The sequence below is a fragment of the Alosa pseudoharengus genome, unplaced genomic scaffold, assembly GCF_046254945.1.
Source record: "Alosa pseudoharengus isolate Yale_2024_CS ecotype anadromous, Long Island Sound unplaced genomic scaffold, YU_APseudo_1.1 YU_APseudo_1.1_scf_8, whole genome shotgun sequence".
Classification (NCBI taxonomy): domain Eukaryota; kingdom Metazoa; phylum Chordata; class Actinopteri; order Clupeiformes; family Clupeidae; genus Alosa; species Alosa pseudoharengus.
The window spans coordinates 10,644,687-10,716,775 of NW_027468870.1; the positions used below are offsets into that span (position 1 = coordinate 10,644,687).

The following is a 72,089-nucleotide window of genomic DNA, read 5'->3' on the forward strand; positions in this document are numbered from 1 at the left end:
CACACACATAACATAAACATGTACATGCACACAAGAATTTCTCAGAATTATGAACAGGCAAGATGGAGGTGGGGTTGTATAAAATGAATTTTACATGTGAAATCTATGCACTAATCATGTTTTGGTACTTGTTGTCTAGCACAGTGGTTCTTAAACTTTTTGTCTGGCGACCCCACAAAAAAGTATGGCTAGGTCTGGCGACCCCACTTTCCCCAAACCCATTCTAAGTCCTTACTCAAATACCCCCCTCAAACGTTAACAACTAAATCAAGCAAAAACTAGAAAGTAATTTGTTTCTATTTACTCCATATGAACAAGAACCGAGAAAACCAAACAATCACGATTAAACAAGTGTAGGCTGCCGCCATATCAGATTAGAGCGCTATGTGCGTAGCGCGCGCACACACAAGCACGCACACACATAGCCTACACATGCAGCATTAGGCCTACAGCGTTACATTAATTATATTTATGGCGATAACAATAACAATATTTTTTTATTTCCCTTTTCTGGTTTACTATCTTTAACAATTTCAATGGGAAGGGTGGGCATGCTTCCGTGAACATAGCAAGTTAATTCTAGGAGGAATACTGCATACGGCGACACGGATATTTTCCTCCACGGTGCTGAGCCAACATCTGTATTTTGAGATGTCGTTTCATTTTGACAGGTTTTTAAGCTCTCATACGCCAGAACATCGCCGCAAATCACACATTGTGGGTGGTCGAGGTTATCTTGGCAAGTGAATCCATATTTCAGAAATTCTTTCTGATAAAGCCGACGCGCCGTTTGTTCTTTTTTATTCTCACCGGCCTGTAGACTGTCCCATCTGAGGGTCACGGAGGAGTAGACGCACTAGTAGATGGCACTTCCGAGCTTTTGTTAATTTTTTTAAGCAGCCACCTGTCCATTTTGGCTAGGCTAGCTATGTCTTTTGTTTTGTTTTACTTAAAATAGCGGGAACAATTGCGTAGTGGAGCAGATAGTTACATTGTTTCTATCAGCGGTTATATAGGCTGAACCAGATCTCGTTGAAAGACGAGAACATTTCTCTCTCTTCTCTTAACTGCGTGTAAATAAGAAAAAGGCAGAAAAGGCCAATATTATTTTCCTTTGTTTCACCTAATAATTTCAGACTGAATACAGAAAATAATCGGCGACCCCACGGAAGTTTTTGGCGACCCCTAGTTTAAGAATCACTGGTCTAGCAGATACCAGTGAGAATTGAGTGTGGATAATGCAATTTAGTGAGACAGTTAGAATCATATAGGCCTTTCAGCGTGATTTATTTTTGTGGAAAAAATGTGCTGGACTGGGCGGCGGTCATATTTTGTACCGCTCTGCGGTACATCTAGTTATGATTACACCAATCAGATACTAACTGACTTCATATCTAACTTTTAATTCTACTTACACCAATCAGATACTAACTGACTTCATATCTAACTTTTAATTACTTCACCTATGGAACATCAAAGGAAAACTCCAGCAATTTCTTACATGGATCTCAGATGCCCCCAGAGTGTAGCACTGTAGCTGCCTGGCTGCTCTAGCTGTTAGTTGCAGCAACTCAAGATAGGTAGCATCGATTGTTTCTTTGTTCTTTTTCTTCGTACCGACTGTATTCGATGACCTTGAGAAACAGAGATTTGGGTGCAGGTGTCCAGGTGTGAAGGTTTCCATTTTGGGCTAAGGTCCTCGGCCTTCTAACAATTACACCACGATACAAACTTAGGCTTAATTCTTCTTACACCATACTAACTGGTTTATATCTAACTTTTAATTATTATTACACCACGATACTACTTTATATTTCATTTTTAATTGTTATTACACCAACGGGACATTAACTTGCGTAACGTAACTCACGTCTGTCCCAGGATCAGTGGTCCGAAGTGGTCAGTCTCCCTCCAGGGTAGTAACCGGGGGCAACCTCACAGCCAGGGCCGGATACAGTGTGACGTTCCGCTGTGAGGTTCATGAGGGCTCCCATATCACCATGGTGGAGTGGACCCGGTGTGACCGAGGGGCGGCGCCCAGTAAGGTCCTCGTCTTCATGACCTCGGGGTCAAATCTGTCACTCAGCGACACCCACCAGGGACGTGTCACCATGACGACAGCCAACAGCTTTACCCTGAGGAACGTTAACATGGAGGACTTTGGGTTGTACTGCTGCAAGGTGGGTAGAGAGAGAAACAGGGGTGAGGAAGGGGCAGAGGGAGCGAGGGATAGAGAGGGGCATTAGAGGAGGAGAGGGAGGGATAGAGAGGGGCATTAGAGGAGGAGGGGGAGGGATAGAGAGGGGCATTAGAGGAGGAGGGGGAGGGATAGAGAGGGGCATTAGAGGAGGAGGGGGAGGGATAGAGAGGGGCATTAGAGGAGGAGAGGGAGGGATAGAGAGGGGTATTGGAGGAGGAGAGGGAGGGATGGATGAAGAAATAGGGGTACTGGAGGGAGGGAAATAGATAGAGTCACTGGAGGGAGCGAGGGATGAAGAAGGGCATTGGAAGAAGGGATAGGAGTACTTGGGGATGGAGAGAGTGGAGGAGGGGTGAGCAGGTGGCCAGTGGGTTCATTTCAGCTTTTCTGACTTCAATCCCAAACAGCTGAACATGTTCCCTGATGGAGTGCTGCAGGCAGAAGTGCATCTGAGTGAAGGAACCGGAGAGGAAGACCATGAAGCTTCTCAAAGACCCACGTTGTTAGGTAAGGGACTGGGTCTGCAAGAAGTGTGTGTGTTACTCTGTGTGTGTGTGTGTGTGTGTTGCCTTACGCTGTTAGGTAAGGGACGGGGTCTGCCAGGAGTGTGTGTTACTATGTGTGTGTGTTGCCCCACGCTGTTGGACTGTGACTGTGTGTGTTGTTGTGGAAATCAGTAGCTTCTGTTCTGTGTATTAAAGGCCCGAGAGCTGAGTGTATTAAGTGTGTTTTGTGTCTTTCCACACACCCATGCTGAACACACTGACTCATTTTAGTTCTAGGATCTACAGCTAAACATTCTCAAGACTCAGCAGTAGGCTCCACTATTACATGTATTTCAGGCTGTATGTAAAACAATGTGAACCTGTCTGATCTGTGATTTGTCAGTTGAAGTCATGTGATTTTTTTTTTTATCTTAGCAGTCCTAAGTGTACAGGTGTGATTTGTAGTTTGTGAGTTTAAAAATGTCACGTGGTGTACAGATATTGCATGCAATATTATGCTTTTATCTTATCAATTATGGATGTATATAGTTTTATATCATAGTAATACGAGTGTTAGACAAGTTAACGAATATGACCGATATGAATCTGTGTGTGTGTGTGTGGCCTTCCAGGCCTTCCTTTACAGATCGTATACATCTTGGGAGGCGTTGCGTGTGCTCTAGTGTTGGTGGTTGTCGTGACGACTGTGATTGTTTGTAAGGTGAGTCTGAGTTGCTATCCGGCAAAGTCCTCAAGTCCCCCCCATTCGCAGGCCATCTTGCAATGCACTTTGGGCAGTTATCGGGCAGCTATTTTCCTATTTAAGTGAATGGGAAGGGGTAGGATATGTGTAGAGACTTCTGCCATATTGCCGTTACGAACTAACCCCATTTTTTTCTATGGAGGATTCTTTGAGCGCTGTGTTTCCTTGTTATAAAGCTTCTGACTCCAATCTCTGAGTTCACACTGGAACCTTCTCTTTGTAGTTATGGGATATCCCAACTCAATACATACTAGGACACAATCACCTAATCCTGTGTTTTGATTCAAGGCGTCTATACAGTACAGTAAAAGTCATCCAATCCTGTGTCCTGATTCCTCTCCTAGAAGCGCAGAGTCCAGCTCCAGGACTATGTCAACGTATCAGTGCACCAAGGGAGCGTCCCAAAAGGTCAGGATGACACGGGAGAGGAGAATGACAAGGGTGCAGAGGAGAATGATGATGATGATGATGATGATGATGAAGAAGAGGACATTGATTACCAAAACTTCTCTGTGTCCTGACCCTTAAACATGTCCGACACACACACACACACACACACACACACATGCTCACCCCGCACATACATACCGGTAATAACATCGGTACACGGCTAGCTGCATATAGACACACAAACGGCTGTGCTCACCTGCTAGCCTGTTAACACTCAGGCACACACACACATACACTCACATGCATATAAATACGCACACACTCACATGCATACACACACACTCACATGCAGAAACACACACACACACACACACTCACATGCATACATACACTCACATGCTAACAAACCACATGATGGTCCTCAGTAGGACATGGAAACAATCAACAGCTCTTAAAACACACTATGCTTGATGTGCTGTTAGCTTGTTAACCACACACCCACACACATACACACACAGAGACACACACACTATGCTTGAGGTTCAGCTAGCTCGTTAACCGCACATGCACACACACAAACACACACACACACACATACACTATGCTTGAGGTTCAGATAGCTTGTTAACCACACACGCACACCACTGTGCTCAAAGCTTGGCTGACCTCACACACACACACACACACACACACACGATAAATAACATGTATCCTTTTATAGTTTCATTATCAAGACTCTTTCCAAGTTTATTCATTCTATTGTCTTGCACGCACAATCACTTCCATCCGATTCCAATAAATAATATTTTCATTTCCTCAGGCAAAAACAAGGTTAGTATTTGATTTAAATACAACAAAATATCCCTGATGACTAAAACAATTATAGTCTTTGATTATACAAAATATCCCTGATGATTAAAAAACTATATAATACTGAGTATTGCTAAAGAAATTTTTTATATTAAAGCGTCCTGAAAAGACATTTGAGCACTTCTCCATGTGTGTGTGTTCCTTAATGTACATGTGCAATTACTGGTTGCTGGTATTTGATTAGATATACTCTCTTTTGTGACACACACACACACACACACACACAGTTTATTGTGGCCCTCACAATGTTTCATGCTGAGACCACACACTGTAGCCACCTGCATAATGACGAGCCCTAAGAAGAGAGAGAGAGAGAGAAAGAGGGAATTTGACAAACTGCGTCCAGAGCATCACTAACATACAGCCCCCTGCCCCTCCCCCAATTCCATATGTGCGTACTTGTGTGTGTGTGTGTGTGTGTGTTTGTGTTTGTGTGAGTATTACCTGCATCCAGAACATCCCTCATACACAATCCCCCATGTGTGTGTGTTTGCTCCCCCCCGCCCCTCACTGTCAAGGACTGGTGTGTGTGTGTCTGTGTGTGTGTGTGTGTGTGTGTGTGTATATGTATATGTAGCTGTGTTTGTGTGTTACCTGTGGTAGCCCAGTCCACAGATGATGTCCAAAGCCTCTGCACTACGGCGCCCCCTCTGGCAGTAGAGCACCACATCAGTAGCGTCCGGCGGGGGCAGCTGTGTGCCGTAGCGCGCCGCAAACTGATCTGGAGTCAGCCCGAATGCCTGCTTCAGCTCGCCCACTGCACAAGCGGAATCACTAGTTCAGTTTCAAGAGTCAACGGCAGTTACTCCAATAAGCATCAGAGAGAACTATCCTAAGGCAGTTACTCCAATAAGCATCACAGAGAACTATCCTAAGGCTGTTACTCCAATAAGCATCACAGAAATCTATCCTAAGGCTGTTACTCCAATAAGCATCACAGATAACTTTACACGTGTTTTACACATGCACATTCAATGCTCTCTTCGCACAGATGCGGGGTCACACAAGATTTGGAGGCATGCCGCGTTGACGCAATTCTCGTCACACACTCGCTATCATCGCGTGCGCAGAACGCAGATGCAGTATCATGCCAGCCCCTTAAGGCTGGTATTCTAACAAGCATCTCAAGAGAACTATCCTGAGGCTACTGTACCAACATCCCACCCCAACTCTCCTGCAAAACGTTGCAAAGTGATTCAAAGCAAACAGTGGGGCGTTGAACACTGTTGTTCATGCAAGCACTCTGAAAATAACCTGACTCTCACCAGATTAATTTCGTTCCGCTTAGCTCCACCTCCACTCACATCCATTTGGGATCGCTTCCGTTGAGAGTGATTTCGGCACCAGATTTTATGGTAGAGCCAATCAGGACGCAGGGCGGGAGTTTCATAGATGTGACGTAGCGTAGAAGCGACTGTGAGACTGTTCTCAGCGTCACGGGTTGGCTTCGATGTGAGTGGTTGAAGTAGTACGTCAATAGATGATGGACAAGTGGCTTATCCAATCATATGCAAGGATTTTTAATAAGGCCCAGCCTTCTGAAACACCTCTCCAATGGATCGATCCCAGATGGATGAGTGGAGCTAGGCGGAACGAAATGCATCTGGCGAGAGTCAGGTTACTCTGAGAAGGCCATTGTTTGCTTTCTTTTCGAAATTTATTCTGAGCCTGATGAAATCAATCTGAATATAAGTTTTCTTTTCTTTTCAACTTTTCATTCAACCTGACATTTCGGGACAATCCCTTCCTCAGCGTAACATCTTTCCATTCTTATCTTTCACCTGTAAATGCCAGGTTGATAAGCTGCGCTTACTGCCTTTACAGAGGGTTTTACATGTCCACGCTGATCCGACAGCACCACTGACACACCCACCAAACAAGAGAAAACTACCTCAAAAGCCTGTTGCACGTATAAAAAAAAAATTTAACATGAGAAAAAAAGTGTGTTTGAGCTAAGTGCATGTTTACATTGATTCAGTTTAGACTACAGTTTTGAGCAGTTCTTGGGGTCTTCAGCACGATCACTGACAGCAAAAATGCAGATTACATTGGGAGAAAAAAAAGTTAAATATCTCAAAATGTCTCCAAGTGTCAATCATGCCAGGCCTTTCAAGGCGATATGGCTCAGTACCTCAGTCAAGAGTGTAGACTCCCACCCCTGTGTGTTTGTGTGTGTGTGTGAATGCGAGAGAGAGAATGACTCACATGGTACGTTGATAGCTGTAGGTATGTGTCCCTCTGCAAACTCATCAGGCTCGCGGACATCAAAGAGTCTCACTTTACGCTCAGCTAACAAACGCCTCAGCTCTGAAATGGAGACTAATAACACACACACCACACATACACACACACACACACACACACAAAGTGTATCAGAAGTTTAGTTTATAACATCCAGTGTTTCCCATACATTGACTTATTTGTGGCGGCCCACCACAATATCAACATTGACCACCACACAATGATTTTCCTGGTTGTGCTTAAATCTGGTTAGAATCATAACCGCGCTGCACTAATTTGTTAAAAACTGTTACATTCGAGTTAATTCTGCAAACCTACCACCACAAATAGAATTTAATTCTGTGGGAAACACTGAACATCAGTCCCGGATATCTGATGAATAAACTATGGTTTATGTCATAACTATTACCACTACTATTTTATGGACGGCAATTATCCTATTATTTCCTACACATAGCCTAGAGAAATATTTAGCAGAGCCAGGAGATTATGATTATGGCTATTTTATTTCCAATACCTAAATGAAGGCACGACATTTCTCTCTCTCTCTATTAACTGAACTACCTTTCCCAGACAAAATAATAGCCTACTACTTAAGTAGCTCGAACAGAGGCGATAGACCCACCTGTGGAGGATGTTTCGAAGTTGTCCCCTTGACATAAACTTTGTAGCTTCCCTTTGCAGACTTCACATTCTTTCTCTTCTTTACCGTGGACGCCATTTTTGGCAATACATACCAAAAAGGTCAGCAATAACCGTGATATTACTTTCATTGTGACACCTTTAGTTAAAGTGTTTAACTGCTCCCGACGAATATAGTTTGACACTTTCATCAGCTACCGCCCAGGATTTAACATTGCGTAATTTCGTCATCCGGCTTCCAGGCTGCTACGTGCGTGATGGCATGAACCAGACAAAACGTTCCCGAACCATCGCAGCATACACAGTGACAGGGCGGGGAGTCAGGGACATTGTCCGAAATGCATGATGACTTCGGACAGATCACGAGTAGGGTTACACTCACACACAGAAAATAATTTGATAATAGAGAGAGTTTATTTGAGCAAATAGCAAACGAGAGAAAGATTCAAGAGAGAAGTGTAATACGCGGCATTACCAGTAGGTGGAGACCAAGCCTGGCAATTGATTTTTGTCCTCTGGAGGACTAGTCTAAGACCTTTAATTCATCTAGCCTATTTGAGTCCTACTACACTGTCAAGAGGACCTATACTTGGCTTTCTGGGGATGTCACAATTATGTGGGTGAGATAAAAAGAGCACAACAACTATATTTTTAGTTATATTTGATGATTTTTTGCAGATATTATGTATGTTGCTAATAATCAAATAGTTAAATAGAAGAGTCTTTCAATTTAGATAGATTAACACATGTTTTAACATACATTCATTAAAACAACTTTAATTAAATGTTTTGCTTGTGGACAATCTCCTGATTCTTAACCAATGTCCATGCTTCAGAAGGCATAGGTTTTTTTTTTTTAATAATACAAGATAGTCGATCTTAGAGGTGCAATGTGACTTTGACTCAGACTTAGAAGCAATGTGTAGGCTAATAGGGTAATGAGATAGCCTAGAAATCTAGACGCACCCTAGCGGCAGCAAATTACATTTGCTTCCAGGGGTAGTCTAGCAACTCTCCGTTGGCTTGTGAGCTCGAAAAATTAAACTTCTATCAGGCCAATCAAATCGTGTATAAAATCGTTAGGCGGGCTTAACATAATGATTGATGGCAGAGTTGCAACGGTTTGGCTTAAATTCTTTGCTACTTGAAAACAAATAAGATGGATGTTGCTGTTGGCGAACAATGTGACACGAGTTAAGCTTTTATTAAGTTGGCAAAAGTTTGAACTAGCCAACTAGCTCCGCTGGTGGGAAACGCATGGGACTCATAGAGCTGTCCTATTGCGTGCAGAGGGAATTTGAAAGACAACCGATTATCCCGCCCCTCGGACTGAGCACTGCGAACGGTGAGTGCCCACCTACATTTTAATGTGGGTCTGGCTCGTCAGGCTAGTAATGAGAACCTTTTAGGTGTATTTACATTGCACAAATGCACAACACGCAATTGGTAAGTCTGATATGACAAACTAATGACCCCAATGGCACATGTAATTTATAATGCATTAGTTGAAAATGCATTCACACACACGATTATCCATCCAAGCATTCCTCCAGTGTACTTCTGCCATCCTAAGGTGCCCCACACACTAGTGTCCAACTAATTTCTGGGTCCATCACACAGAAGTCAGGGGTCAGACTCTGGGGGCCCTAATATGGCTCATACTCTGGGCAAGTCTCCGATGGCCTCCCAGCAAACCATCCCACTTCTTCACCACATACAGTATGTACTGTATATGTGCATGTGAATATTGCCAATTGCCAAAATGAATTCTGCACATATTTAAACAGTATTTCTCCATAGATGAAAATTCCAGGTGCTAAAATGGTCTGTCGGCAGTCCAGACCTGTCATAAAAAAATGTACGGTCTAGAATCGTTGTGGAGACATGGAGAGGCTTGGTAGGTATTATAAGAACCATTTTGAGAGCTTTGATGGCAAATAAGGATGTTTCCATTGATTATCTAAAAAGGGTATGAATAATTTTGGACATGCCATTTTTCATAAAAATGTTAACAAAAGATCTTGTCTACCTTTTGTAACCTTTTGGCATGTGACAGTGTCATTTTTAGTCAGAACAAACATATTGTTAAGAGAAAATCAACATTAAATCAATATTTGTCAGGGGTATGAATAATTTTGTTTTTATCTGTATATATTTCAATTTCAATTTAATTTTACTTATAGATCGCCTAAACATTAGTCTGACAAGCCAGACCCACATTAAGATGTAGGGTCTGGGTGCTCAATCCGAGGGGCGGGATAAACGGCTGTCTTTCAAATTCCTCTGCACGCAATAGGATAGCGCAACTCATGAGTCCCATGCATTTTCCCACCAGCAGAGATAGTTGGCTAGTTGATCAAACTTTTGCCAATTTAAAAAAAGCTTAACTCGAGTCGCGATTCAAAGACCGCTGTTCGCCAGCAGCATCATCCATCCGTCGCCGACTCTATACACAATGTGATTGGCCTGATAGAAGTTTAATTTTTCCAGCTCGCAAGCCAATGGAGAGTTGATAGACTACCCTGGCTGCAAATTACATTTGCTGCTGCTAGGGTGCGTCTAGATTTCTAATCTAGGCTACCAAAACATTACACATGTCTCATGGTGCTTTAGAGTGTTGAAACATTCAGAGAGAGCCCATGAGTAACAGGGGCGAGGAAAAACTCCCTAGAATTGGAGATACATATAGGAAGAAACCTCGAACAGATCCACGACTCAAGGGCCTGACCCATCTGCCTTGGGTCAGTTACAGGGCAGTAAAGTCTGTAAATGATAAATGAAAGGTTAGTTAGGTGTAGAGAATAAAACATGGTGTTTAAAGCCACCTGAGGTATATGTTACAAAGAGGTAGGATGGTTAAATATCCAGTATGATAATGCATGAATCCTATTTAGTGTCAGAAAGGGAAAGGGATTAGGAGTTGTCGTAGGGCAAGTAGTGGGTCGCTAGGCTGCGCGGGCCAGGAGTCCGGGTAAAGGGACAGCAACAGGCGATGGTAGGGCAGTCATAGGGATGGGACTTCAGGTGCGATGACAGCAACAGGCGATGGTAGGGCAGTCATAGGGATGGGACTTCAGGTGCGATGAGGGCCAAACAAAAGGATGGCTGATGACTGGTAATGGTTTACCTCACAAGTGAGGTAAAGGGGGAAGAAAGAGAGATATAGAGTGGATTAGAATTATTATAAGTCATGATGGTTAGTATTAATAAGTATATCAATGGTACTATATAGTGTTATACTAAGAGAGAAAAGGCAAGAGAGGGAGAGTTGAGAGAGAGAGGGGGAGAAGAGGGAGTTGAACAGCAAGACAGAGAGAAGAGGTAGGAGGGAGAGTTGAGAGAGAGAGAGGGAGGGGGAGAGAAGAAGGGTTGTATGGCGTGACACATGAAAAGTCCATGACAGCGCTATACTATAGCAGCATAACTAAGGCATGGTGAGGGGTAGTCAGCACCAGCGCAGACGGTCAGTGACCACAATCGCACACATGACTGAGGTGCCAGCCACACCACGACACAGCAGGGTGGTCCATCATACGGTTAATGCACGTTCCAATTAATTAACCGGTTACGCAGGACAATGGGAAATTCAACCAAGCAGTGGAATAAATATTTCTCAACCCCCCCCCCCCCCCCTCCCATCCTCAATATCAAGACATAAATTGTTAGGCTACAGTGGTTTATCACTCACTGTTAGAAACTGGAAAATGGTATACTAAATGGTTAAATATCTGACATACTGAGAAAAGGAGTGTGGTGAGATGATGACAACACTGACTTCACTTGCACAATAATCCTCTCTTGAGCCATCTCTTAATGTGAAAGTTGTAGAAAACCATGGAATTATGAAATACCAACTGAAACAGATGAACAGATTGGTCATTATTTCTGAACTCTCAACTTCTCTCAACTAGGGTAGTGGTTAACTACTAGCTTCTACAAACTGTTGTAGAACCTAGTAGTTAGTAACTTTTATACGGTTACCCAACCTGTTGCAGGACTTTGAACATGGTCAATTATCACTTTCATTCCCTTCAGCTCAGCAGCTTCAAGTTGCAACATCACAAACCTACACTAATCAGCAGCCACCAAACCTTTATCACTTCCTGATTTCAGTCATGAGACCTCCCAAAATGGTATGCGATGCCCTATGTCATGGGACTGCCTTTGTGGAAATTCACCTAGATTATCATGCATCTTTTAACTAGAAGGTTGTATTGACATCTTACTTGTTTGCCATCACTTTTTGAACATATTCCCATGTAGGCCTATATAAGTCCTGGAAGCACAGATGAGTTCCAAAGTCCTGAGCGATCTCTCGGACCACTAGGGTGTATTTATTACTAGAAGACTCTCCCCCGAAGAGGCGCTATGTAATGCATTGCGTGATTAATGGATTGGCAGGATACAGCTAACGCAAGGGCAGGTCTTGATTTAGTGATCGAGGCAGAGGGCCGACTAAGCTGCTGCACAAGGTTTCGCAAGAAGATGGATCTGTTTAGAGGTTTTACATGTTACTGACTGATGAGTCATCAAGGATAATTCAGAAATGTTGTACATGTTCACACACGTACGCACACACACACACACACACACACACTCTCTCTCTCCTGTGTTTTGTGTGTGTGTGCGGCCTGTGTTTTGTGTGTGTGTGTGTGTGTGAGTGTGTGCATTTTACATGTTACTGACTGATGAGTCATCAAGGATTATTCCGAAATGTTCTACATGTTCACACACACACACACACTCTCTCTCTCACACAAACACACACAGGCCTGTGTTTTGTGTTTGTGTGTGTGCAGACCTGTGTCCCTTTTGAGAATCACTGCCATTTAAATGGCCTGAGAAAGACAGCAGTTCATTTGATACCCTATATTAATAATTAGTCATAATTCTAAGCAGTTGTTGGGTTAAGTGCAGAGCTCTAGCCTAGAAATCTAGACGCGCCCCTAGCGGCAGCGAATTACATTTGCTCTCCGTTGGCTTGTGAGCTCCAGAAATCGAAACTTAATCAGGCCAATGAAATCGTGTATAGAGTCGTTAGGTGGGCTTAACATAATGATTGATGGCAGAGTTGCAACGGTTTGGCTTGAATTCCCTGCTACTTGAAAACAAATAAGATGGATGTTGCTGCTGGAGAACAGTGTGACACGAGTTAAGCTTTTATTAAGTTGGCAAACGTTTGAACTAGCCAACTAGCTCCGCTGGTGGGAATCGCATGGGACTCATAGCGCTGCCGCTGTCCTATTGCGTGCAGAGGGAATTTGAAAGACAACTGATTATCCCGCCCCTCGGACTGAGCACTGCGAACAGTGAGTGTCCAGACCGTACATTTTAATGTGGGTCTGGCTCGTCAGGCTAGCAGAGCTCTGCAACATTCCTAAAGTGGGCGTGATTTCAGTACGATTGGATTTTTTTCTGTCTATAGATTGGACGCAGTTCATGCATGTGGTTTCAGTTACGATTCCTTTAATAGGGGGGTTCTATTTCAATGAAATTTACAGTGTACGCTTTTAATCATGTAGAATATAACGTCAGACTAAAAAAATGGTAATTTACTTACACAAAAAAAACTTGAGTTTGTTTTTAGACATACAGATAGATACAGGACAAATAGAAAATTGTTTCTCAACACAGTTCCACCTCAAATAATGGTGTCGTCTGCAACGACTGACTCACTGTCACATGAGGTTGAGAGCGTACATAAACACGGAAGCGGGCGTATCGGTTGTCTTCACCATAGACAGTAAAGGTCTTCACTCGTCGTCGCACTGTCAGTTGTATCAATCAATTCTTTAGCATTGAAATCACTTTAGTTCGCCAAAATGCCGATGATGCGCGGAGGAACCAGCGAGCAGAAACCTGCCACTCCTGAGATCCAGGCAATCTGTGACGAGGTAAGCTGAACTGAGAGGGAAAAGTTCGCTTCCGTGCGTTTATCGTAGCCTACTAGTTTTCTATTCTCCATCATTCTGTCAGACAACAGACAGACAGACAGGGACGTTAGTTAGTAGGGGGTGGACAGACAGGGGGGACGTTTCACCGTCAACTTTCAAAACGGTGGTGTTTGTCCCCCCAACATTAGGCTTGTTCGAGATGGACTGAGTCTGACTTGGTCTGGTTTACTACGTAAACGTGATCTTCAGAGGCTAGCCGGGAGGAGCTACAACAGAGGGCAGCTCATCCCGGACAGACAGGCTACAGTCTGCCTGACGTGACTCGCGGGAGACATCGCGGAATTTTGTTTGCAATAAACACAGCAGAACTTTCATTCTTACTCATTAAAATGAGCATGATGACTGACGAAATAAATTCTTATGATGTATTTTAAATAAACCACTGTTGTCATACAGTTAACAGGCCTGCATTGTAGCACATAAATTCAATATCAAGTGTTTTCCCCTATATGTGTGTTTAGCCAACAGCAGAAAATAACAGAATATCCAAACGTTTTCAGTAGGCTAGCCTACCATTGTTGAGGAAATCACGTATAAGAAGGTATCCCTTTGATTTCTGTTTATTTTCGCATATTCCAACATAAGGAAGCAGCATGAGCGTCCCGTCATAATCGTCATGAGGACATTCCTCCCAAATGGCCCCATCACGTCTTTGAACTGACGTCATGAGGGTGTTTCAGCTCGTGCAGCTCGTGGAAGGCCATAGATATATACACTAGATGTCGCCTTGACTACTGCTGTTCATTGGAACGAATGCGTCAATCTAGACGCCATCTTGCTTCAGTGATCCACTCCTCTATAATGCATTAGCGTCAATCTGGGCAAAGATCTAGCGAAAATAAAATCACCATAAATCCTCAAAATCTCAAGCAATTATCTAATTTTTTGGGTTGTTCCAACTGACAGGCATGTATTTATGGTTGAGTCTAGAGAAAACTAAGCTTAAGACGATAATAAAGATACATTTTACCCGTCTAGCCCCATAGACTCCCATTAATTCTGCACTAGCTAGCGGCGGCCCCTAGAGGAACAATGAGTAAACTGCAACCAGGTTCAACAACAAAGAAGCCGATCTGCCATCATTGTGAGAAGTTCCCAAATTTGTCGCTAATCGCTAAAAAGGTTTTCTATCACTGGGGATGGCCAAACGTCGCTAAATAGGTAACGCTGACAATACAGGAGAACTAGTTTAGCGCTTCAGATCCCTGTACCAAGATGGCGGCGGTGTTGACGCATGCTGAGAAGCAGAAGGCGACATCTAGTGTATATATCTATGGTGGAAGGCAACTGCAAGATCTGTCTGCAGGCTAAGACTCCCGCGATATTTTAAGGCCATGTGACATGGTGTCACGGTGGTAAGTCCCTCCCCGGCTGACAGAAGTCGGACAGAATTTCTAACCAGCAAGCATTGCGTCCATCCCAGTATGCATTGTGTTCAACCCAGCATGCATCACATCAAGTCAGATCTGCACAGATCTGCCTCAAGTCGAACTTGCCTATTGGCAGATGGACAAATGTCAGCGACAGCGACAAATTAGCGGCAAGCTACGTGAGCAAGATAGCCTAAACAAAAACGAGATCGCAAAAGGAAAACAGATAGAAAGTAGGCAAATTAAACAAATCTAGCAGTTTTCATGCGCACGGTAGAGAGAGCACGCACGCACAGGTCTACATGATTGTTGGTTTCTGGTGGTAGCATTCTAATCACTGAAGAAATACTTAGGCTATGGATATAATGAACATTCTGAAAACCAAAGGAAGTGTGTGAGAAAGCACGCCATTTATGAAAGCAAAATATGACCGCTTTGTAAATCATCATAAACAATACTAACACCAGGGGGGGGAACCATACAAGACAGTGTGCGGATATCTTTTTTTTTTTTTCTACACACAAACACACACATACTCTCACCCATTCACACACACGCACACACATGCAGATACACACGCACACACACACAGTCACTCAGACGTGCCTCATGAATAAGAAGTGTATGGACATATGAAGAAGAATCTGAACACAAACACAGAGCTAGGAATATTTCAGATTTGTTCAGGTGTGTGTGTGTGTGTGTGTTTAGAGGAATCACACATGGGCCTCTAAGCTTTCAACCAATCAATCTTCACCCAGTCTTACCTTGGGTATGTACACAAGATGGGGGCAGGTCTGTAAAGAATGGGGTGTGTGTTTGTTAAAGATATACTGTACATAAACACACATCCCCACCCCCTATACACCCCTCACACACCCAACGACACACACACACACACACACGCACACACACACACTCTCACACACTCTGAAGAGGTCATTGGATATGTAACATGTAATTGATTGTTTGGAGATGGCTTGTAGTTTGGCGTTTACTTTCTTTTCAATCTTTCTGATTTTCTCCTCTCTTCTCGTCTGCAAGGGGAAGTAAATCTGAATGTGAAGAGTAACTTACACGCACACACAGAAACCACGCTTAAGTGCATACATACAGTGCATACTACACGATTCCTGGCTCTTTCTTATCATTGTCCACCTTAACCTCTCTCTCTCTTCCTCCCTTCCTCTCTCTCTTACTCTCACACACACCACCTCACTCCCTCCATCTCTCTCACCCCCCTTCTTATTCTCCATCTCTCTCCCTCCCTCAATCTCTGTCTGTCTCTCTCCTCTCCCTCATCCCTCCTCTCCCTCCCACCTCTCTCATCCCTCTCTCTCAGATGAAGCCTCATGTTGAAGAGAAAGCTGAACAGAAGTATGACGTCTTTACAGCCACACACTACGCATCCCAAGTGGTGGCTGGATTCAACTACTTCATTAAGGTGTGCGTGTGTGGCAGTGTGTGTGTTTTGTGTGTGTGCATGTGCATCGTGTCTGTGTGTGGCTGCATGTCTGTGCGTGTGTGTTTTGTGTGTGCGCATGTTCATCGTGTGTGTGTGTGTGTGTGTGTGTGGCCGCATGACTGTGCGTGTGTGTTTTGTGTGTGCGCATGTCCATCGTGTGTGTGTGTCAGAGTTTCCGCTAGAAAAAAATGGTGCCGGTCAAAGTGAACGGCAGAGGTTTCGTTTTCCGGACATTTTGATGATATGCCGGTCAAATATCCTATTATCCCTTCTTAATTAGTCAAATTGAGGAAAACTGGAGACAGGCTATGTAGCTTAAAGAATGACATAATCAGGCTGTATAGAATGCAACATGTTTATTAGTTTATTAACTTAAACATGCCTAACAAGATCTAGCCAGTAGCCTATCTCTTCATGGACAGCAAGAGTCTGCTTCGTTCGTTGTTTTAAAAAGACTAGGCTACTGTACGTTGTTTGTTGCTGCTACCCACGTTATCTCCAGTGGTGACTGTTTAACTTACACAGATGCGCACACACAAGAATGAGCGCTCAGTCGCTCACACCACTACCCCCTAATGCTATGCCTCTTTATTTGATAACAATAAATTAAGAAATGTTTTCTATTCTGGGAAATGTTTAGCCTCTTTTTCTTTCGGCCGCGGTTCAATGATACCGTTTAATTGTGCCAGAAATTATCCGCGGACCAGTAATCGCCTCGTCAAGGAGGCCCTAACCCTGCAGATCATAGACAGAGAACGCATAGGCCTACTGTATGCTTTGGGTAAAGAACACTTTGCCTGTCCAGTGTACACGGAGAATGACAGTGTCTTGGAGCGGCCGCACCCCCTGCAACTCCACTTCCAATGTCACTGATTCCAGCAGATACGCCCGACACTTCTGCTTTTTATCTGGTGGTGGTGGAGTTGACCGGACATCTGAGGCTTCAGATGTTACCAATTTATCATCATCCATCGTGTCTGGCCTCTGAAAAAACTTTTAAGGCTAGTCTGCCTGGGCCTGGCCATGTTTGAACCGCCTCACTCATGTTCGTTGTTTAACATGGACGTTTTAAGCGTGCGCTTTCTATTTGAAATGCAGCATAGGCTATGCGTATTGTTTAATAGCTTAGGCTACTTTTCAAACGGTAGAGCCTGTTCATTTAAAAACATAGCCAGAGGACGTATAATATAGGCTTACATATTAAGGCTTATTCTCAAATTCAGATTGCGTTAGAGGACGGGATTATTAGCCAATTTCAATCGGACAATTTGACCGGAGAGATTTAATTTTGTCGGACATTTCATTTTTTTTCCAGCCAATGTCCGGTAATTACCGGACAACGGAAACCCTGGTGTGTGTGTGTGTGTGAGTGTGTGTGTGTGTGTGTGTGTGTGTGTGTGTGTGTGTAACCCTCCAACCTTCTCGTCCTCTCCTGCAGGTGCATGTGGGTGGAGATGACCACATCCACATCCGTGTGTTCCAGAGCCTTCCCCACGCTGGCCTTAAGAAGGAGCTCCACAGCCTGCAGAAAGACAAGACCCAGCAGGACCCAATCACTTACTTCTAAATACACTAGAGATCGACCGATATATCGGCCGACCGATATATCGGGCCGATATTTACGTTTTTTACGTGTATCGGCATCGGCCGATAAGCGGCTGCGTTCGCCTATAGTTTTTTTCCCCACATTATTTACATACAGGCGTCCACAGGCAGCTCTGTGTTGCTGGAGACACTGCAATTTACGTGCAGACTGCCCCTCCCCCACAAGCAGAGTGCTGAAAGCCTGCTCTTTAAGACAACAGTAAACTATAAACTTTCAAAGCATCTTTTAACTGTTTGACTTAGCTGAAATATTGCCATACACTTTGAAGGTGGAAGCAAGTTTGTGGGTCCAAATGGAAAACGAGAATAATAGATAGATAGGTACTTTATTTAATGCTTAATGCCTCGTTCATAGAACTGCTTGCCATTGTATTTAGGGAGCTGCAAATAGCTAAGTTGTAGGCTAGGCTATCCATATGCATGTGGTAGCGGTAGCTGTTACAAACACTGGTCATATGTTTAAGTAATGCCAACGTTGTTCCGTGGTATTCGTGGGAGTTTTATTCAGCGACCACCTGGCTGAGTGTTGGACGCGTGTGGTGTGTGTGTGTGTGTGTGTGTGTGTGTGTGTGTGTCCCTCCCTGAATGCCTCTTCTATAAAACTGCTTGCCATTGTATTTAGGGAGCTGCAAATAGCTAAGTTGTAGGCTATCCGTATGCATGCAGTAGCAGTAGCTGTTATGAACACTGGTCAATCATATGATTAAGTAATGCCGACGTTGTTCCGTGATATTTGTGGGAGTTTTATTCAGCGACCACCTGGCTGAGTTTTGGACGCGTGTGGTGTGTGCGTCTCCCTCTCCCTTCGAGCTGGGCGGAGTTGCCATCGCAGTGATATCAGAGCTTTAATAATGAGACGTGTTATATGTAGTTGACTATTAATTCGTGTTAACGTTTACCATGTACCAGACATACCGTGTATGCCTTACTTAGCCGTTTGCTAACCTTATCATTATCAATCCAGTTCAATGGTGGTTCGTCAGCTACCAAACAGAAGTTTGTCTATGTGTCTGGTCTGTCTCACTCAGTGGGACACATGCATCACAGCGATATGAGAGTGCTGCGCTACCAGAAGGAGAGATTTTAAAACTTTGAGAGATATGTTTTATACCTTTTGACGTTGATGCCGTTTAGAACAGAAACATCTGACACCACGTTATTTTCTTCTGCTGATATATGTTCTGTGGTTGACAAATCTGGCAGCTTTTTTTAGGAAAATATAGACATAGAAAAATTGAAACCATGAAGGCTTATTGTTTTCTTAAATTATTTAAATGTGTTGACAAAGGACATTTTGTGATGACCTGAATTATGTCTTATAGTCAGCAAGCAATGCATCATCAAGGCTGTGTTGTAAGATTTTGATGAAAGCATTTTGCACAGTTAACCATATCCAGTGCACCCATCCATAAGTTCAATAAATGTTCCTTTTTTAAATTGAGACTTATAACATTTGTTAACATCATTTGTGTAATTATGTGTCATTTGTATGATGTAAATTGAGGGAGCAAAATAAAAGCAGTATCGGCTCAAGAAAATCGGCAGCCTGTATCGGTCATCGGCTAAGGCTTATGGAAAAAAATCGGTATCGGCACTAAAAAAATCCATATCGGTCGATCCCTAAAACACACACGCACACGTGCGCCTGTGCACGTTTGGTGTGAGTTTTTTTTTATTTGACCAAATAAAGTCACGGTTTCTCGTATATCATATTGTGTGTTCCATCATTAGCCTGTAGCCTTGGGGTCATGTGACTCATGGGTTGGGTTGAGGGGGTGGAGGAGTGTATGGTTCTCCAACAGCTGGCTGGGAATTGTCCATCCTGTGTGTGTATGTGTGACCATGTCATCAAAGTAGGTTATAAATTCATCATAAAATAGGTTAGTTCTAGGCTTCTATTAATCAACTGATTATAATACCATTAAGTAGTATACTGTTGTCCTGAGTGGCGCAAGAAGAGAGAGTGTAGCTATTAGACCAGCCTGCTGTGCAAGTGTACATTTCTACACAAAGTGCCGATCATGATGATATGCTGTTCTGCCTTTCCTCTTTGTGTAATAAAAGGATTTTATACTCATACATACATTGTTGTACCAATACATGCAGTGTCTATATATCCTCTCCCCCCTTAAATATTTCCCCTTTTACTGCTTTCATAAATGGAATCTTGATCAATTTATTTTGGCCCTTTTCTTTTACAATAATTTACATAAAAAACCTGTTTAATGTCAAAGTGAAAGCAGATTTCTACAAAGCAATGTTAATTAATTAAACATATATAATGCAAAATAAGTGATTGCATAAATATTAACTCCTTTTATAGGCACTGTATATGTGTAACTGTAATGCAAACTAACTTGAGCCCTAAAACTGTAACCAACTTTAGGCTTGAGTTCATAATGTAACCTGTGTACATTGAATTCAAGAAGCATGCCATTTGATCTGTTCTTTTTTCTTATATTAGATTAATTTAGAATGCCTCTCCTTTATATGAGATAAGGTATGCTATATTTATCCCAAGTAAACATTTGATTATTTTTCAACCTTATTTTCTTGTGCTATGGTTTGTTTTTAAATGTGAAAAGTGTGTTTCTGTATTTGTAGGTCAGTGTTTAGTGTGATGATTCTATGAAAGAGTATATATACTTACTTATATATATATATTTAATTAAACTAGTGCTAGCAACAAATATGCAACCTGTGTTCTTAGATAAACTGTAGAATCAAATTTATATGCGTAAGCCACATTGAGTCATAAAATCCCCAGTGGTGGGGTCTGATTAAGATGATAGTCACTGCTGGCAGGGAGCAGGACCCTCGTGTGTTGGTTGTGTGTGTGTGTGTGTGTGTGTGAGCGAGACCCCCGTGTGTTGGGCTTTTATTGCCACATGCTGCAGGGCCTTCCAGTCAGCTGTGGAGCAGCTCCCACAACAAACTGTTGTAGCCTGTAGCACATATATGAGATGCACTCAAATACACCACACTGTTGTAGCCAGTAGCACATATATGAGATGCACTCAAATACACCACACTGTTGTAGCCAGTAGCACACATATGAGATGCACTCAAATACACCACACTGTTGTAGCCAGTAGCACACATATGAGATGCACTCAAATACACCACACTGTTGTAGCCAGTAGCACATATATGAGATGCACTCAAATACACCACACTGTTGTAGCCAGTAGCACATATATGAGATGCACTCAAATACACCACACTGTTGTAGCCAGTAGCACATATATGAGATGCACATATATGAGATGCACTCAAATACACCACACTGTTGTAGCCAGTAGCACATATATGAGATGCACTCAAATACACCACACTGTTGTAGCCAGTAGCACATATATGAGATGCACTCAAATACACCACACTGTTGTAGCCAGTAGCACATATATGAGATGCACTCAAATACACCACACTGTTGTAGCCAGTAGCACACATATGAGATGCACTCAAATACACCACACTGTTGTAGCCAGTAGCACACATATGAGATGCACTCAAATACACCACACTGTTGTAGCCAGTAGCACACATATGAGATGCACTCAAATACACCACACTGTTGTAGCCAGTAGCACATATATGAGATGCACTCAAATACACCACACTGTTGTAGCCAGTAGCACATATATGAGATGCACATATATGAGATGCACTCAAATACACCACACTGTTGTAGCCAGTAGCACATATATGAGATGCACTCAAATACACCACACTGTTGTAGCCAGTAGCACATATATGAGATGCACTCAAATACACCACACTGTTGTAGCCAGTAGCACATATATGAGATGCACTCAAATACACCACACTGTTGTAGCCAGTAGCACATATACTGTATGAGATGCACTTAAATACACCACACTGTTGTAGCCATGTAGCACATGAGATGCACTCAAATACACCACACTGTTGTAGCCAGTATCATGAGATGCACTTACAGTTTTTCTCAGTCGGTTTGGTGCATTTCTCGAGTTATCATTAACATTGGCACAACAGTTGCCATTTCTCAAAACAATTACAGCAAACTGCACCGCATTGATAACTTGCAAAAGCTCATATCTTGCTCAAAATGTGTTATTTATGCATCAAAAGCAATATGCCTCAATATGACAGTTTACTCTTTAAGTATTTTCTAATGAACAATGTGCAAGTCAGCACTATTTTCTATTTCAAAACTACAAAGTTACACATTATTGTGTGTGGAGTGGGTTGATTGCCAGGAATGGACAGTATTTATGATACATGTATTTAAATTAAGTATTACAGAAACAAAATAGTATTTTCTCATTTGTATTTTATTCGGTTGTAGAAAATAGCTTTTTGTTTTGTATCAAAATACTTGAAAGATGATTCAGTGCAAGTGTAGGTTTTGTGTCACACAAACAATACACTCCAGTCTCTCTCGCTAATCTCAATTTTCTTGAGACATTTAATCATCAGTTTCTTGAGAACTTTAATCATCCAATCGGAACACATGGAACCAGTTATGTAGTTTCCCTGCAATATTCCCCTGAAGTTGCCCCATGCATCACCTAAAGCAACACAATGAAACATTCATATTTATCCCCCTTGGCAGTAATATAACACCATGTAGCGCTACCCAGTTAGTTACAGTAAAAACAGCTAAAAGGGTCATGATCCTTCCTGATCAACAGCATTATTGCAATATCAAGCAATCTGGGAATCTTGACAATGTCAGGAACTTGTCTCCACTCTGTACCACTTGACAAGTTCAGATGTGACTTTTTGAGTGCATCTTTACAGTAATATACAGTAGCTATGAGATGTAACAGGCAGGTCAGGATAGTTGATCTGTTGACTGTTTGTAGCTTTATGGCATGTCTTGTAGGAAGAGAAAAGCTTTTGTAATTTTGATACATGGTGTGGCTGTATTTTGTAGTTTATTTTGATACACTAAGGTATTTGATATTTTATTTTCAAATGCATTTTGATGTATTTCTGCCCATCCCTGTGTGTGTATGTGTGTGTGTGTGTGAGTGTGTGGCTACTGACAGCTATTTCAACACATTTGCATCTAATGACACAAGCGATGAAATTAGGCCAATTTGTTTTATGGAGTAGGGCTATTCAGCATGGAACCAGTATAGTGCATATTGATCAACATGACATTAGCAATTGAAAATGTAAAATAAAAACAACAGACATTTGTACAAAATCAGTTGCATGGATGTACGAAAGCATTGCTATTTGTTCAAGATGGGGAGAAACTGCTTTAATGCTTTAATGATGCAGTGATATAGTAATTATATGCAGTTTGAACAAACAGAGAAAACAATCTGAGAAATGCACCAAAGCAACTGAGAAAAACTGTAAATGTTGTAGCCAGTAGCACATATACTGTATGAGATGCACTTAAATACACCACACTGTTGTAGCCAGTAGCACATATATGAGATGCACTTAAATACACCACACTGTTGTAGCCAGTAGCACATATATGAGATGCACTTAAATACACCACACGTTGTAGCCAGTAGCACATATATGAGATGCACTCAAATACACCACACTGTTGTAGCCAGTAGCACATATACTGTATGAGATGCACTTAAATCAAATCTCAATCACTTTGGTGCATTTCTCGAATCATCATTAACATTTGCATTTCTCAAAACAATTAGGGCAAACTGCACCACGTGGTGGATTACCTCCAGAAGCACATATCTTGCTCAAAATGCTTTGTTTATGCCTCAAAAGCATTATGTAATGACATAAGCGATGATCAATTTGGACACAGACAAACTAGTCAGCTTCCTGGAGCAGAGATGTGTATGCCTTTTGAGCAAGACTGCTTAAAGGTGCACTATGCAGGTTTAGGTATTTTTGGCGACAAGAGCTCCTCTCAGTCGCAATATATTTATATTTTACTATTTATATTTTACTAATTGCAAACTTCTCGTGGCTTATCCCCCCTGTACACAATGAAAATGCTTTTGTTGTGGAGCTGAAGGATTAACAACAGGCAAAAATCTACTGACAAGGTAATGTTTCACGATTCGCGGGAGATGACCAGCTTGGTTGAGGTGTTGAGGAACCAGGAGAGGTGTGTCTGGACGCCAAGGATGCTCATGGTCACCCCCCCCCCCCCCAAAAAAAAAAAAAAGTATAATAATATATGGGTGTGGCTCTGAAATAGATGAGTGTGTCAGAATTAAGGGTCTTTGGGATAAGTAAAGCATAGGGTTAGAACCTGAAGTGTGTTTATAGACTTTCATTAGTTAAAACACACACACAAATACACACACACACACACACACACACACACACACACACACACACACACACACAATGTTAGTGAAAGAGGTAAAGGACAGGGTTGGAAACCAAGTGTATTTATTTGAGGAGAGAGAGATCGAGATAGATAGATAGATAGATAGATAGATACTTTATTGATCCCCAGGGGAAATTCAAGGTCTCAGCAGCAAACAGACAACACAAACACATTCTTTAACAGCAGAAAGAGTAATTAAAGTATATAATATAAAAACACAACTGAGCAATAAGGACAGTAGAAGATAAAGAATATGCTAAATATACTAAAATACAAATTATACTAACTAACACTTAATCTAAATCAATTCTAAAAACAGTATCCACATGGTGATTAATCAATCAGAGGCGCTTGCAATGACTGAGGCAGGGACTGAGCCTGTGATTCTCTGTGCATAGTAAGGTATGGTAAGGTGCTCTAAGGTGCTCTGTGTGAATGAGTGTCATGGTGGTAGTGCAATGGTGATAGTGGTCATGGTGATAGTGCAAATGAGTAAGTCCAACAGTGCAACAATGCAGAAATAAAGTAAAGTAAAGTCTATATATCCATATATTTAACTATTTAAAGAAAATGTATAAGTGTGGCCACAGTTCGGCTGTGGCATGGAGGGGGGGGTTATGCATATGTGCTAATGTGCTAATATAGCACGCAAACAGTGAGGCATAAAGACAGTGGTAAAAGTGGCTAGTGGACAGACAGTATCCAAACATGGAGGGGGTGAAGAGGCAGACAGACTATGCAGAGAAGTCTATCTCTCCTCTTCCCTTAAGTGAGGCATTGAACAGTTCAATGGCCCTGGGGACAAATGACTTTCTCAGTCTGTCAGTTGTGCAAGGCAGTGAGCGAAGTCTCCAGCTGAGGCTCTTCTGCTTAACAATAGTGCTGTGGAGTGGGTGACACTCATTGTCCAAGATGTTGATCAGTTTGTCCATGGTCTTTTATCAGATAGTGAAGTGATGCACTCCAGTTCAGCTCCCACTACAGAGCCAGCTTTCCTTATCAGCCTGTCAATTCGCCCCACATCCTTCTTCCTTGTGCTTCCTCCCCAACATACTACTGCATAGAAGAGGACGCTGGCAACAACAGACTGGTAGAACATCCTGAGGAGCTTGCTGCACACATTGAAGGACCGCAGCCTCCTCAGGAAGTACAGCCTGCTCTGCCCTTTCTTGTAGAGTGCATCAATGTTGGCTGACCAGTCCAGTTTATTGTCCAGGTGGAGACCCAGATACTTGTAGGTGCTAACCACCTCCACATTGACCCCATCAATGTGGACTGGTAGCAGAGTGGGCTTAGACCTGCGGAAATCCAACACCATCTCCTTGGTCTTTGAAGTGTTAAGTTGAAGATGATTGAGTTTGCACAAAGTCCTCCACCAGGCTCCTGTACTCCTCCTGCCCGTTCCTGATACACCCCACAATTGCAGTATCATCAGAAAACTTCTGCATGTGGCATGACTCGGTGTTGTAGCAGAAGTCAGATGTGTACAGGGTGAACAGGACTGGAGAGAGCACAGTTCCCTGTGGCGCTCCGGTGCTGCAGATCACAGTGTCAGAGAGGTTTAGTTGTCTGCCTGTGTAGGAGCCATTAAGGTGTTTCATATATACAATCTGATTATTATGTAATGTTAAGTAATATAATTTAATGGTTTATATTTGGGTTATTATATTTCGTTAGTTTTTGTTTAATTTCATATCACAGTAATTGGGGGCGGTAACATTGAACTAATTTAATGGCAGGTGCACAGGCATGGGCGGAAGTAACTAGAGAGAGGGTGAGTTACTGGGAGGCCGTATTTCTTGTTGACCGCTGTTATGCTGCTCCGCTGTTGAACTCTGTTTAGCCTACATTTTCTTTTACTTTGAGCGCGTTATTATTACAGGACTACTGGATTAAGTTGGACTACCTTTTTCAATAAACCCGTCAAACGCATCTGGATCTCAGCGGATATTTTGTTTGGTATAGCGCGTCATACAATCAGCTACACCCATACCTTAGCCTCTCAGCGACTGCTTGGCTTTTTGGATACAAGTCGCTACATTTTTGTCAACAAGAAGCCGGGCATTAGGAAAGCCATTGCGGACGTTTCAAGGATCAAATGGGGAAAGGACCATCGGAGATAAAGGATGGAAGACTGCACTGACTTTCGATCAATAGGCCACAGCCTCGGAAGACGCACTCAAAAGCTGGTGTTTATGCGCATTAAGCTGTATATATTGGAAGGAATGCGGCACGCATGCTGTTGTTTGTCCATTGGGGACATTATTGGATTGAACACCGTTTGAGTTGGTCATACTGATCGCTGGCATTGATTGTGTGGATTCGGTGTTCGGTGTAATATCTCCGTACTGTCAGATGATGAATCTCCGCTTTGTCTCTTTGAAATTGCCGCTGCTCTGCTAATGTGCGTGACGTTTCTGGATCTGTGGAAGTGTTTGGATGCACTGTAGCCTACCTCCATGCTACGTTGAATCTCCTCTTTGTCTCTTTGAAATTGCTGCTGCTCTGCTAATGTGTGTGACGTTTCTGGATTTGTGGAAGTGTTTGGATGCACTGTAGCCTACCTCCATGCTACATTGAATCTCCGCTTTTTCTCTTTGAAATTGCTGCTGCTCTGCTACTGTGCATGACGTGTTTTGTACATGCTGAATGTTGAAGTGTCTGGATGCACATGTATTGAGAAGTAACTGAAAAAAAGAAAATGAGTCAAAAGGGTGGTTTCAAGTTCTGAAATGGAGAGTGAAAAAAGGCAATCTAAGCCAACAGCAAAGGCTTTGGCAAACAAAATCGAAACGCTTCAAAATGAAAGGAGAAAGAGTGTGGATAAAGTTAAAGGGTTTATACAACAAATGAAAACATTCATGAAAAATAAGGAAAATGTTTCACAAGTACAATCTGTTTTGGAGAGTTTAATTGATCAGTGTGGAAACGCCACCAAGTCACATGACCTGCTGATTCCTTTACTCCCTGAAGAGCAACAGAAGATCCATAATGAATGTGGTGTTGAGCAGTGGTTGATTGAGCCAGATGAATTGCTTGTGTTGCATGATCAAACTGATTCTGGTGAAATGAATGAACAGGAGTTGCCTCCAACACCTGATGAAACTCAGCAACAGGCTGCCTTAGTCATTGATACAGATGAGCTGCAAGACAATGTAAAACCAAATGACAGTGTGTCAAATGTGGGAAGAAGGGTGTCCAAATCACAAAAATATGCCACAGGAAGAGAGTCTGTTGCTTCCAGTATTTCTTCTGCACGTCTCAAAACAGAGGCTGACTTGGCAGCTTTAAGGACAAGACAAAAATTATTAAAAGATAAACATGAACTGGAAGAGGAGGAGGAACGGCTGCGTAAAAGGAAAGAACAACTTAAGTTGGATGAGGAAATTGCAGCAAACATGGCAAAACTGGATGTGCTCAAGTCTCGGAGCATCTTGAGTGAGAGAACCTCTGTATCGAAGCGCTCGGATGGAATGAACTCCTATCTGGCTGTAGCGGTGCGGCTGCCCGCTACCCCTAAAGTGAATACAGCTGATCCGAACGGGACTGAGACCGTGGTTCACAAACACCCTTTTATTAGCACGTTAGCACAAACATAATATTCCAGCGCACACACGAACATGACATTCCAAGGCATTCAGGACGCCGCCTGCAACACAAACATAAATCGCGACGTTACTGAAAGGCCAAAGACAATGAAACACGGTACGAACAGTTCACAAACATGGACAGGGACTGGGAAACACTCACGCTGCGGCCGTGCTGGCTTCCGGGTGCTGTAGGCTGGGAAAGGACCCGACGTGAAGTCGGGAAGGACTTTGTGCATTGGGGGGGTGTGACGTCAGAGAGGTGCGGGGATCAAGTGTGTGGGATAAGAGGGGTGTTTTGGCTTTTATGTGTTGGGGGAATATTTAAGGGGGATACAGAGGATGTATAATGATTCTAGGCAGGTAAATATGTGAAGAGTATGGTGGTGACTATGTATGGTGATATTTGAACCAGAAATGTATGTTCATAGAGATAATTGATTTTGGTTATGATTGTGGGTTAGGCCATGCAAAATATATTCTTGGCCAAAACGGGTCTAGAGGAGAGAAGGGTCTGAAGTGAGCTTAAGACAACACCTAGACATTGAATAGCAGTACACATCTGTCAATCCTTGTGAGGGGAGAATTGTTCTATTTTTTGAGTTGTAATTATTGGAGCTATTTTGGAAGTTTAAGTTTTAGTGTTAATTGAGATTCGGTGCATTGGAGTTTTTTTTTCTTTTTTTTGTTTATTTCAGTTAGTTATTTTTTTTTCTCCTCTTTCTCCTGACTGACTTGCTGATGCTTACCTGCGGCAAAAGAAAATAAAACGCATACAACTGCCTTTGCCCAACATCTGACGCACTGCCTCCTGTTGTTCCACCGCCGTGAGGTTAACCCGACAACACTGGCAAAAGGACAAAAACTGCTCCTCAATACTAAAGCAAAGTAATTTGTACCACAAAGGTCACAACATGAAATCAACCATGCTTACCTGGATGCAGGAACAAGACCTAAGGAGAGAAATCCATCTCAGTTAATTCATTCACATGGACCCAATCTATATGCAGTGAATCACAGTACTCTAGAAGGGATGCAAATGCAAGATGGAAATGCCATTGGTCCAAATGAAGATCAAAGCAATGTGTTTGGCATTATGAGGAAACAAAATGAAATAACTTCACTGTTGGTGCAGCAGCAGTGCCTTTCATCTTTGCCTAAGAGGGAGATACCAATCTTTGACGCAAATATCATGCGTTTGTGAAGGCCTTCAAGAACGGTGTGGAGAGGAACACTGCAAATCACAGTGACAGACTGTATTTCTTGGAACAGCACACAAGGGGTCACCCCAAAGAATTGATCAGAAGTTGCCAGCATATGGATCCTGAGAGAGGATATGCTAAAGCAAAAGTGTTGTTAAAGGAGCAGTTTGGAAATGAGCAGAGGATTTCATACGCATACATGGAAAAAGCTCTTTCATGGCCGCCGATCAAGAATGAAAATGCAAAAGCTCTTTGTGATTATAGCCTTTTTCTCAGAGGTTGCTGTAACATTATGGAAGAGGTGCATGAAATGCTAACCATCATAAAAAAGTTGCCCTACAAATTTCGAGACAAGTGGCGTTCTGCAGCATGTGAACTACAGGATAGGCGCAGCCAGAGAGCTACATTCATTGACCTCACAACTTTCATAGAGAAACAAGTGCGGGTTCTAACTGACCCAGTGTTTGGAAACATACAGGACGCTCCATCACTGACAACTAATAGAGGAGTGAACAAGCCAAATCCACAAACTCGTTCTGGAATTAAGGGAACCAGCTTTGCCACCACTGTAGCTCCTGTGATACACAAGACTCAGCCTGGAACTAGAGGAACGGAGCATGTGGAGTTTGCGAGGAGAACATGCATCTGTTGTGGAGAAGGACATGCTTTGGATTTGTGTCCACAGTTGGGGAAGAAGGCACACAAAGAGAAGATAGGCTTCTTAAGAGAGAAGGGTGTCTGTTTTGGCTGTTTGTGTATTGGACACATGAGCAAAGTATGCAGAAAACGGATTTCCTGTGCAAAATGTGGTCTCAAACATCCAACTGTTCTTCACATTCCACAAAAAGAAAAGGACAAGGATCCGGACCAAGCTGAGAGGAAATCAGAGGTGTCCATCGACAGCGCCCTGATGTCTTAACCGAGGCTAGTTCCTGACGAACCAGAGATCCAGGAAGCAGAGATAAGGTCTTACACAGATCTCTGCCGTCCTAACAGTCACCCAGGTATACAGGGCACACAAGGCCAAATAGAGAGGGTGTCTGTACCAAGACTGTCAACTCTTACTCGACCCACTAGGGGAATTATTCGTAGCAATCTTATTACGATAAAAACTTCTTCGGTAAAGCAAATTCCTCCAAAAACGCAACTTACACTTGCTTTACTTAATATTCGATCACTGTCAAGTAAAACTGCCTTGGTTAATGAAATTATTACTGACAATCATATAGATGTTATGTGTCTTACTGAAACCTGGCTTAAACCAGATGAATACCTTCCATTAAATGAGTCTACACCTCCCTCCCATTTGAATTATCATGTACCACGCCACACTGGCAGGGGAGGTGGAGTAGCTACAATCTATCTATCTAGTCTTCTCACATCTCCAAAGCTCACACACAAGTTTAAATCTTTTGAAGTTCTAGTCCTCAATTTTTTACCGCCAGACTGGAAAACTGATCAGCCTGTAACTGTGGTCACATTGTACAGACCCCCTGGCCCCTACACTGATTTCTTAGAGGAATTTTCTGATTTCCTTTCCACTTTAACTATCCAAACAGAAAAAATACTTATATTGGGTGATTTTAATATTCATATGGATAATGTGCACGATTGTCTCACAATTGCATTTCAATCCCTAATTGACCATGTCGGGTTCTGCCAAAATGTTAATTCACCCACGCACCAACATAACCATACTATTGATATAGTCTTATCATACGGCATAAACATAGAGCAGTTAACAATCTTGCCACAACACCCGACCTTAACTGACCACCATCTAATTACTTTTACAATGACATTACAACATGCAGTACCTAATTTAGCTGAATACTACAGCCGCGGCTTATCTGAAAAAACTAATGCAGACTTTCTAGAAAAAATTTCGCTTACGCTTGCCCCATTCCGGCTCATGTGGTAGGCCTATCAGAAGGCCCATTCCTTAATCCAGCCGAGGTCGACTTGTTAACTGATAATGTGATGAACTCATTACGCTCAACCCTTAATTCAGTAGCACCACTCAAAAAGAGAATGATAAAAAAAAACAAGTAAGGCGTGCTCCATGGTATACCACACAGACAAAAACACTCAAACAAACAGCGCGTAAACTTGAACAAAAATGGCGTACCACTAAATTGGAAGTTTTTCGCCAAGCATGGAAAGATAGCCTTATCACCTACAAAAAAGCACTCAACGAAGCCAAGTCAACTTACTACTCCTCGCTGATCGAAGAAAACAAAAACAATACAAAATTTCTCTTTACCACAATCTCCCGCCTGACGAAGAGCCACACCGAAGTAACCGAATCTATCCCTATTTGCCTAAACAGTAATGACTTCATGAACTTTTTCAATGACAAAATTGAAACAATTAGAGATAAGATTAATATCCAGTCTGTCTCACCAAATATTCATACTCCATTGCTGAACGGTAGCGAAAACATAATTAAATCACAGATGAGACGAACAACGTTGAATTCATTTACACCTATTGACATATTAGACCTCACTTCCACAATCTCTTCATCAAAATCTACAACTAGTCTACTAGATCCTATTCCTACTCATCTTCTGAAGACTGCTCTTCCTTTCTTGGATAATGCTTTGCTCCAGATTATAAATAACTCACTGCTATCAGGCCATGTACCACAGTCGTTTAAGTTATCTGTCATTAAGCCATCCCTCAAAAAGCTCACCCTTGACCCTAACAACCTGGCCAACTATAGGCCTATATCTAATCTCCCTTTTTTGTCAAAAATACTAGAAAAAATAGTCTCGAAACAAATTGGTACCTTCTTGCATATGAATAAAATCCAAGAATTATATCAGTCTGGTTTCAGAGCTCACCACAGTACTGAATCAGCCTTAGTCAAAGTTTTTAATGACCTCCTCATCGCTGCCGATAATGGACATATATCAATATTGGTCCTCCTGGACCTCAGTGCTGCCTTTGACACCATAGACCACAACATACTACTCCACAGGCTTGAACATTCGATAGGCATTAAAGACTCAGCACTCGCTTGGTTTAGATCATACCTTTCCAACCGCAGACAATTTGTACAGGTTCACAATGAACCATCTACCCAGACTATGGTAAAATATGGGGTGCCTCAAGGCTCAGTACTAGGGCCCCTGTTATTTTCTCTCTATATGCTTCCTCTAGGCTCAGAAATTAGGAAACATGGCATTAAATTTCATTCTTATGCAGACGATACACAACTATACCTTTCCATAAAACCTGACGAATTGACTCCGTTAGCCAAACTTGACACATGTATACGAGACATGAAGACATGGATGACAAACAATTTCCTGCTTTTGAACTCCGATAAAACAGAAGTCATGGTTTTAGGTCCTAAAAAGATGAGGGATATCCTATCCTCATCGCAGGCTACATTTACTGATCTCCGACTATCCTCATCCACACGTGTTAAAAATCTAGGAGTTACAATTGACCAAGACCTATCACTAAGTAATCACATAAAACAGATTACCAAAGTTTCATTCTATCATTTAAGGAACATTTCAAAGATAAGGAAGTCTTTATCCCTATCAGACGCTGAGAAATTAATCCATGCTTTTGTCACCTCAAGGATTGATTATTGCAATGCTCTATATGCTGGCTGCAATAACACCTGTCTAAAGATCTTACAGCTTATACAAAATGCAGCTGCTCGCACACTCACTAGAACTAAAAAATATGAACATATTTCCCCTATCCTGGCATCTCTACACTGGCTGCCTGTTAGAAGTCGCATTGACTTCAAAATATTACTTCTAACATACAAAGCCATTAATGGCCAGGCACCAGAATATATTAAAGATCTCCTAGTCCCATATAACCCACCCAGACCGCTACGATCACAGAATACTGGCCTTCTTGTAATTCCAAGAATCTCAAAAACTACAGTAGGAGGCAGAGCTTTCAGCTATCGCGCATCCCTCCTCTGGAATAATCTTCCTACCTCAATTCGACTAGCAGACACCCTCCCTATTTTTAAGTCTAGACTTAAAACATACCTCTTTACTGCCTCCCATAGTTAGGTATGGTGCGTGGAAATTCACCCACCTCAGGGTTTTTGGAAAGGACCACCCTGCTGAGTCCTCGTGTGACTGGCACTCCAGTCGCTCGTGCGATGGTGGTCACTGACCATACCTGTGCTGGTGTCGACTACCCCTCACCATGCCTTAGTTATGCTGCTATAGCATAGTGCTGTCATGGACTTTTCATGTGTCACGCCGTACAACCCCCCCCCCCTCCTCTCCCCCCTTCTCTCCCTCTCTCCCTCAACTCTCCCTCTCTTGCCTATTCCCACCATGGTATACTGTAACAATATATAGTACTACTGATTACTTATTGACATTAACCATTTTGATTTTCAGTAATACTAACCCACTCTACATCTCTCTTTCTTCCCCCTTACTGTACCTCACTTGTGAGGTATATCATCACCAGTCATTAACCATCCGTGTGTTGGCCCTCCTCTCACCCATGTCACCTGAAGTCCCATCCTCGACTGCCCTATTACTGCCCCCTATCTGGACTCCTGGCCCGTACAGCCTAGCGACCCACCGCCAGCCTATGACAACTCTGCCTGGATTACTGGCCCGTCTGCCAACCCACCACATGCCCCTCGACAACTCCCTTCCCCTGGACAATTCCAACGCCGGACTATTGAACTTTCTGTCACTAAATCAGGAATAATGTATTACCATAACGGATACGTAATCATCCCACCTCTTGTAACTTTCAGCTCAAGTGCTTAACACCATGTCTTATTCTCTACACCAGACTATCATATGCATTTGTCATGTATACAGACCTTACTGTCATGTACTGACCCTAGGCAGATGGGTCAGGCCCTTGAGTCGTGGATCTGCTCGAGGTTTCTTCCTATATATATCTCCAATTCTAGGGAGTTTTTCCTCGCCCCTGTTACCCATGGGCCTCTCTCTTGCTTTTCTTTTCTTCCTTTCTTTCCTTCTTTCTCTGATTGCCTACATTCTGTAAAGCGCCATGATACATGTGTTATGTTTTGGCGCTCTATTAGCACAATAAATTAAATTAAATTAAATTAAACTAAATTAAATGTCAAGTGGGCTTACAGGGGCTGGTGATCACGTGTGCAAACTTCCAATAGTTCCAGTGCAAGTTAAGTCCATTGTCACCACCTATGCTTTCTTGGACCCAGGAAGTACGGCCGTGTTCTGTACAGAGGCATTAAGGGAAAGACTTAATGTTCCAGGAAAGAAGGTCCATATTTTCCTACGGACGATGGGCCAAGAGAAAGTGGTGAGCAGCTACATGGTGCCAGAACTGGAAGTGGCCGGCTTGACTGGGGAGCATTTCTGTGAGCTGCCCAAGGCTTACACGCAAACACACATGCCTGTTCACAAGAGAAACATTCCAAAGCAGAGTGATATTCAGAAATGGCCTTATTTGAAGCATGTTCACTCGCCTGAAATTGATGCAGGAATTGAGCTGTTGATTGGGACAAATGTCTCCAAAGCCTTGGAACCCTTGCAAGTGATTTGCAGTGTAGGAGATGGACCCTATGCAATCAGAACAATGCTGGGCTGGACAGTGAATGGGCCTCTGGATGAAAGACGGTGGCGGTGAGCAGCCAGAGTTAACCGTGAACAGTGCTAACTTTGGAGTTAGCAGTTTAAGGCAGACTTCCCTGAATGCAGCGTGGAGGAACAGCCTGCCATGTCAAGAGAGGAACAAAAGTTCATGGAGCTGGTTACGAGTTCAGCAAAACAGGTCAATGGTCATTATCAGATCAACCTGCCTTTAAGGAATAAGGACGTTAGTATGCCAAATAATAGGAAGATCATTGAGCAGCGTGCCTTACATCTGAAGAAGAGGCTTCAGAAGGATTCCTCATTTAAGGCCTTCATGGAAGATCTGGTTGTCAAAGGCTATGCAGAAAGGGTGCCAGAAGAGGATTTGGAACGTAGTGATGGCAGGGTTTGGTACATCCCGCATCAAGGTGTTTACCATCCTACGAAGAAGAAGATCAGGGTTGCTTTTGACTGTGGAGCAAGTTTCTTACAGGGCCCAGACCTCACAAGTTCACTGATTGGAGTGATGAGCAGGTTCAAGAAGGAAACCACTGTACAGGCCAGTGAGGAGGCTGATGCAGTATCTCGCATGGTCCACCACTTCAGCTCTTGGATCCGTCTGAGAAAGTCTGTATCCTGGGTCTTGAGATTCAAAACTTGGCTCTCATCTCTCTGTCAGAAGAGGAGACAGCTGAATATGGCTCTTGCACAATCAAATGTGGATGAAGAAGGACTTCACACAGTTCTCTGTGAAGTGGAAGCCATTATCAATGGCCGACGAATAACGAAAGCTTCCATGGATCCTCACGACCTGCGAAGAAGACTCATAGCGCTGTCCTATTGCGTGCAGAGGGAATTTGAAAGACAACCGATTATCCCGCCCCTCGGACTGAGCACTGCGAACGTTGAGTGCCCAGACCCTACATTTTAATGTGGGTCTGGCTCGTCAGGCTAGTAATGAGAACCTTTTAGGTGTATTTACATTACACAAATGCACAACACGCAATTGGTAAGTCTGATATGACAAACTAATGACCCCAATGGCACATGTAATTTATAATGCATTAGTTGAAAATGCATTCACACACGATTATCCATCCAAGCATTCCTCCAGTGTACTTCTGCCATTCTAAGGTGCCCCACACACTAGTGTCCAACTCATTTCTGGGTCCATCACACAGAAGTCAGGGGTCAGACTCTGGGGGCCCTAATATGGCTCATACTCTGGGCAAGTCTCCGATGGCCTCCCAGCAAACCATCCCACTTCTTCACCAAATATGTACTGTATATGTGAATGTGAATATTGCCAATTGCCAAAATGAATTCTGCACATAGTATTTAAACAGTATTTCTCCATAGATGAAAATTCCAGGTGCTAAAATGGTCTGTCTGCAGTCCAGACCTGTCATAAAAAAATGTACGGTCTAGAATCGTTGTGGAGACATGGAGAGGCTTGGTAGGTATTATAAGAACCATTTTGAGAGTTTTGATGGCAAATAAAGATGTATCCATTGATTATCTAAAAAGGGTATGAATCATGGACATGCCATTTTTCATAAAAATGTTAACAAAAGATCTTGTCTACCTTTTGTAACCTTTTGGCATGTGACAGTGTCATTTTTAGTCAGAACAAACATATTGTTAAGAGAAATTCAACATTAAATCAATATTTGTCAGGGGTATGAATAATTTTGTTTTTATCTGTATATATTTCAATTTCAATTTCAATTTAATTTCACTTATAGAGCGCCAAAACATTAGTCTGACAAGCCAGACCCACATCAAGATGTAGATTCTGGGTGCTCAATCCCGAGGGGCGGGATAAACGGTTGTCTTTTAAATTTCCTCTGCACGCAATAGGATAGCGCAACTCATGAGTCCCATGCATTTACCCACCAGCAGAGCTAGTTGGCTAGTTTATCAAACTTTTAAATTTAATTTAAAAAGTCGCGATTCAAAGACCGCTGTTCGCCAGCAGTATCATCCATCCGTCGCCGACTCTATACACGATGTGATTGGCCTGATAGAAGTTTAATTTTTCCAGCTCGCAAGCCAATGGAGAGTTGCTAGACTACCCTGGCTGCAAATTACATTTGTTGCTGCTAGGGTGCGTCTAGATTTCTAGGCTACCAAAACATTATACATGTCTCATGGTGCTTTAGAGTGTTGAAACATTCAGAGAGAGCCCATGAGTAACAGGGGCGAGGAAAAACTCCCTAGAATTGGAGATACATATAGGAAGAAACCTTGAGCAGATAGGGCAGTCATAGGGATGGGACTTCAGGTGCGATGAGGGCCAAACAAAAGGATGGCTGATGACTGGTAATGGTTTACCTCACAAGTGAGGTAAAGGGGGAAGAAAGAGAGATATAGAGTGGGTTAATATTATTATAAGTCATGATGGTTAGTATTAATAAGTATGTCAATGGTACTATATAGTGTTATACTAAGAGAGAAAAGGCAAGAGAGGGAGAGTTGAGAGAGAGAGGGGGAGAAGAGGAAGTTGAACAGCAAGACAGAGAGAAGAGGTAGGAGGAAGAGTTGAGAGAGAGAGGGAGGGGGAGAGAAGAAGGGTTGTATGGCGTGACACATGAAAAGTCCATGACAGCGCTATACTATATCAGCATAACTAAGGCATGGTGAGGGGTAGTCAGCACCAGCGCAGGTATGGTCAGTGACCACAATCGCACACATGACTGGGGTGCCAGCCACACCACGACACAGCAGGGGGGTCCATCATACGGTTAATGCACGTTCCAATTAACCGTAGAATTAACCGGTTACGCAGGACAATGGGAAATTCAACCAAGCAGTGGAATAAATATATCTCAACCCTCCCATTCCCAATATCAAAACATAAATTGTTAGGCTACAGTGGTTTATCACTCACTGTTAGAAACTGGAAAATGGTATTGTTTCGTCAAAGAAGAGAATGACCTAATCACATATAAACAATAATGTCACAATAATCACAATACATGAGCACACGCCACAACTGAGCACAACCACAGCTTTTCCAACTCCAGGCCTGAAGAGGGCAGAGAACCCAAATGCCTACGATTTAGTCAGCACTGCTGGAGGGACTGCTTTTACCTGCGCACCTGCCAGATAAGCATGGGCATGAAATGTTTGGAGTTAGTTTTGGTCACCCCTTTGCTTGGATTCCTGAACCTGGTAACAAGAAAGACAGCTCATTGTTCGACCCTAAAGACGCAACTGGTATGTAATGTTTGGAATGATTTACAACTGTATGTTGCATTTAGTGCTTAACACAAATTATATGTTTAATTATATATGTATTTCTTTAGTGCAGATAATGTGGTAGTGGAGGTAATTGCATGAAGTGATATAGTGGATTACATTGAAATTGAGATGTGTAAGGAGTTGCTTTGTTTGGGCTGCTTTGTGCTTTGTTCATTGCTTTGTTGCTTTACCATGCATTGTTTGTTGTGTGAAGTAATGCATGTTTATTTTCTGTTTATCTTTAAGGTTATCAACCTATTCCTTATTCCATAGTCCATAGTCCCTAATCCTATGACATCCAATTCATACAACTCTATGCAACAATTCAACTGTTTCAACATATTACCAATGCCATCAGAACCATCTGGAAGAAAAATAAAAACACCAAAAAGGAATTGAGTTGTCCCTTTGCATCCTTCATGTGTTGAACAAGCCATTTTCAAGTTTGGGCAGAGCTGTACTGATTGCAACACCTAGACAACTTGACAGTTGATAACCACGCGTGGCAGTGAAGACAAAAGGATTAACGGCCTGAAGTCAGCAAAGCTGTTGTCGTGGAGAGGAGGATTGACTGACGTCTCAGAATGGCGAAGGAAGCTCTTGGGAAAACAGTGAAGGAGCTGAAGCAAGAAAGAACTTTAGCTAAAAGCACTTTTACCAAGCGAGCAAACTTCCTTAGCAGAGGCGCAAAAAATATGACAAAGAGTGAACTACAAGAGGAGTTCAAGAAGCTCACTTCGGAGGCGAGGGAGGTCAGTGAGACAAATGACGGGTACAGGGCTGGCCTTCTGGCAGACATTGAAGCTGGAGCCGATGAGGGTGAAGAAGCTGACCTGAATAAGCAGCAGCAGACTGAAATTGAGAAGACGTTCCAAGAATGCGAAGCACGATTGGATGAGGTCAGGAAGATAATCCAGTCCAACCTATGGCCTAGATACGGGGAAGACGAGGTGAAGTCTGCAATCAAAGAAGCCGAGACAGCCTGTGATGGAGTTGCTCAGATACCTGTTACCGCTATAAATAGAGATGGCTACGAACTACGGTGGGATGGTGCGAAGACACAAGTCCAAGATGCAATCACAAGCCTAGCAGAGTGGGAGATGTGGATTCCAGTAGCAGAAAAAGAAAGGTTGGAAGGCAGAGTGAAGGATTTGAAGGCATACAGCAACAACCTTGAAGCAAGGAGGGCAGAATTTCTCACAGCACAAAGAATTGCAGCTGAGGATAGAGACAGAGGGAGAGTGCCACAGATGCCCATGCCAGCTCCACAGCCAACACTGAGAATAAAACCAACCTGTCTACCCAGGTTCAGTGGGTACAAGAGGAATTTCCACCGATGGAGAAGAGACTGGGAGAGTCTGCAAAAGCAGGGGGAACCAACAGGCTCAGTCGAGGTAAAGAAGATCCAACTCCTTGACAGTGTAGATGAGAGAATATGCAGAGACCTCCGTTTGTCAACTTACAATACTGCTGAGGACATGTTCAGGGTGCTTGAGAACAGGTATGGAAACAAGTCTACAATTGCCTTGGAGATAATCGAAGATCTGGAGAAAATTCCTGCTTTAAGAGCAAATCAGCCTAGGAAAGTTATCGACATGATCCAAACTATAGAGAAGGCCCTGGATGACCTCACAGAGCTTGGAAACACAGGAGCCATCAACAACCCTCTAGTGATCAAATCCATAGAGAGCAAGTTACCTGACAACATCAAGAGGGATTGGCTTGTCTTCATAGTTAACCCAAGGAATAATGTCACATCAGATAATCACTTTGAGAACCTTCTTAAATTCCTGAAAACACAAGAGGAAATTCTTGAAAGACTAGAACAGCTGGGAGTTAGTGAAAAGCCAGAAAAGAAATATGCTTCTATGGAGAGGAAATATGCATCCACGCGGTCCACAAGGAAAGGCGGCTGTGTTGTCTGTGGAGATGAAAAGCACAGAGAGAAGATCTTCTTTTGCAAGCGTTTCAAAGAACTGAAGCCAGTGGAAAAGTTGGATGCTGTAGAAAAGCTTGGTGCCTGCAAGAGGTGCTTGGTCTGTCATGGAGAAGATGATGAATGCAAAGACACTTACCTGTGCAGGAACAGAGACTGTAAAAAAGACCACCATTTCTTTCTTTGCCTGAAGGGGGACTTCAAAAGGAGTGACTCAGACAGAAGGCAATCCAATGTGAGAAGGCATAAACTTACCGAAGAGCAGGAGGAATTTGTGTCTAAGCTCTCCCCGGAGATGGCAGAAAAGTTCAAGAAAGCGTTCACCAACATCACTGCGAAGACAAACTGTGTTGAGAAGAATCAGCTTGGAGTGATTGAGTCGTTAGAAGAATTGCCTGTTATTCTAATGCTGCTTGAGGTAACTGCCAATGCAGGACAGAAAATAGGAACCCTGATTGACTTGGCATCGGATACAAATTACATAACCCACAGAGCTGCCAGGAGATTAAATCTTCGAAGTGAAAACATCACTTTAGTCGTCCATGGAGTTGGGGGAATGGCCATGAAGGTTAAAACCAGAAGATATCTCCTCAGAGTGAGGGTCAAAACACCTAGAGGCACGGAAAAAGCTCATGAGATTGTCTGTTATGGCTTGAATGAAATTGCCAACATCCACAGAGTCATTAAACCAGACCAACTCAAGAAGTTCTTCCCAGAAGTCAAGCTAGGCGATCTGAAGAGACCGGAGAGCATTGAGCTACTGATAAGCCACCGCGAAGGGAGACTTGCTCCGCAAAGAGTGAAGGTGATTGGAGACCTTGTCTTATGGGAAGGCCCGTTAGGGAAGACTGTTGGTGGAGCACATCCAGATTTGTTTGAAGAAGTTGATCTGGCTGCACACAGGTCTGAAACACACTTTGCTCGATCCATGAGGGCAACCGCTGTCAAATATCAAGAGTTAACTAAGACACAAGAGTTCTCAGCTGAAACCAAAGGCACAGTTGCTCACAGAGAGTTCTTGGACTGGTGGAAATGGGACAGCATTGGAGCAGCTTGCGAACCAAAGTGTGGAGGATGCCGGTGCGGCAACTGTCAACCAGGAGGAAAGGAAATGACTCTGAATGAGGAAAGAGAGCTGGAAATTATAAGGAAAGGCCTCACCTACATCAAAGCAGATGATCATAGTGATGAACCACACTGGGACACAAAATACCCCTGGATTCAAGATCCAAGTTCCCTTCCCAACAATAGGAGTGGGGTGGAAGCCACCTTCTTGAGAACAGAAAAACAACTCAAAAAAGAGCCAGAGTGGAGAATGGCATACACAGCTCAAGTCCATGAGATGGTGGAGAGAAGAGCAGCAAAGAAACTTACCAAAGAGATCGTTGCCAGCTGGAAAGGACCAGTATGGTATGTCAGCCACTTGGTGGCGCCAAACCCGCACTCTCTCACAACACCTGTGCGACTGGTATGGAACAGCAGCCAGAAGTTTAAAGGTGTCAGCATGAATGACCTTCTCCTGAAAGGGCCCGATGTCCTCAATCCCATCCGAGCGGTACTACTCAGGTTCAGGAGAGGCGTCCATGCTGCCCTTGGCGACATCAAGAAAATGTACAATTCTGTGTGGCTAGAAGACCTGGAGATGCACCTCCACAGATTTCTCTGGAGAGACACTGAGGAGGGAGAGATTGAAGAGTATGCCATCACCAGAGTCAACATTGGCGATCGACCAGCAGGGTGCATTGCACAACTGGCCATGAGAGAGACTGCAAAACTGCCCATGTTCGCTGAACTGGAGGAGGAACGTAGGATCCTTGAAGATCACAACTGAGCACAACCACAGCTTTTCCAACTCCAGGCCTGAAGAGGGCAGAGAACCCAAATGCCTACGATTTAGTCAGCACTGCTGGAGGGACTGCTTTTACCTGCGCACCTGCCAGATAAGCATGGGCATGAAATGTTTGGAGTTAGTTTTGGTCACCCCTTTGCTTGGATTCCTGAACCTGGTAACAAGAAAGACAGCTCATTGTTCGACCCTAAAGACGCAACTGGTATGTAATGTTTGGAATGATTTACAACTGTATGTTGCATTTAGTGCTTAACACAAATTATATGTTTAATTATATATGTATTTCTTTAGTGCAGATAATGTGGTAGTGGAGGTAATTGCATGAAGTGATATAGTGGATTACATTGAAATTGAGATGTGTAAGGAGTTGCTTTGTTTGGGCTGCTTTGTGCTTTGTTCATTGCTTTGTTGCTTTACCATGCATTGTTTGTTGTGTGAAGTAATGCATGTTTATTTTCTGTTTATCTTTAAGGTTATCAACCTATTCCTTATTCCATAGTCCATAGTCCCTAATCCTATGACATCCAATTCATACAACTCTATGCAACAATTCAACTGTTTCAACATATTACCAATGCCATCAGAACCATCTGGAAGAAAAATAAAAACACCAAAAAGGAATTGAGTTGTCCCTTTGCATCCTTCATGTGTTGAACAAGCCATTTTCAAGTTTGGGCAGAGCTGTACTGATTGCAACACCTAGACAACTTGACAGGTATACTAAATGGTTAAATATCTGACATACTGAGAAAAGGAGTGTAGAGGTGAGATGATGACAACACTGACTTCACTTGCACAATAATCCTCTCTTGAGCCATCTCTTAATGTGAAAGTTGTAGAAAACCATGGAATTATGAAATACCAACTGAAAAAAAGCAGATGAACAGATTGGTCATTATTTCTGAAACTGTTGTAGAACCTAGTAGTTAGCAACTTTTATACGGTTACCCAACCTGTTGCTGGTGTGGTCTGGTGTGTGATCTAAAAATCACTACCTTACACCATCTAAAAAGCATTACGCCACTGATCAAGAAAAACTGGTCTATAGGCGCATATGAAGCTCAGCTAAAGACGATGTAAGCAGCAACTCCTGCAGGATGAATGTCCTATAAATGTGTTATTCAGTCATTTGAACATTATTGGGGTAACTGTTAGCCTGACGAGCCAGACCCACATCAAGATGTGATGACAGTGGTTTTTAAGTTTGACAGCAGGGTTCTTGGAGGTACAGTCATTTGTGAGAAGAGCAGTGGGGAAAGGACACACCCTTTGAACATGTTTGTACACTCTTTGCAACACTGCATTTCGGTCGTTGCTTTTACCTTTCCCTTTGTCGAAGTTGAATAAAGAGTTGCACTGTTGGGCATAAATAAGATGTTTAGTGGCGTACGGAGTGAACACAAAAGGAGAAGAATATAACAGAAGATGCCGTTGCTGACACTCTCCTGGAACAAAACATGTTGGCTGAAAGAGCCTTCCCTGGTATATAGTCCATTGCCTTTGTGTCCTCCGTGAAGAGTGGAACACATGCTTCTAGCAATCACCCTGATAGCATAAAGAAAACAATACTCAAGTTGTGGCCATTCAACATGGTCAATTATCACTTTCATTCCCTTCAGCTCAGCAGCTTCAAGTTGCAACATCACAAACCTACACTAATCAGCAGCCACCAAACCTTTATCACTTCCTGATTTCAGTCATGAGACCTCCCAAAATGGTATGCGATGCCCTATGTCATGGGACTGCCTTTGTGGAAATTCACCTAGATTGTCATGCATCTTTTAACTAGAAGGTTGTATTGACATCTTACTTGTTTGCCATCACTTTTTGAACATATTCCCATGTAGGCCTATATAAGTCCTGGAAGCACAGATGAGTTCCAAAGTCCTGAGCGATCTCTCGGACCACTAAGGGTGTATTTATTATTAGAAGACTCTCCCGATGAGGCGCTATGTGCATTGCGTGATTAATGGATTGGCAGGATACAGCTAACGCAAGGGCAGGTCTTGATTTAGTGATCGAGGCAGAGGGCCGACTAAGCTGCTGCACAAGGTTTCGCAAGAAGATGGATCTGTTTAGAGGTTTTACATGTTACTGACTGATGAGTCATCAAGGATTATTCAGAAATGTTGTACATGTTCACACACACGTACGCAAACACACACACACACACACACTCACTCTCCTGTGTTTTGTGTGTGTGTGCGGCCTGTGTTTTGTGTGTGTTTGTGTGTGAGTGTGTGCGTTTTACATGTTACTGACTGATGAGTCATCAAGGATTATTCCAAAATGTTCTACATGTTCACACACACACACACACACTCTCTCTTTCATACACACACACACACACACACACAGGTGTGTGTAGGCCTGTGTTTTGTGTGTGTGTAGACCTGTGTCCCTTTTGAGAATCACTGCCATTTAAATGACCTGAGAAAGAGAGCAGTTCATTTGATACATTTAGTTGAAGAACTTGGTTGTATTAAGCTTCCGTGAGCTAAGTAGGCCCTATATTAATAATTAGTCATAATTCCAAGCAGTTGTTAGGCTAAGTGCAGAGCTCTGCAACATTCCTAAAGTGGGCGTGATTTTAGTACTATTGGATTTTTTTCTGTCTATGGATTGGACGCAGTTCATGCATGTGGTTTCAGTTACGATTCCTTTAATAGGGGTGTTCTATTTCAATGAAATTGACAGTGTACGCTTTTAATCATGTAGAATACAACGTCAGAGTAAAAAAATGGTAATTTACTTACACACAAAAAACTTGAGTTTGTTTTTAGACATACAGATAGTTATACAGGACAAATAGAAAATTGTTTCTCAACACAGTTCCACCTCAAATAATGGTGTCGTCTGCAACGACTGACTCACTGTCACATGAGTTTGAGAGCGTACATAAACACGGAAGCGGGCGTATTGGTTGTCTTCACTCGTCGTCGCACTGTCAGTTGTATCAATCAATTCTTTAGCATTGAAATCACTTTAGTTCGCCAAAATGCCGATGATGTGCGGAGGAACCAGCGAGCAGAAACCTGCCACTCCTGAGATCCAGGCAATCTGTGACGAGGTAAGCTGAACTGAGAGGGAAAGCTTCCGTGCGTTTATCGTAGCCTACTAGTCTAGCCTACTCTATTCTCCATCATTCTGACAGACAGACAGACAGACAGACAGGGGCGTTAGTAAGTAGGGGGTAGACAGGGGGGACGTTTCACCGTCAACTTTCAAAACTGTGGTGTTTGTCCCCCCAACATTGGCAGATGGACAAATGACAGCGACAAATCAGCGGCAGGCTACGCGAGCAAGATAGCCTAAACAAAAACGAGATCGCAAAAGGAAAACATAGAAAGTAGTCAAATTAAACAAATCTAGCAGTTTTCATGCGCACGGTAGAGAGAACACGCACGCACAGGTCTACATGATTGTTTGTTTCTGGTGGTAGCATTCTAATCACTGAAGAAATACTTAGCCTAGGCTATGGATATAATGAACATTCTGAAAACCAAAGGAAGTGCAGTCGGACAGTGGGGTTGGTGAAGGAGAATGCTTAATTATAGCCAGCTAGTTAGTTTAGCAGTGATTCTATGCTTTTGTGAGAAAGCACGCCATTTATGAAAGCAAAATGTGACCGCTGTGTAAATCATGGGGGGGGGGGGGGGGGGGACAGTGTACGGATATCTTTTCTTTTTTTCTACACACAAACACACACATACTCTCACCCACTCACACACACACGCGCACACACACACACAGTCACTCAGACGTGCCTCATGAATAAGAAGTGTGTGGACATATCTGTCTCATGAATAAGAAGTGTGTGGACAAGAATCTGAACACAAACACAGAGCTAGGAATATTTCAGATTTGTTCAGGTGTGTGTGTGTGTTTAGAGGAATCACACATGGGCCTTTAAGCTTTCAATCAATCTTCACCCAGTCTTACCTTGGGTATGTACACAAGATGGGTGCAGGTATGTAAAGAATGGGGTGTGTGTTTGTTAAAGATATACTGTACATAAACACACATCCCCCACCCCCTACACACCCAACGACACACACACGCGCACACGCACACACTCTCACACACTCTGAAGAGGTCATTGGATATGTAACATATAATTGATTTTTTTGGAGATGGCTTGTAGTTTGGCGTTTACTTTCTTTTCAATCTTTCTGATTTTCTCCTCTCTTCTCGTCTGCAAGGGGGAAGTAAATCTGAATGTGAAGAGTAACTTACACGCACACACCACGCTTAAGTGCATACAGTGCATACTACACGATTCCTGGCTCTTTCTTATCATTGTCCACCTTAACCTCTCGCTCTCTTCCTCCCTTCCTCTCTCTCTTTCTCACACACACCACCTCACTCCCTCCATCTCTCTCACCCACCTTCTTATCCTCCATCTCTCTCCCTCCATCTCTGTCTGTCTCCCTCCTCTCTCTCATCCCTCCTCTCTCATCCCTCGCTCGTCTCTCCCTCTCTCTCAGATGAAGCCTCATGTTGAAAAGAAAGCTGAACAGAAGTATGACGTCTTCACAGCAACACACTACACATCCCAAGTGGTGGCTGGAACCAACTACTTCATCAAGGTGTGTGTGTGTGTGGCAGTGTGTGTGTTTTGTGTGTGTGCATGTGCATTGTGTGTGTGTGTGTGGCCGCATGTCTGTGCGTGTGTGTTTTGTGTGTGCGCATGTCCATCGTGTGTGTGTGTGTGTGTGTGTGTGTGTGTGTGTGTGTGTGTGTGTGTGTGTGTGTGTGTGTGTGTGTGTGTGTGTGTGTAACCCTCCAACCTTCTCGTCCTCTCCTGCAGGTGCATGTGGGTGGAGATGACCACGTCCACATCCGTGTGTTCCAGAGCCTTCCCCACGCTGGCCTTAAGAAGGAGCTCCACAGCCTGCAGAAAGACAAGACCCAGCAGGACCCAATCACTTACTTCTAAACACACACACACACGCACACGTGCACCTGTGCACGTTTGGTGTGTTTTTTTATTTTATTTGACCAAATAAAGTCACGGTTTCTCGTATATCAATTTGTGTGTTCCATCATTAGCCTGTACCCTTGGGGTCATGTGACTCATGGGTTGGGTTGAGGGGGTGGAGGAGTGTATGGTTCTCCAACAGCTGGCTGGGATTGTCCATCCTGTGTGTGTATGTGTGACCATGTCATCAAAGTAGGTTATAAATTCATCATAAAATAGGTTAGTTCTAGGCTTCTATTAATCAACTGATTATAATACCATTAAGTAGTATACTGTTGTCCTGAGTGGCGCAAGAAGAGAGAGTGTAGCTATTAGACCAGCCTGCTGTGCAAGTGTACATTTCTACATAAAGTGCCGATCTTGATGCTATGCTGTTCTGCCTTTCCTCTTTGAACTGTGTAATAAAAAGGATTTTATACTCCATACATTGTTGTACCAATACATGCAGTGCCTCTCCCCCCTTGAATATTTCCCCTTTTACTGCTTTCATAAATGGAATCTTGATCAATTTATTTTGGCCCTTTTCTTTTACAATAATTTACATTAAAAAAAACTGTTTAATGTCAAAGTGAAAGCAGATTTCTACAAAGCAATGTTAATTAATTAAACATATATAATGCAAAATAAGTGATTGCATAAATATTAACTCCTTTTATAGGCACTGTATATGTGTAACTGTAATTCAAACTAACTTGAGCCCTAAAACTGTAACCAACTTTAGGCTTGAGTTCATAATGTATCCTGCGTACACTGAATTCAAGATGCCATTTGATCTGTTCTTTTTTCTTATATTAGATTAATTTAGAGTGCCTCTCCTTTATATGAGGTATGCTATATTTATCCCAAGTAAACATTTGACTATTTTTCAACCTTTTTTTCTTGTGCTAATGTTTGTGTTTAAATGTGAAAAGTGTGTTTCTGTATTTGTAGGTCAGTGTTTAGTGTGATGATTCTATGAAAGAGTATACTTACACACAAACACACACATACTCTCACCCCCTCACACACAGGCACGCACACACATGCAGATACACACGCGCGCACAGTCACTCAGATGTGCCTCATGAATAAGAAGTGTATGGACATATGAAGAAGAATCTGAACACAAACACAGAGCTAGGTATATTTCAGATTTGTTCAGGTGTGTGTGTGTGTGTATGTATGTGTGTGTGTTTAGTGGAATAACACATGTCTAGGTGTGATTCCCCTGAATAAACATGGGCCTTTAAGCTTTCAATCAATCAATCTTCACCCAGTCTTACATTGGGTATGTACACAAGATGGGTGCAGGTCTGTAAAGAATGGGGTGTGTGTTTGTTAAAGATATACTGTACATAAACACATATCCCCACCCCCATACACACCCAACGACACACACACACACTCTGAAGAGGTCACTGGATATGTAACATGTAATTGATTGTTCGGAGATGGCTTGTAGTTTGGCGTTCACTTTCTTTTCAATCTTTCTGATTTTCTCCTCTCTTCTCGTCTGCAAGGGGAAGCAGGGCCGTAGTCACCATAGACATTGAGGGGGACGTGTCCCCCCCAATTTTCAAATATGACCAAAATGTCCCCCCCAATATTCGGACATAGAAAAATAAAGAAAGAATAAAGCGCTATACTAGGCCTACAGGAAACCAACACGTATCTGAAATGTAGCCTAATCAAACGTAAATAACGCACAAATTCTATGGTTCCAGAGTAGCCTACACCCCTGAGTGGTTTGTCCTGGTGATTTTCCGTTTTTCGTTAGTGGCGTGCGCTATCAAAAGCTTTCATTTACTGCACCCTACTGCGGTGAGGTAGGGCTGTCAACAATATCGCAAAAGCTACTGGTACAATTTTCACAAAACTTCTTGGAAAGGTGTAGCACAGGCTAAGGAAATCCCATACATCAGCCATCACCAAATGGCGGACCGCGGTCCGAGTCCGGACCGTGACGTGATCCTATCCGGACCCAGACCATAATAGCCTAATTTAGATTTTCACGTAAGATTTCAAAGCTGCGCTAAATGTTTCGTTGGTTAGGATAACAGCATTTACTTCAGGAGCTTCAGGAACCATCATTTCGCTTGCTGCTACTCAGCCAGTGAAATCTGTGAATTCTGATAAAGTCGAGTCAGTGAGTAAAGTAGTAGCCTACTATGGAGAAGAGACTGATAGCCTGAAACGAGCGAGGAGAGGAGACGGGACGAGAAACAATCAGATGGATATCTAAGTTAACGATAAGTAAGTTATTTTCCAATCATCGATTGCTCAAAGAGGAGAAAGCTAGAGAGCGAGAAGAGAGCTTTATATAACGATACGGGGGCAATACCACGCAAAACTGTCACGTCCGTAACGCCAACTAAATATGGATGTGACAGTTTTGCGCGGAATTGCCCTGGACCTCTTCTATATTCTGAGACAGGCAATTTTAAGCGCCAATTTGAAGCACCTCTACTAGACAAAGCATATATTTTGAGCAAGCATAGGGTAGGCTAGGCCCATTCAACAGTGAACTGAGACCACAGAATATTTTACGATTTAAGAAGGCAATATGATTGATCCACCACAATCTAGTTAAGCCTACATGCATTCACTGCCCAACAACGTGATATTCCTGGGTTTCAGGGATTTCGGGTCAACATAAAAAAAAACTAAAAAAAAAAAAATTAAACTTGCTGATTAATGGGTTCAAGGAACCAGCTGTGGAATATCCATCCTTGTCTCAGCTCAAATGTTATTTTAAGTTCACGTTAAGATCTTAAAAATAGCCAAGGCTACTCAAGTTTTTCTCCCCAATTAGGCTACTCTTATCTTGCCTTATTTCTCTTCATTTCGAATGTTGACTTTTTGGCTACTTATTTTATTTCACATTAAACATTAGGCCTAGGCTTACACTCTTCTATTTCTTGAATTTCCCCTTGGGGATCAATAAAGTATCTATCTATCTATCTATCTATCTATCTATCTATCTATCTACAACTAGGCTCCATCCATCCATCCTAATATTATACATACATACTGTACATATACATAGCCTAAACACGCACGTTAAACATTATGATGCTCCGGACCTTTGCTTGAGGAAATTTTCCGTAACTGGACCTCGCTGAAGATTAATTAAATACCCCTGGCCTAGTGTTTCTACATGTTGGCACAAAACGTCATTTCTGTCAGAAGCCAGTCTATAATGCATACAGGGGTAACATGAGGTGAGTCAGACAGAAGAGGGGCCTGTCTTAGTAGCCTATTCCTGAATCCTGTCTCTTTCAAACTACGTTAAAATTGTGTGATTAGCCGCGAGCATAATAAAATCTAAATTAAAAGACAAAATCTTATTAGGCTCCAAACCTATGAGTATAAGCATTAGTTTAAAAAAATCTTCAGGTGTAAATAATAAGTCAAAGAACCACATTCTGTGTAATATAGAGGTTATCATAAGATACTGTAGTTTGTAATTTCTTTTAAAGTATACATTTTGAACACAAATGGAGTCACAGGTCCAGGGACGGACCAGTGAAGTTGCTTCTTCTCCACCCTTCTCTTTTCACAAAACTAACGGGGGTGGGGGGTGGCATCTGTATCCGTCAAAAGTTTGGAATAACCTAATTGACTGACCTAACTAACGAGTTGTTTGTGATTTTTAATAATATTTTTGCATGAAATGTATTGAAATTCTGTTTGGGGGTCCCTCAGACCCCACCACAGATTTGGTCCCCCCCAATGTTGACATCATGACTACGGCCTTGATGTGAAGAGTAACTTACACGCACACACACACCACGCTTAAGTGCATACATACAGTGCATACTACACGATTCCTGGCTCTTTCTTATCATTGTCCACCTTAACCTCTCTCTCTTCCTCCCTTCCTCTCTCTCTTTCTCTCACACACACCACCTCACGCCCTCCATCTCTCTCACCCCCTTCTTATCCTCCATCTCTCTCCCTCCCTCCATCTCTGTCTGTCTCTCTCCTCTCTCTCATCCCACCTCTCTCTCATCCCTCGCTCGTCTCTCCCCCTCTCTCAGATGAAGCCTCATGTTGAAGAGAAAGCTGAACAGAAGTATGACGTCTTCACAGCCACACACTACACATCCCAAGTGGTGGCTGGAACCAACTACTTCATCAAGGTGTGTGTGTGTGTGGCAGTGTGTGTGTTTTGTGTGTGTGCATGTGCATCGTGTGTGTGTGTGGCCGCATGTCTGTGCGTGCGTGTTTGGTGTGTGCGCATGTCCATCGTGTGTCTGTGTGTGAGTGTGTGTTTTGTGTGTGCGCATGTCCATCGTGTGTGTGTGTGTGTGTGTAACCCTCCAATCTTCTCGTCCTCTCCTGCAGGTGCATGTGGGTGGAGATGACCACGTCCACATCCGTGTGTTCCAGAGCCTTCCCCACGCTGGCCTTAAGAAGGAGCTCCACAGCCTGCAGAAAGACAAGACCCAGCAGGACCCAATCACTTACTTCTAAACACACACACACACACACGTGCGCCTGTGCACGTTTGGTGTGAGTTTTTTATTTTATTTGACCAAATAAAGTCACGGTTTCTCGTATATCATATTGTGTGTTCCATCATTAGCCTGTAGCCTTGGGGTCATGTGACTCATGGGTTGGGTTGAGGGGGTGGAGGAGTGTATGGTTCTCCAACAGCTGGCTGGGATTGTCCATCCTGTGTGTGTATGTGTGACCATGTCATCAAAGTAGGTTATAAATTCATCATAAAATAGGTTAGTTCTAGGCTTCTATTAATCAACTGATTATAATACCATTAAGTAGTATACTGTTGTCCTGAGTGGCGCAAGAAGAGAGAGTGTAGCTATTAGACCAGCCTGCTGTGCAAATGTATATTTCTACACAAAGTGCCGGTCATGATGATATGCTGTTCTGCCTTTCCTCTTTGAACTGTAAAATAAAAGGATTTTATACTCCATACATTGTTGTACCAATACGTGCAGTGCCTAAAAAGTATCTTCTCCCCCCCTTGAATATTTCCCCTTTTACTGCTTTCATAAATGGAATCTTGATCAATTTATTTTGGCCCTTTTCTTTTACAATAATTTGCATAAAAACCTGTTTAATGTCAGTGAACGCATATTTCTACAAAGCAACGTTAATTAATTAAACATATATAATGCAAAATAAGTGATTGCATAAATATTAACTCCTTTTATAGGCACTGTATATGTGTAACTGTAATGCAAACTAACTTGAGCCCTAAAACTGTAACCAACTTTAGGCTTGAGTTCATAATGTAACCTGTGTACACTGAATTCAAGATGCATGCCATTTGATCTGTTCTTTTTTCTTATATTAGATTAATTTAGAGTGCCTCTCCTTTATATGAGGTATGCTACATTTATCCCAAGTACACATTTGACTATTTTTCAACCTTATTTTTTTGTGCTATGGTTTGTGTTTAAATGTGAAAAGTGTCTTTCTGTATTTGTAGGTCAGTGTTTAGTGTGATGATTCTATGAAAGAGTATATACTTACTTATATACATATATATATATAATTAAACTAGTGCTAGCAACAAATATGCAACCTGTGTTCTAAGATAAACTAGAATCAAAACTATCTGCGTAAGCCACATTGAGTCATAAAATCCCCAGTGGTGGCAGGACCCTCGTGTGTTGGTTGTGTGTGTGTGTGTGTGTGTGTGAGCGAGACCCCCGTGTGTTGGGCTTTTATTGCCACATGCTGCAGGGCCTTCCAGTCAGCTGTGGAGCAGCTCCCACAACAAACTGTTGTAGCCAGTAGCACATATATGAGATGCACTCAAATACACCACACTGTTGTAGCCAGTAGCACATATATGAGATGCACTCAAATACACCACACTGTTGTAGCCAGTAGCACATATATGAGATGCACTCAAATACACCACACTGTTGTAGCCAGTAGCACATATGAGATGCACTCAAATACACCACACTGTTGTAGTCAGTAGCACATATATGAGATGCACTCAAATACACCACACTGTTGTAGCCAGTAGCACATATATGAGATGCACTCAAATACACCACACTGTTGAAGCCAGTAGCACATATATGAGATGCACTCAAATACACCACACTGTTGTAGTCAGTAGCACATATATGAGATGCACTCAAATACACCACACTGTTGTAGTCAGTAGCACATATATGAGATGCACTCAAATACACCACACTGTTGTAGCCAGTAGCACATATATGAGATGCACTCAAATACACCACACTTGTAGCCAGTAGCACATATATGAGATGCACTCAAATACACCACACTGTTGAAGCCAGTAGCACATATATGAGATGCACTGAAATACACCACACTGTTGTAGTCAGTAGCACATATATGAAATACACCACACTGTTGTAGCCAGTAGCACATATACTGTATGAGATGCACTTAAATACACCACACTGTTGTAGCCAGTAGCACATATGAGATGCACTTACAGTTATTCTCAATCACTATGTTATTGCCTAGTCTGGCTTGTCAGGCTATAATTGTAATGTTTATCACAGTGAACTACCACCATTAGCAAGCTGGTGTCTTGCAGATTCACGTGCTGTGCGTGTGGCCACTGAGTGAAATGACGCGTAATGTAGCCTACTGTAAACAGAGAACGACGTGCGGTGTTGGGTTAGTTAAACAACTACAGTAGCCTATGTCGTCGGCTTATGACAATTTAGAAAAGGTTTGCCTACTCTGTTTTATGAACTAGGTCTACTAACCTAAGCAACTATAACATAGTAACCTAAACAGAATATGTTATGAACGTTCAGCCTTAGATTTTCGAAGCTGCCAGGTTATTGAAATGGATGGACCATGACATGGTTAAAACGGGTTTGATAGCCTACTTCATTAAACATGAAACAACTTTAAACATTGTATTCTCTATCTCTAAGCTGAATACTATTGCATGTTCATATAGGCTAACTGCCAACTGACCTTACCGTGCTCCCAAACGTCTCCTGCAGCACTGTGCCTGCGTGCACCTTCCGAGAGTTCACTGAATGTATGACGTCACTGATTGGTGGCCGCAAGGCATTGCAATTAACACAGACATTTTTATTTTTGTAAATGTCTAATTTCACAAACTATTAATGAGACATTTTAGCGAATATTCACGTTGGAACTAGCGGAAGTCTTATACATTTTAAAAAGTAAAAAAACGGGTCTTGTCAAAAGGGCACTTGGACATCAAAGGGGCAAAAGGGCAGGTGCTAGAGCCCCTGTAGCCCCCCTTCTCTGCACGTGCCTGAGGTTTAGGTATTTTTGGCGACAAGAGCTCCCTCTAGAGTCGCAATATATTTATATTTTACTATTTATATTTTACTAATTGCAAACTTCTCGTGGCTTATCCCCCTTGTACACAATGAAAATGTTTTTGTTGTGGAGCTGAAGGATTAACAACAGGCAAAAACAACAGGGAAAGAACTATATCTACTGACAAGGTAATGTTTCACGATTCGCGGGAGATGACCAGCTTGGTTGAGGTGTTGAGGAACCAGGAGAATTGTGTCTGGACACCAAATATGCTCATGGCCACCACCCCCCCCCCCCCCCCCCAAAAAAAAAAAAAAAGAAAAAAATTATAATAATATATGGGTGTGGCTCTGAAATAGATGGGTGTGTCAGAATTAAGGGTCTTTGGGATAAGTAAAGCATAGGGTTAGAACCTGTGTTTATAGACTTTCATTAGTTAAAACACACACACAAATACACACACACACACACACACAATGTTAGTGCAAGAGGTAAAGGACAGGGTTGAAAACCAAGCGTATTTATTTGAGGAGAGAGAGAGAGAGCACAGGTTATATATGTCCACAACCTGAGGGAGAGGAAAGGAGTTGCAGATTCTATCTGTTTTCTGTGTCCCAGGGAGAGAACAGAGAAGAGAACAGAACAGAAAAGAAGAGAAGAGGAGAAGAGAAGAGAGGAGAAGAAGAGAAGAGAGGAAAGGAGAAGAGAAGAGAAGAGAGGATAAGAGAAGAGAGGAGGGAGAAGACAGAGAAGAGAAAAGAAGAGAAGAGAGGAGAAGAAGAGAAGAGAGGAAAGGAGAAGAGAAGAGAAGAGAGGATAAGAGAAGAGAAGAGAGGAGGGAGAAGACAGAGAAGAGAGGGAAGAGAGATGAGACTTGCGTTAGTGCTAGTGCTAGTGCTCACCTTACTGGTTCTACAGGACACGCGTGAGTGCAGGGGGGGAGAGGTCTGTCTGTCGGTACACTGTACTGTTTGTCTACATGCTCTAAATGTCTGTCTGCCTGTCTGTCGGTACACTGTACGTGTTTGTCTGCATGCTCTAAATGTCTGTCTGCCTGTCTGTATAAGTGTCTGTCTGTCTGTCTGTCTGTCTGTCTGTCTGTCGGTACACTGTACGTGTTTGTCTACATGCTCTAAATGTCTGTCTGCCTGTCTATATAAGTGTCTGTCTGTCTGTCTGTCTGTCTGTGTGTCGGTACACTACGTGTTTGTCTACATGCTCTAAATGTCTGTCTGCCTGTCTATATAAGTGTCTGTCTGTCTGTCTGTCTGTCTGTCTGTCTGTCGGTACACTGTACGTGTTTGTCTACATGCTCTAAATGTCTGTCTGCCTGTCTATATAAGTGTCTGTCTGTCTGTCTGTATATTCTGTATATCTGTCTGTCTGCTACTGTATGCCTAAATCTGTATGTAAACTGTAAGTGTCTGTCTGCCTGTCTGTCTGTCTGTATGTATGTCTGTATACTGTAAGTGTCTGTCTGTCTGTCTGTATACTGTATGTGTCTGTCTGCATGCTGTAAGTGTCTGTCTGTCTGTTTAGTTGTCTGCCTGTATGTAAACTGTAAGTGTATGTCTGTATACTGTAACTGTGTCTGTGTGTTTGTTTGTCTGTATAACTGTCTGCATGTCCACATGTTTTATCAGATGCCAAGAGGAGGGGAAGCAGAGCAAAAAGGAAGGGAATGCATGGAAGAGAAAGAAATGTGCTAGGTATGTGTGTGTGTGTGTGTGTGTGTGTGCGAGAGAGGGAGAGAGTCTGTGTGTGTGTGTGTGTGTGCGAGAGAGAGAGAGTCTGTGTGTGCGTGTGTGTGTGTGGTGTGTGTGTGTGTGTGTGTGTGTGTGTGTGTGTGTGTGTGCTGTGAGCCTGTCAGTGAATCTGTTCTTGCTGCTGTTCCTTGTTTGCTCCATGTAGTTGATAATAGTTGAAAGTCTGTTTGTCATGTTAAACCATTCTCATCTCTGCATAACTGAGCTTCCTTTGTTTTGTGTAGCTGGGATATTAAACCCAGCCAATCAGTGGATGGATACCATAGATCTGTGTGAGTTCCTCTCCAACCACTCTATCCATCCATTTCTGCGTCTGCGTTTTCCTCTCTCTTTCTGTACCAAGTCTCAATTCATCAAATCTGTTCCTCTTTTCTGACACCTGCTGGCTGAACTTGATATTGCTGGTAGTGCTTTCCCTGACTCAGAGGACTCTGATTAGCACTAGAAGCACTATAATTTCATAACTACTAGAACTGCCGTAAGCAGTCATTTTGACCCTTGTTTGTACATTTATAAACACTTACATTTTAAACTCTATATTCAACCAACAGGACTGTTTTTAAATTTCTTCAACTGTCAAAATGACCGTTGCAGCAGTGCTATTACAGTTTTTCTCAGTCGCTTTGGTGCTTTTTGCAGATCAGAATGAAAATTCTCATAACTATTAGTTCAACCTCCACAACATTTAGTCATTTGTGCACATCATAGTAGCAAATTCTCCTTCCTCTGAACAAATTGCAAATGCTTTTGGACATGTATCAGTTGCTTTCATACAATTCTCTGCTGTTTTTTAACATTATCATTTGCTTATGTCATGTCAATCAAAATGAACTATACTTATGGATACTGAATAGTCGTTCCCTATAAAACTAATAGTCTTCATTTCATTGCTTGAGTCATTACATACAAAATTGTTGAACTAGTTATCAAATTCTGTCACAATGCTGTAGAATTGCAAAGAGCATACAGTAAAAATGTACGTATTCAGTGTCTTGTACTCACTTACTCCCCTAACTACAGCAATGTGTAACTTTACTGTAGTTTTCAAATGGCTGTACAAGTACTGTATAGTGCTGTCTTGAGCATGTTCAGGTAGTGTCACCGAGTTCTGCCCTTTTTTGCATTGGAAAACACTGAGAGAACTGTCATAATGAAAACATGACAAAGCCATTTGACTATCTTGTTCATAAACGATGGTGTCGAGACTTCTCATTTTGATGACACTGACAGTTTCATTGACATGAATACGTGCTTTTGAGGAATGGACTATCCATTTTGAGCAAGTGACATGCTTTTGCAGGTCATCCACTAGGTTTTGCAGTTTGCACTAATTGTTTTGAGAAATGCACTAACTGCTGTGCAAATGTTAATAGTGATGTGAGAATAGCACCAAAGCGACTGAGAAAAACTGTAAAGTGGTGGTGTAGACCTGACTGAAGCACTGACTGGAACCTTTGTGTTTGCAGCTAGTAAGAGGACAAGAGGCGTAGTGGACAACATCATCAGTGAGCATGTGCGAGGTAAGATCAGACCTGCGTCCAATCAGCACTCAGAGAGGAGGAAGCTTAGAGGAGATCAAATGAGACAGAACATTCGACATTCATAACTCATAACGCAGGCTTTATCATCATTAATTCTGTTTTATTAAACTCTTCTCCACAGTTACGACTCAAGGTCAGTTCCTTACAATGTTATTCTCATGAAATGGGCTGTTTCTTGCTTTGTTTCATAGAGCTGTTAAGCAATGTGATCACAGATGGTATTTCTTTAGAGCATGAACAATATTGATATTATTATTATTATTATTATTATTATTATTATTATTATTATTATTATTATTATTATTATGACCGCCGTGCAGCGAAGCGGCGGTCATATAGGTTTAGTCAGATTTTTTTTTTTCCTTTTTTTTTTTTCTTTTTCGCATGTCCAAATTTCCGTCAAGGATTCCCGGGACACTGAAAGACTGGGGTAGACGAAACTTGGTGGGCATGTAACCCCATATGGATAGCATGGAACCATCGTTTTTCGTTTTGATCTGTAGCCCCCCCGCTGGACTGCACCGCCGAAAGGAGGGTAGGGCAGACACAGTTTTCTGTGAATATCTCGAGAACCGTAAGGTTTAGGAGGACCATTTTTTTTTGTATGTTGATCTCAAGGGGCCATGTCAACCCATTCCATAACCACTCATTTCATGTATAGCGCCACCTAGTTAAACACAAAAAAGTAAAAATGAGGTGTTGTAATCGCAGGTATCTGTGACCTAACATAGTCAAAACTGCACGAAATTGGATGTGTAGGATCATTATGACACCCTCTGAATGCACGCCAAGTTTCGTGGAATTCCGTTCATGGGGGGCCACACAATAAATTAATTTATGTTACTATACACCAACTGGCCTGTAGGTGGCCGGAGACAGTTTTCTGTGAATATCTCGAGAACCGTAGGGCCTAGGAGGTCCACCCTTATTTTGTATGTTGGTCTTAATGGGGCATGTCAACCCATCCCATTACCACTTATTTCATGTATAGCGCCACCTAGTTAAAAATTAAAAAGCAAAAAATCACAATATCTCTGGCTGACATGGTCAAAACTGCACGAAATTCAAAGTGTAGGATCATTATGACACCCTCCGAATGCATGCCAAGTTTTGTGAACTTTCGTTCATGGGGGGCCTTACAATAAAATAATTTATGTGTACATTTAGTGACCGTACACCAACAAGGATTCCCGGGACACTGAAAGACCGGGGTACACGAAACTTGGTGGGCATGTAACCCCACATGGATAGCATGGAACCATCGTTTTTTGTTTTGATCTGTAGCCCCCCCGCTGTACTGGCCCCCCTGAAAGGAGGGTAGGGCAGACAGTTTTCTGTGAATATCTTGAGAACCGTAGGGCCTAGGATGACCAATTTTTTCCGTATGTTTGCCTCCAGGGGTCATGTTAACCCATTCCATGTGCACACATGTGCATAAACAGATACACACGCACACACATACATTCACAGTAATCATACATATGACACATACTCACACAGTAGACATATATACGCATGCATGCACATGCACAAACACACATACGCAGGCAAACACACAAGCACGCACACACACACACACACTTTTATTATTTTTGTGGAAAAAATGTGCTGGACTGGGCGGCGGTCATATTTTGTACCGCTCTGCGGTACATCTAGTTATTATTATTATTATTATTATTATTATTATTATTATTGTTGTTGTTATAGTAGGGTAGTATAGTAGTAGAGGTAGTAGTAGTAGTAGTAGTAGAAGTAATAATAGTAGTAGTAGTAGTTGAATTAGTAGTACTGTAGTAGTAGTAGTAATAGTAGTAGAATTAGTAATAGTAGTAGTAGTAGTAATAGTAGCAGTAGTAGTAGAATTAGTAATAGTAGTAGTAGTAGTAGTAGTAGTAGTAGAATTAGTAATAGTAGTAGTAGTAATAGTAGTAGTAGAAGTAGTAGTAGTAGTAATCGTAGTGTTAGTAGTAATGTAGTAGTAGTAGTAGTAGTAGTAGTAATAGTAGTAGTAGTAGTAGTGTAGTAGTAGTAGTAATAGTAGTAGTAGTTATAGTAGTAGTAGTAATAATAGTATGAGTAGTGTAGTAGTATTAGTAGTTTCAGTGTTATAGTAGGTGTGTGGGCCTGACTTTTTAATGTTTGTCATTCTGTTCACAGTCATGAATTGGTTGAATAAAGTCGTGGATGTGGGTGAGTGTCAGTCTATTTAACCTGTTCATCATCTATGCTGCCATTTTGCGTCTATATAACTCTCTCTCTCTCTGCTTGGTCTTTCTCTCTCCCTCTTTCTCTCTCTATCTCTCTGCTAAATTTCAGGTAAAGTAATTGCCAATGGTGTGTGCCGAACTGGTAAGTGATGCAAATACCTGTGTGTGTGTCAAGCTTAGGTTTACTTTTTGATAGCTAGGTTATACCAAGGTCCACACTGCATGTACGCCAGCTATTAGGAGGAGAAAAAAGGACATAATTTCGCCTGGAAAACAACACAATATGATGTGGATGGTCATTGTATGCTTGAGATGCGAGAGCAGGCTAAGTTATCAGATCAATGGACATTTCAATCATGACAGCATCACAGATTCTCTTTAGAGTTTAGACCATCATGAAGTTTACGTGCACAGCGCAAGTACAACACACCACCAACACAACCCACCCACGTTGGTACACTCCTGGCTCTGTGATTGGTTAGTGGACATAGATTCCTGATTGGCTAGCCAAACCTGAGCATCGCCATTGGCTATTCAACAGGAAGTGCCAGAATCGTCTCAAAAGCGCTCGTACAGTATACTTGCAGAAAATACTTGTGCGAGCGACAGAGATTCGTATGCGCAGAATAGCTTCGTAATTGAAAGACAGCAACTGTGGAAGGTTTAGTACCTGTGGAATATATTTGTAAGTGAAGGACATATGAGTAATACTTAAAGGAGAATTCCGGTGTGATTTTGACCTAAAGTGTTTTGAAACATGATACAGAGTGTGAACGTATGTCTCATAGCCCATCTCGGCTTGTCCCCTGCACTCCGAAATCTGGCGCTAGTTAGCCGATGCTACCAACAAGGCGGTCAATGGTGGTGCCTCGGCATCGGCATAGCCATGCAAATAAATCACTGTTTTACACCATTTACGAGGCTCAATGTATCTCCACACTTCATTGGTAGACTTCCAAGGGCCCTGACATTTAAAACGAGACATTGAGAACTTTGAAAAAGCACTGGTAGTTTACTTACAAGACGATTTATACAGACAGTATCTTCTCGAAGTTTAGCGTTTGCAGCCATCTTGAATTTAGTCACGATAAGTCGAGCGACGAGTAAGAATGAACAGGTATGATAAGGGATCAGATTCCAAAAATAATTCCGTGGAAATGCATGGATTCCAGTTGCTGCTACTGGAAGAAACTGTAATCCATGCATTTCCACAGAATTATTTTTGGAATCTGATCCCTTATCATACCTGTTCATTCTTACTCATCGCTCGACTTATCGTGACTAAATTCAAGATGGCTGCAAACGCTAAACTTTGTGAAGATACTGTCTGTATAAATCGTCTTGTAAGTAAACTACCAGTGCTTTTTCAAAGTTCTCAATGTCTCGTTTTAAATGTCAGGGCCCTTGGAAGTCTACCAATGAAGTGTGGAGATACATTGAGCCTCGTAAATGGTGTAAAACAGTGATTTATTTGCATGGCTATGCCGATGCCGAGGCACCAGTGGCGGAGCTAGGGGGTGGCTTACGGGGCTTAAGCCCCGAATCTTTTTTCAAAAGCCCCGAATCTTTTTTCAAAAGCCCCGAATCTTTTTTTAGTGTTTTAAATTCCCGGCAACTCTTATTTCCAATATAACTCCCCCTCGGTTTCTCTATAAATGTCACCAAATGCTCTATTACTGAGGAAATATATCCCTTATTTTCAAAGCCCAATATTGAAAAATAATTTGACTTGCTACACGATCTATGCCACGTCTCTGGGCTATCCGCTATGGTGATTTCAATGGTTAGATTGATTTGTTTAGATCCAGTGAAAATGCTGCCTTGACAACGCTACGTCATGGCTTCGGTGTTCCAAAAAGCCTCTGTCAGAAGTCTGTCACTTTTACAATCTGTGATAAAACACTTTGTGTACATGTTGTTGAAACGTTATGGATATTAGAACGTTTTTCAAAAGACCACCCAGCTCCGTTCAAGCAACAGCATCGCCCAGTGAACTGATGGATGGTGTTGTTTCAGGTTGGTGATTTCACGTTAAGAGCTTTCAGTCAGTTAGGCAGGCTAACGTTAGGCTACTTGGCTAGCTCCCTAGCACTAAATGCTTTTAACGTTAAGGTTAAATGTCCTCGTTCGTCGGCGGAAAAGGCAAATTCAATACTCTCATAGGCTAGCTAAGCCTACTGCAGAATAAGAAATTCCAGCTCCCAAAACAAAGTGATCCTCGTCTTGTAATAAATTAGGCTACACTGTTTTGAAATGCCAGAAAAACCCATTAACAGTTATCTGCCCATGTCAACTTTTCAGTGTCATATGTTGCACAAAATAATGTTAACTGTTAGCCTACCTTAAAACCTTGTTGATATCCTATCCACCACCACAGATCTTATAATCCAAGAGTCCACATAAATATAAAAGTCATGTTATGTTGTTTTGGCTGCCTAACTAATTATTAACTAAAAAAAAAAAACATTACAATGATATATTGAGAGGAAAGGGCCCTTTCCATAAGTGTGTTAATCAAGCACCATGCAGTCTGCATTCATAATCTAGGTGCTTGATTTTATGCACCTGTGTAAAGGGGCCTGATGAAACCTATGAATAATCTTGCTAAATTACAAAATTAATATAATTTAGAAACGCCTATGTCAAGATGATAATGCATTCCTTCTAAAATACCCTTGTATCATGATGACTGGCCATACTGTAATTATATCATAATATTATGTATATTATAGTATAAGATATTTTATATATTTGTCACACAGATGAGATCAGGGAAGAGGAAGAAGGAGAATAGCAATAATAAACAATAATGTCATATCAAACAATAGCCTAATGAAAATAAACAAATACTATAATATACAAACCATAAGAAACGCTTAATTAACTAAGTACATGCTAAACAGATATGAACAGATATTGCCTCTTGAAAGACCCAAAACTATAATTTTACACAGTGTTGTGCCAGTCAGATACCTTGAATCTGTTGAATGTTAGTTTCACATTTTTTAAGTCTCAATGTGTCCATTAGTTTACACAAAATTCACTAGAAGTCATTATTTAGGGGGTTATTTAAAAAAAAAATTAAATGGGCTAAGCCCCGAATGTTTACAATGTCTGGCTCCGCCCCTGCGAGGCACCACCATTGACCGCCTTGTTGGTGGCATCGGCTAACTAGCGCCAGATTTCGGAGTGCAGGGGACAAGCCGAGATGGGCTATGAGACATACGTTCACACTCAGTATCATGTTTCAAAACACTTTAGGTCAAAATCACACCGGAATTCTCCTTTAAAGGGGAAATTGGCAGGATTAGCTATATTTCCCTCTCTGCTGGAGAAATTGTGCATTATGCTACTTCAAACTGTGGGATAAAGCACATGGATTTGTTTACAAGCTAGCGAAACGGTTAGCATAACTTCGGCAGAACAATGTGGATGTTACGATAGATAGATAGATAGATAGATAGATAGATACTTTATTGATCCCCAGGGGAAATTCAAGGTCTCAGCAGCATACATACAACACAAACACATTCTTTAACAGCAGAAAGAGTAATTAAAGTATATAATATAAAAACACAACTAAGCAGTAAGGACAGTAGAAGATAAAGAATATGCTAAATATACTAAAATACAAATTATACTAACACTTAATACAATATATAAAAATATACTAAAATACAAATTACAAAAATACAAATTATACTAACAAATACAAAATATACAAATACAAAAAATACAAATTATACTAACACTTAATCTAAATTATACTAACACTTAATCTAAATCAATTCTAAAAACAGTATCCACATAGTGGTGATTAATAAATCAGAGGCGCTTGCAATGACTGAGGCAGGGACTGAGCCTGTGATTCTCTGTGCATAGTAAGGTATGGTAAGGTGCTCTAAGGTGCTCTGTGTGAATGAGTGTGAATGAGTGTCATGGTGGTAGTGCAATGGATAGTGGTCATGGTGATAGTGCAAATGAGTAAGTCAACAGTGCAACAATGCAGAAATAAAGTAAGGTAAAGTCTATATATCTATATATTTAACTATTTAAGAAAATGTGGCCACAGTTCGGCTGTGGCATGGAGGGGGGGGGGTTATGCATATGTGCTAAAGTGCTAATATAGCACGCAAACAGTGAGGCATAAAGATAGTGGTACAAGTGGCTAGTGGACAGACAGTACCAAACATGGAGGGGGTGAAGAGGCAGACAGACTATGCAAAGAAGTCTATCTCTCCTCTTCCTTTAAGTGAGGCATTGAACAGTTCAATGGCCCTGGGGACAAATGACTTTCTCAGTCTGTCAGTTGTGCAAGGCAGTGAGCGAAGTCTCCAGCTGATCAGGCTCGTCTGCTTAACAATAGTACTGTGGAGTGGGTGACACTCATTGTCCAAGATGTTGATCAGTTTGTTCAGGGTCCTTTTGTCAGATAGTGAAGTGATGCACTCCAGTTCAGCTCCCACTACAGAGCCAGTTTTCCTTACCAGCCTGTCAATTCGCCCCACATCCTTCTTCCTTGTGCTTCCTCCCCAGCATACTACTGCATAGAAGAGGACGCTGGCAACAACAGACTGGTAGAACATCCTGAGGAGCTTGCTGCACACATTGAAGGACCGCAGCCTCCTCAGGAAGTACAGCCTGCTCTGCCCTTTCTTGTAGAGTGCATCAGTGTTGGCTGACCAGTCCAGTTTATTGTCCAGGTGGAGACCCAGATACTTGTAGGTGCTAACCACCTCCACATTGACCCCATCAATGTGGACTGGTAGCAGAGTGGGCTTAGACCTGCGGAAATCCACCACCATCTCCTTGGTCTTTGAAGTGTTAAGTTGAAGATGATTGAGTTTGCACCATTGCACAAAGTCCTCCACCAGGCTCCTGTACTCCTCCTCCTGCCCGTTCCTGATACACCCCACAATTGCAGTATCATCAGAAAACTTCTGCATGTGGCATGACTCGGTGTTGTAGCAGAAGTCAGATGTGTACAGGGTGAACAGGACTGGAGAGAGCACAGTTCCCTGTGGCGCTCCGGTGCTGCAGATCACAGTGTCAGAGAGACAGTTCTTCAGTCTGACGAACTGTGGTCGCTCTGTCAGGTAATCTGTAATCCAGGTTACCAGGTGAGCGTCCACACCCATCTGCAAGAGCTTGTCTCCCAATCTGAGGGGCTGGATGGTGTTAAAAGCACTTGAGAAATCAAAGAACATGATTCTCACAGCACTTTTCCCCTTGTCCAGGTGGGAATGTCCTGTGTAGAAGATAAGTGATGGCATCGTCCACGCCCACTTTCGCCTGGTAAGCAAACTGTAGCGGGTCTAGTGCATGGCGTACCTGGGGTCTGAGAATGCCTAAGACCAATCGCTCCATTGTCTTCATCACATGTTATGTAAGAGCGACAGGTCTGTAGTCATTAAGCTCACTGGGGTGTGGCTTCTTAGGGACAGGGGTGAGACATGATGTCTTCCACAGTGTTGGAACTTGTCCAAGGCATAGGCTCAAATTGAAGATGTGCTTCAGTGGCTCCCTCAGTTCAGCAGCACAGGCCTTGAGTAGCCTTGGGCACAGTCTGTCAGGCCCAGCAGCTTTATTGCTGCGCAATTTCTTAAGTTGGACTGTCACTTGATCTTTTGTAATGGTGAGGGGTGTGAGGGGAGGGGAGGGGGAGGGGTGCATCTGGGATCTGTGTGTCTGATGGTTGTTGACTGAGGTCGTTGTCACCTCATTGTTCGTGATCGCCATGTGGGGGAGGGGTGCAAAATCCAGTGATGGTGGGGGTACGATAGCCTGTGATGATGGGAGGTGAGTGTTGTGCTGGTATTGAGGGGGTGTGAGGGTGGGGGCTGGGGGATGGTGGACAGACCACCGCCATTGGAGCTGGAGCAGGGCAGTCAAACCTGTTGTAGAAGTGGTTCAACTGGTTCGCCCTGTCCAGGTCCCCCTCCACAGAGCTGCTGTTCTTCTTCAGGCCAGTGATAACCTTCATGCAGTCCCATGTCTCCTTCAAGTTGTTTTCCTGCAGCTTCTGTTCCACCTTCTTTCTGTAATCCTCCTTAGCTTCCTTCAGCTTAAATTTGAGTTCCCCTTGCACGCGCCTCAGCTCTGCCATGTCCCCCTCTCTGAACGCCATCTTTTCCTGTTGAGAAGGGTCTTGACATTGCTGGTTATCCAAGGCTTGTTGTTGGGAAAGCAGCGTACAGTTCTGGTGGGAACAACAATGTCCATGCAGAAGTTCAGGTAGTCAGTTGTGCACTGCGTGACCTCCTCCAAGTCCTCTCCATTCTGTAACACACTCCAGTCAGTACACTCGAAGCAGCCTCTCAGAGCCTCATCCACTTCGGGTGTCCACTTCCTGAAGGTGCGTGTGGGAACTGGTAGCCTCTGTACTTTGGGCTTGTACATTGGCTGGAGATGAATGAGGTTGTGGTCTGACTTTCCCAGTGGGGGGAGGGGGTTTGCACTGTATGCATCCCTCACGTTTGCATACATGAGGTCTATTGTCCTGTTTTTCCTTGTAGGGCAGTCAACATACTGGTAAAAAATTGTGAGTGTGGAATCCAGTGTTATGTGATTGAAGTCGCCAGAGATCACAAAAAAGGCGTCAGTGTGTTGGGTTTGAAGCCTTGCAATTGTGGAGTGGATGACGTCACACGCTGTATCCGGAAGAGCTCGAGGTGGAACGTAAACACAGACAGCAATTGCGTGCGAGAACTCCCTCGGCATGTAGTACGGACGGAGACTAACCGCTAATAACTCCACATCCTTACAGCATACAGTCTCCTTTACTGTTACATGTCCGGGATTGCACCATCTATTGTTAATGTACAGCACCAGTCCGCCTCCCTTCTTTTTGCCAGAAAGTTTACAGTGTCTGTCCAAACGAGCTACACTGAAGCCATGCAGCTCAACGTTAGAAGTGGGGATATGGCTTGTTAGCCACGTCTCCGTAAAGCATAACAAACTACATTCCCTGTACAACTTCTGGTTTCTTACCAGGGCATCCAGTTCGTCAGTCTTATTAGCCAGTGAGTTCACGTTTCCCATCACAATCGATGGAACTGAGGGCTTGTATCTCCACTTCTTCTCCCGACGCCTCGTCTTCATTTTTACTCCCGCTCTGCAACCCTGAAAGCACCACAGTTCCTCTGGAATGTTGTCGCGAACACAGCCAGCATTCCGTCGTAGTGCGATCAGCTGGTTCCTAGTGTACACAAGCTTGCTGTCGCTGGAGCGTTGTAATATGTCCGTATCCATAGGATAGAATAAAAACACTCCTCAAAGTGTGTAATCCAAAAAGTTGCGAAGTAAAAGTAAAAAGTAAACAAAAAGTAGACAAAAGACGTAGAAACAAACACTAAGACACGGAGCTGCTGAGTAGGCTGCCACACCTGACGGCGCCGGAACCGGACAGGTAAGGTAAGAAATGCCGTTTACAAACGGAAGTTCGGGAGGAGCATGACGGAATTTGCCACGCCTCCTTCAATCAGACAGGTTATTTATTCCCAGTCTGCCTCTATCTGCCGAAGTTGCAGCATCGGCGTCACTCCGCTTGCAAGAAGGAGAGCTACTCCGTGGACCATATCTTTGATTAGAGCAGAGTTGGATGTAGGATCGATTGCCCTTGTTTGTACAGCTTTTCCCCCTGCTCACTCAACTCAGCAAGTTATGGCAGCCCGCGTGCAGCCCTCTACCTGGCCTTCCGCTACTACGGCCTCTTTCTCTTTTCCAGCTAATCAACCCTCCCCACTTTTCTCTTTGCCTACCTAGGAGGCCACCTCCTCCCCCTTCCCCCGTAGCGACTGTGTCGCTACCTTTTCCCCCTTTTCCCCATCCTCTCCCGCCGGCGCGAACCGCGTTCGAGCCCGCGTTTTTCCCCAGCCAGGGACCGCGTCCCTGGTTCTTCCTCACCCCTCTTTCCCTGGATTGGTGCCACCACCCTATAGGCTACCGTATCGGCATCTCCTCTGAGACCATGTCTACATGAAATAGTAATACAATATAATCTATGTGGTGATCACAAAATGTATTTAAGGGAGCATCACTTTAACTCAATGTCGGCATTGGCCGTAAAGCAGCTGATACACAGGAGCTGTTGCTCTGTCGCTTATTGCCAAGAGGGCAAGGGAGGAATTTTTCTCCTTTAACCCTTAGAACCCGATTGACGCAAAGTGCGTCAAAAAACACACCCTTTCTTCTCTGTTACATTGCTCCGGAACGGTTCATCGCAGCGAGATGAAACCTTTATTGCACGACAGAGCAGAAGTGGGGCTTTCCAACGAGACTACACACTTGTCTGTACGATCAAGTATGAAAATTTAAAAAAATCATGAAATTAAATCAAATTGCATCATATTTACAGTCTATACTTCTCTGCGTTCACCTGCACACACATTACTCTAGTTTGAATTACTCGCGAACCCGTGATCGCATCGATATGGCAAGCATATCAGATGAAAGAGGAGACACAGGGCTATCCATTGGTACCATGTTTATCGATCTTTCTGGCTTATAAAACCAGACGAAGTGACTGCAAAATAATAACGTCATGTACACAAACCAACGCTGCACACTCATTACTCTCGTTTGAATTACTCGCGGACCCGTGATCGCATAGATATGCCACGCATGTCAGATGAAAGAGGAGACTCGGAGCTATCATTTGATACCAAGTACATCCTTCTGGGTTATAAAACAGACGAAGTGACAGCAAAATAATAACTTCATATAGCTGGACTTACCCCACGTTTTTGTCTGTTCTTGTGGCAAAGCATGTTTATAATCCAATGCTATCATGTGTTTCTCTATGGCAAAGCATGTTCATATTCCGGTTTTGAGATCCTAGCAAATTCCTGCATGGCATCCAATTCAAGGCTCATTGCATCCCAATTTGTTCAACAAATAAACACCTTTTTGCCTTTACTTTGTTCATGGCAATGCAGTAAAAAGTTGAGAATTATTATGACTGCATACACACAGGCACGCAGGCTAACACGCAACCTTGGGTCAAGTCAGGTCAGATCAGTTCGTCACAGATATGGAGCACAGAAAGGTCATTTTTCATCACTAAATAAAAAATTGGATTTATTTCCGTAAATCACACAGCAAATATTTCTGTAAATTGCTCAGCCCCAGAGTATCCCTCCAACATGGCAATTATATTGCCCGATTCAGGACAGTCTGCCCTACACACACATGAAATGCATGTAGAGCTGTGAACTTGCTGTGGTGAGATACATGTCGAAATATAATAATTTTTATAATACACTTTTTATATTTTAATTCTTTAAAATCAAAATAAAATCAATGCTAGTATTAATACATGAAATGATGGCAGATCTGAATAGCCTAGACTCTCCTGAAAAAAACAATATATAATATATGTGTGTGGCACTTACAATGACCAGAATAAATCCTTATGAATAAAGGTAGTGAAAATGCCCTAAAAACAGCTTAGGGTTCTAAGGGTTAAATGTCTGGGAGTTTTTTCGCCTTCCTCTGTGTTCAGAGAGTGTCAGCATATTAAAGCCCTTCCCTAGCTGACCAAGGGAGCACCTGCACCTGCGTGTAGCTCTGCTCCGTTACTTCCCTAGCTGACCAAGGGAGCACCTGCACCTGCGTGTAGCTCTGCTCCGTTACTTCCCTAGCTGACCAAGGGAGCACCTGCACCTGCGTGTAGCTCTGCTCCGTTACTTCCCTATCTGACCAAGGGAGCACCTGCACCAGCGTGTAGCTCTGCTCCGTTACTTCCCTAGCTGACCAAGGGAGCACCTGCACCAGCGTGTAGCTCTGCTCCGTTACTTCCCTAGCTGACCAAGGGAGCACCTGCACCTGCGTGTAGCTCTGCTCCGTTACTTCCCTAGCTGACCAAGGGAGCACCTGCACCTGCGTGTAGCTCTGCTCCGTTACTTCCCTAGCTGACCAAGGGAGCACCTGCACCAGCGTGTAGCTCTGCTCCGTTACTTCCCTAGGTGACCAAGGGAGCACCTGCACCTGCGTGTAGCTCTGCTCCGTTACTTCCCTAGCTGACCAAGGGAGCACCTGCACCAGCGTGTAGCTCTGCTCCGTTACTTCCCTAGCTGACCAAGGGAGCACCTGCACCTGCGTGTAGCTCTGCTCCGTTACTTCCCTAGCTGACCAAGGGAGCACCTGCACCTGCGTGTAGCTCTGCTCCGTTACTTCCCTAGCTGACCAAGGGAGCACCTGCACCTGCGTGTAGCTCTGCTCCGTTACTTACCTAGCTGACCAAGGGAGCACCTGCACCTGCGTGTAGCTCTGCTCTGTTCCTCGGAATCCTCTCTAATAATGTGTTGCTGCTCATCACTTCTCTTGCCGTTATAGCTACCGCAGTTAGCTACAGCAGCCTATTTTAATTGCGTAGGCCTTAGGCCTTACTAGCCTACTAAACATTGGGGTGCATTAGATGTTGAACTTCACAACCGCGTGTTTGGGCTGTCATTTTCAACATCTACTCTCTCCTGCAGCCCTATACAATTTGGCTAATTAGTTTTTCCATCGCATGGAAAGATCCCTCTCCAGACTACGGACGCTCCATTACTCGCTTCTGGTTCAAATGCAGCTCAGCACTGTTCTAATGCAAATCGGAATCCCAGCAGGCCGATACTCATTATTTTATGGTGCAGCCACCAACGCGGCAAATAACGGCCTGTCCAATCAACCGCTCAAAACTCTCGGCCAGTGGTCCTCCGACGCCTATCACTCATATATCAGATCAACTCTCTGATCTGAGGGAATTAGAGCACCTCGCGCTCTCCCGTCGAATTTGTTCGTGTGGTCTGACTCCTGGCTATAGGGTCCCTCATCTTTAACGCATTTTTTGGGGTGTATTGCGGAATCCTGCACGACTCCTGCCTGCGCAGTTGACTCCTGTACGATCCCGCAAATCACTTCAGGACCCTGGCCAGAGACTTCGCCAAACATGCTTTTCTATTATGCTATTATATCTGTTTGCAAATTACGGAATGTGAACTAGTGAAACACGATTCAAAACGAGTAGTCTCAATGTTGCAAGGTTGGTTTTCCGCTTGGGGACGCTAGGGGCAGCGGGGAAAGTCACCATTTCCACCAAAACAGGTCATTTAACCATCCAAATGATTTCTAAATGAGTTTATTACGTTGAAATAGTTGCCAAGTTCCCCTTTAAAATCGTTTGTGTTATTTTTTTGTTAAATCACAAATCATTTTTGCAGTTACAAATCCTGATACACACGCACACAATACATATGAGACGTTTCTCATCCCTAAGGTGGTGCAAAAGTCTGTGCACTTGCAGAAAAGATTTGTAACTGTAGGACAACTTTTTGTGCGTAGAATATTGATTTATAATTGTAGAATATTTTTGTAATGGTAAAATATTTTAACTGTAGGATGATTTGTAGATGTAAAACCGATCTGTACCCATAGAATAGATTTGTAAGTGTAGGGCATATTTGTAATTTTGACAATTACTTGTATGGATCATTTGTACAGTTGCAAATAATTTCTACAGTTTCAAAACATGATACACACGTACAAAACATTTGAGTCTAATATTCTTCCATACAGTAGCACATATATGAGATGCACTCAAATACACCACACTGTTGTAGCCAGTAGCACACATATGAGATGCACTTAAATACACCAAACTGTTGTAGCCAATAGCACATATATGAGATGCACTCAAATACACCACACTGTTGTAGTCAGTAGCACTATGAGATGCACTTAAATACACCACACTGTTGTAGCCAGTAGCACAAATACTGTATGAGATGCACTTAAATACACCACACGTTGTAGCCAGTAGCACATATGAGATGCACTTAAATACACCACACTGTTGTAGCCAGTAGTACATATATGTGATGCACTTAAATACATCAAACTATTATAGCCAGTAGCACATATATGAGATGCCATCTCTTGAAAGTAACGTGATGCGACCGCTGACATCTTGTGAACGGGTGAACAAAACTGCATTGAGATCTGGGTTTAAAAAAACAATAACAGTAAATTCGCTGACAATAAAAATGATTTAAAAATGGTTTATGGGCGAAGCTGTGTCCATGGGGAACAAAGCAGCAGTAAACAACCTGGATTTGATTGATGAGTATATAATAACAGGCTTACAGGCTAATTTATAATTCAAGTGAATTGTTTTTAATTATAACATGGTACAAATTAAGTTCAACGTTTAGATTTATCTGGACGTGTTTTAAGTTGGCTAGAAAAAAAACAGCTGGCAATGGCAAAAACAGCTGTTCAGGTGGGCTCATATAATTGGAACTGTTTCTGAAATGTTGCGCTGAGCTTACTAAAATGGAGCCCACGGGCTCAGAGCGTAGGTACTTCATGCCAATGACGTAACAAAGGCATCCTGCTCCGCTCTAAGATCTTTGATAGCTAGATAGATGAATGGGTGTATAGATGGATAATTACTCTTTTTCTTTCAGTGAAATTGTTCTGACAGACTGGAGAGGCTGGAACTGGCCTCAAACAACAACGGCAACAACAACAACCACCACCACAACAACAACCACAACAACAAACAAACACACACACACACACACAGTGTGACATTGTCACCATCAAATGTTTTCCCATGTTTCTTTCTTTCAGTTGCTGTAAATAATCCCCTTGTCAGACTATTGCATGTCTCCAACTAAATAAA

At 42.7% G+C, this 72,089-nt stretch overlaps 4 protein-coding genes and 2 long non-coding RNA genes across 7 annotated transcripts in view; all 6 read left to right on the forward strand.

The window, feature by feature from the left end:
• The window catches only part of LOC143112319 (uncharacterized), an 11,499-nt gene extending 6,972 nt beyond the window's left edge, over positions 1-4,527 (forward strand). Inside the window, exons 2-5 of one of the 2 annotated variants that reach the window (XM_076274593.1) lie at positions 1,882-2,180; positions 2,608-2,707; positions 3,318-3,406; positions 3,793-4,527. In XM_076274593.1, the coding sequence (XP_076130708.1) occupies positions 1,882-2,180; positions 2,608-2,707; positions 3,318-3,406; positions 3,793-3,969 (665 nt within the window). In that variant the 3' untranslated portion in view covers positions 3,970-4,527. The remainder of the gene's footprint in view (positions 1-1,881; positions 2,181-2,607; positions 2,708-3,317; positions 3,407-3,792) is intronic. The other variant, XM_076274592.1, reaches the window with a different exon arrangement.
• Positions 4,528-13,289: 8,762 nt separating this feature from the next.
• Positions 13,290-20,533, forward strand: LOC143112801 (cystatin-B-like). Its single transcript, XM_076275109.1, has 3 exons — positions 13,290-13,485; positions 16,258-16,359; positions 17,819-20,533. Exons 1-3 carry the CDS (start codon positions 13,414-13,416, stop codon positions 17,945-17,947), a joined length of 303 nt encoding a protein of 100 aa, XP_076131224.1. The 5' UTR covers positions 13,290-13,413; the 3' UTR covers positions 17,948-20,533.
• A 17,089-nt stretch (positions 20,534-37,622) lies between these two features.
• Positions 37,623-38,292, forward strand: LOC143112858 (uncharacterized). The gene is made up of 2 exons (XR_012984802.1): positions 37,623-37,873; positions 38,144-38,292. It is a non-coding gene; the product is annotated as an uncharacterized LOC143112858 (long non-coding RNA).
• A 3,391-nt stretch (positions 38,293-41,683) lies between these two features.
• On the forward strand, positions 41,684-42,303 carry LOC143111296 (uncharacterized). The gene is made up of 2 exons (XR_012984520.1): positions 41,684-41,884; positions 42,155-42,303. It is a non-coding gene; the product is annotated as an uncharacterized LOC143111296 (long non-coding RNA).
• A 2,275-nt stretch (positions 42,304-44,578) lies between these two features.
• Positions 44,579-46,708, forward strand: LOC143112803 (cystatin-B-like). The gene is made up of 3 exons (XM_076275112.1): positions 44,579-44,752; positions 46,170-46,271; positions 46,493-46,708. The coding sequence occupies exons 1-3, from the start codon at positions 44,681-44,683 to the stop codon at positions 46,619-46,621; spliced, it is 303 nt and encodes a 100-aa protein (XP_076131227.1). The 5' UTR covers positions 44,579-44,680; the 3' UTR covers positions 46,622-46,708.
• A 3,974-nt stretch (positions 46,709-50,682) lies between these two features.
• Positions 50,683-51,204, forward strand: LOC143112804 (cystatin-B-like). The gene is made up of 2 exons (XM_076275113.1): positions 50,683-50,784; positions 50,990-51,204. Exons 1-2 carry the CDS (start codon positions 50,683-50,685, stop codon positions 51,116-51,118), a joined length of 231 nt encoding a protein of 76 aa, XP_076131228.1. The 3' UTR covers positions 51,119-51,204.
• The last annotated feature ends 20,885 nt before the right edge of the window (positions 51,205-72,089 follow it).

Coding starts and splice junctions, on each gene's coding strand:
- LOC143112804 (XM_076275113.1), top strand. CDS start 50,683: ATGAAGCCTCATGTTGAAGAGAAAGCTGAACAGAAGTATGACGTCTTC. Junction 50,785..50,989: donor GAACCAACTACTTCATCAAG/GTGTGTGTGTGT, acceptor CCTCTCCTGCAG/GTGCATGTGGGTGGAGATGA.
- LOC143112803 (XM_076275112.1), top strand. CDS start 44,681: ATGCCGATGATGTGCGGAGGAACCAGCGAGCAGAAACCTGCCACTCCT. Junction 44,753..46,169: donor TCCAGGCAATCTGTGACGAG/GTAAGCTGAACT, acceptor CCTCTCTCTCAG/ATGAAGCCTCATGTTGAAAA. Junction 46,272..46,492: donor GAACCAACTACTTCATCAAG/GTGTGTGTGTGT, acceptor CCTCTCCTGCAG/GTGCATGTGGGTGGAGATGA.
- LOC143112801 (XM_076275109.1), top strand. CDS start 13,414: ATGCCGATGATGCGCGGAGGAACCAGCGAGCAGAAACCTGCCACTCCT. Junction 13,486..16,257: donor TCCAGGCAATCTGTGACGAG/GTAAGCTGAACT, acceptor CCTCTCTCTCAG/ATGAAGCCTCATGTTGAAGA. Junction 16,360..17,818: donor GATTCAACTACTTCATTAAG/GTGTGCGTGTGT, acceptor CCTCTCCTGCAG/GTGCATGTGGGTGGAGATGA.